This window comes from Stegostoma tigrinum, chromosome 27 (genome assembly GCF_030684315.1).
Source record: "Stegostoma tigrinum isolate sSteTig4 chromosome 27, sSteTig4.hap1, whole genome shotgun sequence".
Taxonomy (NCBI): Eukaryota; Metazoa; Chordata; class Chondrichthyes; order Orectolobiformes; family Stegostomatidae; genus Stegostoma; species Stegostoma tigrinum.
Window position 1 is genome coordinate 21248731 of NC_081380.1, and position 72089 is coordinate 21320819.

Genomic DNA, 72089 nt, shown 5'->3' on the forward strand with positions numbered 1-72089 from the left:
AGGACTTTATGGCTAAGAATGGGAGATAGGTCGAGTACTGCTTATTTGCTGTAGGCCTTTGTTTAGATATGTACAGAGTGGCCAAAATAGAATCTTCTGAACAAATTAATAGTAATTGAAAATTTTTGAATTGTTATGAGGTTGTTGACTTACTTGCCGAGCTGGCTTGATTTTGTTCAGTTTTTTTTTGCACCATGCTAGGTGACATCAGTGGAACCTCTGATGAAGCAATGTTATTCTACCTAATATCTGTACATTCAGACAACGAAGGCTATCAATTTAATTGGGACAATCTAACCATAGTAGCACAAGCCAAACCAGACATGCACAGGAATTCCTAGAGGCATGGTTCTTCACCCATACTTCAGTCAACAAACATATAGAATTGGACCCCATATATAAACCCATACAAATCAAAACCAGAAATGATAGTACTCATCAGAATGGACCGTACAGTATAAATTCCAACCGGAGTAGAATACCATCGCTTCATCGGAGGCTCCACTGATGATGTCACCTAGTATGGTGACAAAACGCCTGAGCAAATACAAGCCAGCTCGCCGAGCAAGTCAACAATCTCATTCATGACCTGAACTACAGATCTTTGCCAAAATTTTCAATTACTATATAAGTTTCTTCTCCTCCATCATTCAACATTTTATTCTCCCTTCTCTCCATGGTTCTTCACTGTAAGTGATTTAATGTTAGAAGAGCTGGCAATTTTGTAAGTGAATTAGTATAATAGACAAACTTTTAGTAGGTGTGATTGACATTAGGATTACAATCACACGTGCTAAAACTACAAAAGAGATAGCAGAGATATGATGATAGATTTATAAAAAGATCATTAGAAAATGATATATTGTCGGAGGACAGCTAGTAATTCTTCCATTTACAAAGGGAGACAGATCAAATCCAAACAACTATACAATGTGCTTAATGTCAAAGGTAGAAAAGATACTGACATTGTTACTGAAAGTTGTAATGGAGAAAAAGAACTAGAAAACAGAAATATAGTCAATGCTCATTTCAAAAGGTTATACTTGATCAATCTTGTTGAATTATTTGAAGAACAGAATAGAAACAGTGGAGAAAGGTACTGGAGCAGATATCTACCATCTTAGATCAATTTATATCTCTACGTGGTATAATTTATTAACTTTGAAATGCCTGGATTTTAGAATATTCATCCATCCTTTTTAAATTCTTCTGTTGCCTCATTTCTTTGTACATGTAAAACCTCATGCAGACAGTCCTCTTGAACAGTCCAAAAGACGTGCAGGTTAAGTGGATCGGCCATACTAAAATTGCCCAAACCATTCAGGTATGTGTAGATTAGGTGGGCTATAGGGGGATGGGTCTGGTTGGGATGCTCTGAGGCTCAGTGTGGTCTTGTTGGGCCAAAGGGCCTGTTTCCACACTGTAGGGATGCTATGAAAAGTGTATTTTTGAAAATGGATTGACAATTCTAACTACAGTGCCCATTTATAAATGGGTAAAATTGCGAAAGCAATTTTTGCTCGGTAAGCTTCATTTCCAAAATAATTTCGGTTTATGAAGAGTTCCAGAGCAAAAAGTACTTTCAAATTTGAATTGTACTAATCCAGTCTTGGGACAGTGGCGATGAGCTGCCCTCTTGAACCTCTGTCGTTCTTGGAATGTGTGTACACACATAGCGCTGGCAATAGTAGTTCAAGAGATGATGCTGCCAAAGCAGTGACGTCACTGGATTACTAATCCAGCAATGAAACCAACAAAGAACTGCAGGTGTGGGTGGTCTGAAACAAAAGCAGAAAATAGTGGAGAAACTCTGCAGGTCTGGCAGTATCTGCAGACAGAAAGCAGAGTTAATGTTTTGTGTTGGGTGATCCTCCATCAGAACCAGCACCCCGGGCTAATGTTGTGGGCACAGGGGTTAGAATCCCACCATCATAATTGAATTCAATAAAAGTCTGGGATTAAAACCTAGCCAGGTAGCCATAGTCAAATGTCATAAAAACCATACTAGCTGGTGGTCTACTAATGTCCTTCAGGGAAGTAAGTCTGCCATCGTTACCTGGCCTGGCCGATATTGATTCCAGATCCACAGTAATATTCTCGTCTTTGTACTGCTCTCTGGCTAATGAGAGACGTAAAGTAAATGCTGGCCTAGCCATGATTCCCACATCACATGAATGAATTTTTTTAAGAAGTCAGGATACTGTATAGTTCATTCACTGACCAATGGAAGAGCAAAAATAGAAATTGACACAACCTTGCATGATCTTCTCATTCAGGGTATTTTTTTTTCCCCCCCAGTTGGAGAAAATCAAGCATTCCCACAATATACAAACCAACAGGGACAGCAACAATTATACCAAATTCAAAGCAAATTCAAGTTTTATTGAAAAGTACACATCTATTGTTAATAAAGATAGAGAATGCTAGAGAAACTGAGCAGGTCTGGCAGCATTTGTGGAGGCAGAAAAGTTAATATTTTGAGTTGAAAGTTGGACTCAAAATATTAACATAGAAAAACCAATTATATTTTTTTTAAACTCGTGATTTAGTTCAACGTGTAGTTTTTTTAAAAATCATAGTAGGAATTAAAATTCCATACTTATTAGACTTGTAACTTCTGGATCAGGTTTGATAAGCCCCTGCTGTGATTTACCTGTCATTCCTCTTCTATTTCTTTTATTGTTGTACTTTTCCATTACTTTAAACAATTCCTATATATTTTCCTCCAGCATCTGCAGTTCCCATTATCCCTATATATTTTCCCATACTTTTTAACCAGCAATCCATTAGCCAGCACTTCAAAAATCTGGGGCATCATTTCCAGTTTGCAAAGTCTATTTTCATCTCCTTAAGTGTGCCAGCTATCTCCACCAAAACGGAATCAACTATGGTCCAGCTTTCAAACTGAGGTCACAATTATATAAGAAAAAAGGTTTTTAAAAGAAAATTAAAGAACTTCATGCGATGTGGGCAAAGGCAGCTCATGTTATCCATCCCTGACCGTCCATGAACTGAGTAGCTTGCCAGGCTATTTCAGACAGAAGTTAAAGGTGAGCCACAATACTGTGTATCCAGGGTCACTTGTAGGCCAGGCCACACGAGGATAGATCATCCTTCCCTAAAGGGATGCTCATGAATCCAACAGGTTTTTGTGATAATCAAAATTAGTTTTGTGTTAACCACAACTGTAACCTGATATTAAAATCTCACCTATGTCCCTGGAGAATCACCCCAGTTAATTGGATTAATCATCAAATGCAATTACCACCACACCACTACCTCCCTCTAATTTGATACTGTTAACCAATTACCTACCATTCTTTTAAAGGTAAATGGAAGCTAAAATAGTTCATTACCCAATTTTAACACAACCAGTATTAAATGTTTTCTTCAGTCAACATTTTCACTAATGCACTTTATGAAACATATTTTCCAACACGAAAATTAACTGGAAAAAGTAAAATGCTAAAAAGGTGAGTTTCTTTATATAAAGAAAAATCCAAATCATTTGATCTTCACTATCACAATTTTTAATTAATGAACATTTAATATTCTACAGTTTTATACGGTTGAATAATAATTTTAGGTCTTAATGTTGACCTATACATATAAAATGGAGTCAAACTTACATTTGAAATGATTAGCCTCATTTAATTTAAACAAAATTAATTGTCCACACAATTCTGAAGACTATAAAATACAAATTAGACAACTACATTATCAAGCTTAACGCAAATGAGCCATTGAAAGAAGAAGTACTTCACTAGTGCAAGTTCTTCAACACCAATGACAGATCTGAAACCACTTGCATTTCACCTAATTTCCACACATTTCAAAATGCTCTCTCCAAGGACAATCTAGTTAAGAGTGGATAAATGCTGCAATTATACTGTTGACTGGTTTTCACAATTCAATTTGACATAGTAGAGAAACTTAATACGCTCATCATCAGGATTTCAGTCAAGTGTAATGACAGCACTGATGTTTCAGTATTCATTGCATGACTGACGGAATTAGGAGTGTTACTGTATGGACAGAATTTACATGTACTATTGTTGTCCATGATCAAAGTGTTGTTAAGTGTGATGTAAGTAACTCTTCCTACTCTCAAAGAAAATAGGCCCAGTGTAATGACACCAGCAAGCTTTTGTGAATTTAAAAATGAAGATTATTTATTATCACACACGTGCCTCATAGGTTTAAATTGTGCCATCTCATGCACTTATACAAAGATTATACAACGAAGAAAACAAAAATACAATTTCATCCGGAATTATTTCTCATCTTTCTTAGCAGGTCTGCAATCTCCGACATGAATGGATGATTTAACTAGACGAGAGGTCTTGTAAAAGCAGGAGGTTCTCAGTAAGCTACAAGACTTCTTGAAGTTGAATTGTCTCAGTGGTGGAGAGCCCTTCACTCGCATTCATGGTACAGCTGTTTAAAACTCTGGCTGCATGGATGTACGCTAGCTTCAGAGTACAATCAGCCATCATTTTTGAACAATTTAAGAAACACTGATGTATTACACATGTGGCCCAATCATAGTCATTTTCCAAATATGATGGTATTTTGTACAAGTAACGTCCTCCGTTTTGGCTTTCCACCTCCTAAGAATTTGAGGCAGCCAGTCTTTATGTTTGGAATGAAGAGCCATCACAATACAACCAAAGGTCATTGAGATTGATTTCAGAGTTGTCCATCAACCATTGAGTTTCGATGTCTCTACTGTTCGTGGTAAAGTAGAAAGAACAGTCATCTGGTATGATGCAGTCCTGATATTATCAGTCCTTTAAGGGATGCATGAATTTCACAAATACCTGTGATTATGTGCGACTAATCACGTCCTATTTTGAGAGTGTTCTCAGGACGATCAATGCGATAAAGGTGTTCTGCTGGTACAAAGTAGCCCAGGTATTCCACATTGTCTGGAGTAGTATCGTAGTGATAGTGTCCACCTTCTCCATGATGGCTGAAGCAATGGGTGTGCTCCAATCGTAGGTCAAATCCCTTGTGAAAGAAAACAGGTCAATAGATTCATTTTAAAAACAGGGCCAATGCTGTGAATCCCAGTAAACACTTTGATAGGTCATATCTGTATCTTGCTACTAGGAAATTGAAAAATCAACACTAAAATTTTACAAATCATCTTTGTTTAAAGCCATGAGAGAAATGGCAACACATTTTCATTTTTATCAACCCTAAGAAGTGTAACAAAAACAGCAACATGTACTGAAACAGTAATGAAGTACTTAAACACTGATTTGATAGTTGAGGTTTCTAATCTCTAAAAATATACACTCAAATAACTGAAAGGGTGCCAGAAAACCCATGGATTAATACACTATAAAACGGATCTCAAGTTGAAAGATCAAAATATAATTCAAATATTTGAGTGTAAAAACAAATTTAGGTGCATTATGGTTGCATAAGCACTTTCGCATTCAACTTTTGCACTATTGTTTATTTGGCAAATAATCAGGTTATCCAATTAATTCTGCACAAAACGTTACTACAACACAAAAGTTCAAGTTTCCTTTGCAATTAGTATGTTAGCAAAAAGCTGAGGTTATTGTGAACATCATTAGGTGGCACACTGACAGTGCGTAGGCACAAACATTGCTCGACAGTGGAGAAGCAATTTGCGGAAACAAGGATGTTATCCCACCATTTGTTGTAGGGACACCACCTCTAGGTGGACCAAGAACCATAAAGGCACAGGAACTCCTCCTGGTGAGTGATTAATGTAGCTGCAGAAACAGTCTGTTGAGTTGGTCCTGGAACTTGCAGTGAAACAGGGGAAAATGTGCCCAGTGTTGTCAATACTGCCAATGTCCAAATTTAGCTCAGATTGCAATCTCTCTTCCGCCCACCATGCAGGGCCATGTGGCTGAATTGTCAGCGCTACTTTGTGACCTCGGCCCCCACTCCAGGCCTGTTCCCAGATACTCCTGGAGCTTTGGCCATCTACACCTCCACTGCCATTGTGACGTTATCACCATCCAGACTTGGAAATATGTTCTTGTTCTTTCACTATTGCTGGGTCAGAACCTTCAAACTCCTTCCCTATCAGCCTTGTGGGTCTACTTACAGCAGCAGTTTGAGAAGGCAGCTCACCGCTGTCTCTCATGGGCAAACTAAGATGTGCAATAAATACTGGCCCATCTTATGTATGAATTTTTTAAAAATTACATATGGGGGGTTGTCATGATATCAGCTGCACATGCACAGATTCATTCTGGTTTAGGGGCATCTGTCGCCAGTAGATGATGTCATCAGGCCCATCTGCACACGTGCAAGCGTCATTGTGATGACCATCTTTGCATCCACTCTCATTACTTCTTGTTATCAGCTTTCAGGGCAGTGTCAAACTCTTGTGCATCAGCTCAGTGAAATCAACAAACCTTTCAATTCCTGCTACAATGATTGACAAAAACATTTCAAATCAAATGTAAAACTTTGAAATAAGTTCTTTGGAGGTTGATTTGTGTGAAGAAATATCTCCCTGATTTTACTGAGACTCTTCCTATGCGCTGTAAACACTGATTGGAAAGGGAGCCAGCTTCACAGATCAGGCTGCTTGCATGTGCGTGTGCGTGTGTGAGATCTCCCGTCACGTTCATGGGTTTCTGCTGTCTGTACATTTAATGAGAACATTCCCCTGTCAAATACCCCCCTGTCCAAACTCAATGTGACCCCCAAAAAGGAAAAAAATCTCTGTAAAACCTTGAGAATCATCGTCAACCTTGACAGACCTCCGACAAACACCTCGGGGGGGGGGAGTGTAATGGACCATCTGTGTCACCGGGTGCAAGAGATACTCTTTTTTTTAAAAACAGAAGGAAGACTCATCATAGCAAATATTCATTTTACCAAACTGCCTGCAGTTTCCAGACATGCATTGTGGTAAAGAAGGCTGTCCCACAGCTAAGTGTAGAAAGCTCACTCTTTGTTTATTAAAGGATACATCAAATTAAACAAACAAACATTTAAAGAAAGATATTTTTGGCGTTATCAATCCGATACAAATGTAACTTCTTGTTAAATATCTAATTTAATCTTGTCTTTTAAAAAGCTCCTGAATAAGTAAAAGTTGGTCCAGATTTTAATACTTACCAGATCGCAGGACACAAATACTGACTGGCAGACGAGAGGAGCACTCATGTCAAAGAACTTCAGCCAGTTGTTTACAGCCTCGTTGCTGTTCAAAGGACAGGCAGAAAACTCTGGCTAAAACAAAAGAAACTGAACAACTTTAAAATCAAAGAAATATCAATGATGGCAATAGATATCAACTAAAACAAAAAAAAAGTGGTGTCTGGTGTTATTGGTTAAGAAAACAAAATATTTTCCTTCAAAGCTCCTCTCCCTGTTTGTTCAAGATCTAGAAACAGTACTTCTACACCATAATGATATCTTCCAATTCCAGGAAGTCCACGTTCAGGAATAATTCAGGGCAGATCCTGGAATATCACACAGTCCCTAGTAACTACTGTACTCTAATTTGTGATCAGAGAACAACCATTATTGGTAATCCCTCTGAACCTGACACACCCAACCCTGTGGGATTAGGGCTAGCTGGCTAGAAGGAATTCAACCTTTCACTGAAACCATAAGTTCATTGGTGACAAATTTTGTTTTTCTCAGCAATGTCTGGCCATGTAATCACTGCATCTTTAGGGCTGCTTGGAGGCACTCTGAAAATTCTTGTTGATGTGGTGATCTCTTGGCAGAGGTCACTGACATCTCCTGACTGGGTGCCTTAAAGGATATAAACTCTATACACCCTGAAGATACCCCGATAAGAATTTAGCACATTCTCCACTAATCCAATACAGACAGGGGCGGCACAGGGCTCAGTGATTAGCCCTGCTACCTCTCAGCACCAGGGGCTTCAATTCAATTCCACAATCGAGAGACTGTGTCGAGTTTGCAAATTCTCCCCACACCTGTGCAGATTTCCTCCAGGTGCTCCAGTTTCCGTGCACATAAGGTGGATTAGCCCTGTTAAATTGCCACGTAATGTCCAGGGATGTGTATATTATGAGGGTTATCCATTGTAAATGCAGGTTTACAGGGATAGGGTAGGGGGATGGCTCTGGGTGGGATGCTCATTTGGAGGGTTGGTGTAACTCGGTGGGCCAAATGGCCTGCTTCTATACTGTAGGGATTCTATGACATCATGTATGAGTACAAAAGAAAAAAAAATGTTTGAGAAGTGGGGAGGTGAAGAACTGGGCATTTATACTTCATGTATCCAAAGTTATTAACAAAGTGGTCCATCTAGCTATTACAGTGATTGAAATCCTCATTCTACTAACGATCCCCCTCAAGTATGGTTTCTGCTTTACGATCTGAAATAGCAGCTCAATGGTGTTAAGGCAGCTGAAACTGAAATAGGAAGCAACAAAAATAAAAGAAATTACTATCAGCTACCTTCAGACCCAGATGGAAACAGGGACTGTAGTACGGACCTAATAACTGAGCAAGACCCATGTGTACTGTACTCTGGAGAGTTTTCAGCTTAGCTTTGGTGTCAAGGTGGTTCCAAGATGACACATATGCTGACGGAAATGCAGAACTATATCAAATCCTGCAACGGATCCAGAAATTCCAGGTCCAAATCTGGCCAATTCCCCATGACTGTAGGTGGTGGGGATGATGAACCAGGATACATTGGAGGAGTAGCCCAGTTACTCAGCTGCAGGTAGAGCACTGCTCCAACAGGAAGGTGGGCAGCCAGCGGAAAGCAGCTCTGGTAAATTGCATGAATTTAGAGAGATAAACTTGAGCAGTATCCCAGCACATACTTGGAGAGATGAACACCATTGTTTTTAAATTATAGAATCCCCACAGAGTGGAAACAGGCCATTCAGCCCAACAAGATCACACCGACTCTGAAGAGCATCCAACCCAGCTGCACACTCACACCAAATCCCTCTCCGATCAATAAATAAAGTTGTGTTCTTATAGAGGAAGAATTTGTATTCCTTTTAGTCATCAGAAACTGTGTAAGTATCTGCATATCAGATAGTTGCGCATCATGGAGTAAGAGACAGCTAAACCTAAATGCCATTGTGTTGGGCTAAATGATAAATATAAACAAGAAAACTTTACTACCATGTATTAGTGAGAAACATCTTTCTTGAAAAATCATGCAAATGAATCACGACTTAATCAAAAATGCAAGGGGTGAAAGACTCCCCCCAACAATAAAAGGAGTTCCAACGTTAAACTTTCTTTCCAATGGCATAATTTTCGATTAACCAGAGCATGATGAAAGTCTGATGAAAGCTACTCTGAAATCAAACCTCTAATAAACCCTCAGTTTACCTAGGCAACTCAGAAATCTTGCTCACCATACCTACAAGGGTAGATGTCCTTCTATCAGCAGCATGTACCCAAATTTCCATTAAGAGCTCTCACACCAAACTAACATTTTGAAAGGGAAACCAGAATTTCAATGTTACTGCCGTATTCATATCTATACATTCGCTTCTCCACCTAAACCCTTACACACGTTTGCTGTATTAAGTAGAAAACTCACCATAACATGAAGTTTAGCTTTGCCTGTTTGAATGAGGAAAGTCCCTCCCATTCCTACAGGCTTATCTCCATAATGCTGTTCAAGGGTGTCCCTCATACAGCTCACAAAGTTACTCTGTCCAGTTCTTCTGCTGCTTCTTACTTGAACAACCTGTTTTATGCCAATATTTATTTGTTTACAACGCATGTTAAAAACCAACAAAAGAATCGGTGTACACATTTTATGATGAATCCAGGAATGTATTTTAAATAGGAGCACTGAAATTTCACTATACAATATTTGCCTCAAATGCATAAATCTATTTTTTTTTAAATATCACACTGTATATTTTCATCCAAAACGAAACTGATATACCAAACTGACCACCAAAAAAAGGGAAAAAAAAACTAGGCTTATAAACATGTTGCAAAATATGGAAAGAGAATTAAAATATATTTGAAAACACAATTCAAAAATTAAAATACCTTGGAAGATGTAACTCTAAAACAAAAACAGACGTTGGAAATCATCGGCAGAGCTGACAACAACTGAGGAAACAGTTTAATGTTACAGTTCTGTGATCTTTCATCACAAATGACACCTTTTTAAACAACTGCCCAATGCTTGGTAGTGGAATCATAGACTGGAAAGGTACAGCAAACGGTCAATGAAATGGTGAATTATTGGACAGAGGTCAACACACCTGCCAACAGCAGCACCATTCTTGTCAACGCCTCTTGGACGTGAAAGTTTAATGTTCTCAAGAGAATGCCCCCAGACCTGCTGAGTATTTCAGTATTTTCTGTTGTCTATTATATAGAAAGCATAACATGTTACCTATTAACTGTCCAGTGCAATGTACAGGCCGGAGAAGTAATGAAAAATTCTGTGGCAGAAATTAGTTAATCAGTGATTCTTGCGGTAAAAAGTAACTTCACTGAGGTAACAAGGTGTCGAGCTGGATGAACACAGCAGGCCAGGCAACATCAGGGGAGCGGGAATGCTGACATTTCGGGTCTGGACCCTTCTTCAGAATATTTCCATAGCCACAAACATTCAACAGTAAGGAGTCAGCAGCTAGGATTGGATTGATGCCCTTTCAAACATGCTATTCCCTGTCAGCTGTCTGGATCCCCAGACCTTCCACAAACAATCACCTCAATCCTATGTCCTAACTTGCAGACAACCTGTAAAGCAAATGCATTTACACTAAACAAACAAAAGAACTGTGAATGCCAGAAACCTGAAACAAAAGCAGAATTGCTGGTTATTCTCAGGAGGTCTGGCAGTATCTTTGGAGACAAAGCAAAGTTAACATTTTGGGTTGGGTGAACCTTCTTTGGAACACATTCTTCAAAACGCATTTACACTCTTTGTTTAAACCTTCACAGATCACATGGTGGGAGACATGACAAACGACAACTCAGGCTGCTTCATTTCCACCAATTAGACTTCAGGAATGAAAATTTGGTAGGTTGTAAAGCTTGGTATTGGTTATTTATCAGATCACAGGAAAGCTACAAAAGTTTCTAACTTTAAGCTGGTTGGTGGAAAGTATAGAGGGGATGTCAAAGGCAGGTTCTTTACGCAGAGAGTTGTGAGAACATGGAATGCGTTGCCAGCAGCAGTTGTGGAAGCAAGGTCATTGGGGTCATTTAAGAGACTGCTGGACATGCATATGGTCACAGAAATTTGAGGGTGCATACATGAGGATCAATGGTCGGCACAACATTGTGGGCTGAAGGGCCTGTTCTGTGCTGTACTGTTCTATGTTCTATGTTCTATCCAGAAGTAACAGGCACTAACGTACTGCATTTCTAAATAATGCTCAGCCATTTTTGTGTCCCATCAAGCAAATGGAAAATTTCCAAAATAAAAACAGTAAATATTACCTTATTCCATCAGAGATTTTAATGATAAGGCACTATATAAATGCAAGGCTATCTTAAGTAACATTGAAAGTTGTTATTGTTTTCACTTGCATATTCTTCAGCTAAACAATAAAAGCATCATTCTAAATCTCTGCCACTTTGCATTCCTATTGATCCGTTTAATTAGCACTATATATTATCTGGTCATGTTTTTGGATTCCGAGCTGAGCATTTTACCCCTTGTCCTAACTACAATATCAAGGCTAACTTCTAACTCCACCAGATTAAGTAAAAACCAGAGCTACCCCAGTGATTGAAACAAGGTCAGCCAGACAGAAAATAGGAGTTTCCTGATAGGGGCTGTTAATCTGGTCCAATCAGGGAGCCCTGGATGACATAAAACAGTGAATGTCAGTGATATTGAGCCCTGAATGCCTGACTCAGCGAGAGGTGGTGCTACTATCAAATGAATGCATTTGTAAATAAAGGATGACTGGTGATGGGATGCTGGCATTTGAAGAGTTCTTTCAGCTCTCCTTTCGGCAATGCTTTCTGTTTTCCTATCTTGTATAAATTCCAATTTATCAAAATCTCTGCACCATGCAATTTGATCCACACCCAGTGCCATTGGCCTATGACACGCTGGATTGTATTGAGTTCTGATCTTCTAACACGTTACATTTGGAATTGTTAGTATTCTGTCTGAATCTAATTTGGTTATTCTTTACAATTTATTTTTTGCAATCTCTGCCAGACATATATCCCTTCCAAGTGAATAGTCCCACCAACTGTTACCTACCACGCATCATCTTCCATCCCTTTACCCCATCCAGTAGTGGCATAAACACTCAGCTGCCTCAATTATATACATATACATCTTGGAACTCCCCAGCTAAACATATTTCTCTCTGAATGAGGTTTTGTTTACCTCTTCCCAAATCACCCTTCTGACTTAGCACCAACTCTAACCTTAACCCCAACTTAGCACCAATCTATGAAGTGCCTTGGGACTTTTTCCTCACAATAACAGGCATTGTGTAAATATGTTGCCACATTCCTCTTACCACTAAACCATCATCTGGATCAGCGAAAGGCAACTTTGTGGATCATCATTTACATTTGGAAAAACTGCATCCGCATTTGACAAATATTTAACAAAATGTCTTGACCGCATAAAAGGCACAAACAGACTGGAATATAACTTACAATAACAGTAGCAGCATTTATTCAATATATCAAGCAAATTCTATTCACCTTTCCTGGCTTTCCTTCACTGATGAACAAGTTTGCTAGCAGTGCAAAATCACAGGTCTTGTACGTTTCGCCATATTTCTCAAGAACACACCCACCTGTAGCAGGGTCTATTTTGGCACTATAGCTGTGATTCACCTCAGGTTTACCATTTCCTTTGGTTGAGACATTAGGCATAAGCTAAAGTAAAACAAACCACAAAATCAGTGAACATATTATCTTACACATCACATCAGGAGATTTATAGTACAAATACAGTGCTGTTCTAAGTATTAGCTGAAACACCCACAATGGAAACATTTTTTAAAAATCATTAGCGTTCAGTAGAAGCCACTTATAGGGCCCACTCCTTCCTCAATATCACACATGCGACTCAAGTCCTCAATTGATGTTCAAAATATACGAGTCTCCTCTTATATGAAGCTGACTACATTCTAGTCATCTAAAAGTTTTAATAATTCCCAAATTGGATTTTTTTTTTGCAAGGCATCAGAATACATTTGGTTGGCTACATAAATTGGAAACGCGAGCAGACAATGTTTACTAACAAAAAAAGACTGCTGGTTATTCCAAATAACTCAAGGAACAAATTGGGACCTGCTTGTTACTTAAGGTTCAGTACCACATCAGGTGGAGTAATTACCTGCCAAATCATGGTAACATTACATTCAACTAAATTTCTAAAATAATTTGAAGCCTAAACTTAATTGTGTAATATAATGCATTATTTTCTAAAGAATAGAAGGAATAGGAGTAGATTTTATGGCTCCTTGAGCTTGCTCCGCCATTCAATATGAGGATGACTGATCTTCTGCCTCAACTCCACTGTCCTGCACACTGCTGATACAGCTTGCTACTCAGAGATTAAAATCTATCCCAATCTTGAATATATTCAATGATGGAGCATCCAAACTCTCTTGGATAACAAATGCCAAAGATTCACAACACTGTTAAGTGAAGAAACCACTTCACATCTCAGCTCTAGATGGTCAATCCCAGAGATTGTGTCCCCAAATACCAGGTTACCCAGCCAGAAGAAAGAACCACTCAGTTTCTACCCTGTAAAGCCCCCTGGGAATCCTTCATTTCTCACTGACACTATATCTCATTCCTCTAAACTCCAGAGTACAAGCTCAATTTACTCCAGCTCTTCTCAATGGACAACCCTCTCATTTCAAGCATCAAACAAATCTCCATTGTACCATCTCCAAAGCAAGTGTATTCTTCCTTGAACGTGGAGCCTAAACACCATATAATACTTCAGATATGGTCTCTGTAAGGTCGCCTACATTGGTGATATGATCCCAGCAGATGTTTTTACTGAGCAGGTCAGATCCAAAACTGAAGTCCAGTTAGGTAGATCTTCTATTTAATTTCACGAGGTGGTCGTTCAATGAAACACAAGCACACAATGCTGCAAATCTGGTTTTAACAATAAGATAGAACTTTATTATGTAAAAGACAACAGAAAGTAGAATAAAACAAGCTACTTACATATAGCTATTTTAAAGCACACGCTGAAATATAATCCCATCTATCTCATTATCATCACTTTACAGTCCTGAAATATGTGAGGTTATTTCTCTATTACATCATTAGGTTTGAGTTAACTGTTTCTTTCATTTCACTAAGTCTTGAGAATTCAGTAGCTTCTTCTTTGATCAGTTAAATAACTGAGCTTAGAATTTGTCAACTTCGAATAACCTCTTCACCCTTCAAACCAATGTTCCCTGCAGAATATATTTTTTTCCCTCCACACAGAATACTGAGGGCCATGCACAGCAGTATTCGCATGCCACTCAGCGTGTACTATACTGTCAAGAAGCTTACAGACAACATTGATTTTAACCAAACATTTCTGGTCTGGAGCTTACAAAGATAAATCCTTACACTGAGGTAACCTATTTCCTAACAATTCTTTACCATCTCCGTCCTTCAGGAGAAACTGATTCATGCATCTAACTTCAACCAGGACCTTAATTAACTGGATAACAAAAGCTTTCAAAGCTTTAGCCGTTTCCCCCAACCTAAACAAAAAACAATCCTGATCCTTCTAAATAGAAAGCAAACTAATGCTCCTCAATATTTACTCCACTCCATCATTAAACTCTTCCAATGTGAAAAAATTCACATTATCATCCCTAGAAATGCCTCTGTCACACGTTTCTAAAAAAACTGACTCTAGATAACCTGAAAAATTAATCATTAAACTCCTTCACAGACACAGCCAAAACCGCCATGCCACTAAATCAAAATCAAAATCCAAAATAAATTGTATTAGAATATATAAATCTCACATCTTACACCATAATTGTACAGCAACATTTTTCTTAATGAACCTCCCTTTTGCAACTTCAGTGGTTGACAATGCATTATAACCTTCTGTGTTTCCTGTATCAGTACTTAAATCTCTCCGAATATCAACATTTAAAAGATTTATGCTATTAATTCTTTGAGGTGGTAACAAACAAGTTAGACAAAGGAGAGCCAGAGGACATGTTCAACTTGGACTTCCAGAAGATCTTTGACAGGGTACCACACAGGATATTAAATAAGCTAAGAGCCTCTGACGTTAGGGACAAGTTACTAACTTGGAAAAGGGATGGGCTGACTGGCAGAAGGCAGAGAGTGGGGATAAAAGGGTCTTTTTCAGGATGTCAGCCAGTGATTAGGAGAGTTCCGCAGCGTTCAGTGTTGGGACCACAACTATTCATATTTTACATTAAGAATCTAGATGAAGGAACTGAGGGCACAATTGCTACGTTTGCAGATGAGACAAAGATTGATGGAGGAACATGTGGTGTTGAAGAATCGAGGAGGCTGCAGAAAGACAGGCTAGGAAAGAGGGTAAAGTGGTGATTGGAATGCAACATGGGAAAGTGTGAGGTTTTGCACTTTGGCAGAAGGAATAGAGATGTAGACTATTTTCTAAACTGGAAACGGCTTCAAAAATCTGATTGAAACTCAGAGAATACCGAGAGGCCTGGAGATGATGTTTTCACTAACAGGAGAGACCAGGACCCAGGGACACAGTCTCAGACTGGACGGACAATCCTTTAGAACTGAAATGAGGAGGAATTTCTTCAGTCAGAGAGTGGTCAATCTGTGGGAGTCAAAGCCGCAGAAGGTTGTGGAGCCAAGTTATTGAGCATATTTAGGACAGAGAATAGGTTCTCAATTATTAAGGGTTACGGGGAGAAGGCAGGAGAATGGGACTGAGAAACATATCAGCCGTGATCAAACAGCAGAGCAGACTTGATGGGCTGAATGGCCTAATACTGCTCCTTTTCTATTCTTTTAACCACAGTGAATGACCTCACTTCCTTACATTAAATTCTATGTGCCACCTTACTTCCTGCTCACTTAACCTGCCTATAACTGTTTGCAGATTCTTCAGGTCTTTTTCAAAACTTACACTCCCACCCAGCTTTGTATTCCAGCCACAGACTCATGACTCTCAGCCTCATCAGCCCAGCCTTCAAATAGATGGTAAATAGTTGCGACTGACCTTTGCAACACTCCAATAGTTATAGCCTACCAACTCAAAAATGCCTCATTTATTCCTACTGTCTGCTTCGGGTCTGCTAATTAATCTTCCATGGATGCTCATGTAGCCCTCAGTATGCAGATTCACATTTTGCATGACATTTTACTGGCTCCCCTTTGGTTTTTTTATTTCTATTTGGCTTTCCTCGTATTTTCATTCAAAATCTTAAATGTTTCCCCTGGTTTATTTTAGGTTTTTAGTCAACTGACCTCAAACAACACTACCCTTGTACCTACCTAACTGCCTTTCTTTAAATTTACGATTTTTGTTTTGGACTTCAAGATGCCATTTTCATACATAATATGGAATTAAATTATGTTGAAGTATTTGCCATGGTCACCTAAAAATGGCTATCACTCTTGTAAGAAACACCTATAATTTGTACCTCTGCAATCACACCCATAGCTTTAAATGATGCTGCTCCTGCTCCAAGGATGAAACCACCGGACAGTTCCACTTCCTTAGCAACAACATTGAGGTTATAGATCTGTAACGGGAAATAAAAATGTACATAACCCTTTATGTTAAATAACCCTCTCATTGCATATTTGCTGTCAGGAGAAACATGTTGTATAAAATCAGGAACATTATTCCCTGTGAAACAATGCTTCATGGTCCTTAAGATTATCTCAAGAATATTATCTCAAATTATGCAATATAAGAACTGGCCTTATCTGAAATTGGGACCATTTTTGATTGATCTCCTCTCATTTTAAACAGGTTGAACTAACGTACAGAAAGTTGGGGTGAGAAGTAGGAATGAAAGAGTTGTTGAATCTAATACATAAAGGTTTAATTACTAGCTACAGCAACACGGCTATTAGTCCAAAGTGCTTCACAATCAATTCAGATGGTTTTCCTGTATCCTCTTTTTACTGCACAAAAACATGAATCAAATTAATGTATTCTGATTTTTCTTTCTCAAAACCGACACATTTCAAAAGTCAGCATAGAGTGTAGCTGGAGTAAACTGTCTGGTTAACATTGAGTACGTGGAGGTCACTTAAAAATTTACTGCTGACGTTGTGTTAATAAGTGTTATATTAAACCAAACATAACAGCTCTGGGTGCTGGAGGCTGAAACAAAAGCAGAAACTGCTGGAGGAACTCGGCAGGTCTGAAAGCATCTGTGCAGTGAAAAACGGAGTTAATGGAGGGTGGACAAGCGGAGAAGAGCAGAGGGTGCACATTACTGATAAAGGAATCCAATATCAGGGAGGTTGTGCTCTAGTGGGGGTCATACCAACGCCCTCACCACATCACTGTCCCCACCCACCATCCATATTCCTTGCCACTGATCTGCTCTCGCCCTAGCTTCTGCTCAACTGACACTGGATCCTCAGATGGGTGCAGTACTGCCGTTAGCCATCACATTCCCCAGCAGTGCTGCTAACCAATGCAAAGCTGCTAACCCCTGGCTGGTCATGATCCTGCCACTGCCCAGTTAAATGCCTGAACAGCACAATGCAAATGAATCTTTTGAAAAAAAAGGCAACATGGTGCTCTGACCAGTTCTCCAGCCACCGAGCGAGACTCCGGTCACCTCCATTAAACATAACTTGGCCTGCAATAACAGTAGAGGCTTATGTCATTTCCATCCTCGTACACAGATTTTATTCCTACTTTAAATCTTTGCAACTGTATTTTATTTTGATAACTTTATTGCTTTCTACTTGAACAACTTTTGGAACCAATTGCGTAATAAACTAGTCTTTTGCCTGTGCTGTTGATTATTTTTGAATTGAAACACTCATACTTGAAGGAACTACACACAAGCTTCCACATATCCTTAGCCTGTGGCAATTATGAGGACAGTATCAGTCGGTGTTTATGTCAGTTACCAGTGACTCTATGACTCTACGTCAAACCTCAACAAGACTGCTCAAAAGGAAATTCACCTTTTCAGTTTGTGGAAGTGGTAGAAGATAAGGAACTCCTCCCACATCTGCTATGCGAGGTTTCCCACATATCCCTATTTAAAGAAAAGGGACACACTGCAGTAAAGATTAACTGTAAAAGTTCAATAGGTAAAGTAACCATTAATGTAAATGAAATACTAATTTCAAATCTGATGAAAAGCAAAACAAATGACTTAGTGCAGTGACAAATGCAATTTATCATACTTTGCTTGGAAACCCTGAATGAACTGAACTGCTGAAGGAACGTACAAAGTGATTTTCTCCCTCACCATTTACCCGGTCCTTGACACTGGAATATACTACACCTCCGACTCCATGAATAACACCAATCCTTTCAGGGACTTCAAAGCAATAGTGTTTAAAATGTACCTGTGTGCATAAAGTGCAATGATTAACATATACTGGAACAGCTAGCCAGTTTTCAAACTAAACAACAGTGCAAAGTGCATGTGATTCAAAGTTCTTTCATTAACTGAGTCAGCAGTGTACTTATTTGAGAAAGATCATCAACGCAATGCCATTTTAGCTAAAAAGCAACAGACACAAAGTAGGTGCATGTTAAGACAACAATCCATAGAATCTCAAGAGTATGGAACCAATCCTTTAAAGAGCATCCCACCCAGACCCACCCCTCTACCCTATCCCTGTAAGCCTGAATTCACCATTGCTAATCCACCTAACCTGCACATACCTGGTCACGAAGGACAATTTAGCATGGCCAATCCACCTAAACTGCACATCTTTGGATTCTCAGCTAGCAGAACAAAAATGAAATTGTAAACCTGGTTGACATGTTTGCTCATCCCTACCCTGTAGAGTAAGACAGTGTTTGATGGATCAAAATCAAGCAAGACCAGTCCCTTCCAGGACTAATCAACCAGGCCTCAAGGCAGACTGACAAGTATGTACCTTAACATTAACTCTGGAACTAGCCCCAAATTGTAATATTTTACAAACCCCGTTCTATGAACAATTATTAAATGTAGAAAGGAAATAGGATAGAATTAGGAAAAATATTTAATATTTTTTCTGTTTTTGCAAATGCATTTCTATAGGCAGGAATTCTGACAATTTTATTGCTTGTTGCAAATTAAAATAAAACGTGATTGTCATGGCGATCACATACAATCCTTACATGCACAACTTAGAACAAATTGCTAACCGCATTCTGGTTAAATTCTTCTGTTCATTATTTTAACAAAATCTCATCATCTATTCATTGCAAACAAATTGACAACTATTAAAATAGAGAAATTGGTATCTACTATTTTGTTTTATTGCATCCATTTTTTCTGTATTTTGGCCTCTAATTCTTCACAGAATTCATACAGTTAAATTTAAAATCCTAGTAACACAATATTCAAACATTCACAACTGTTTCTTTTTAATCTCATGAGAAAACCATAAATTGGAGGAGCAGAAATAGGCCAATCAGCCCATAGATAACAAAGTGTGGAGTTGGATGAACACAGCAGGCCAAGCAGCATCTCAGGAGCACAAAAGCCGACATTTCGGGCCTAGAAAGGGTCTAGGCCTGAAACGTCAGCTTTTGTGCTCCTGAGATGCTGCTTGGCCTGCCGTGTTCATCCAGCTCCACACTTTGTTATCTTGGATTCTCCAGCAGCTGCAGTTCCCATTATCACCAATCAGCCCATAGAGTTGGGTGCACTATTCATGAGATCATAGCCGATCTGATAATCCTTTCTGATAACACTTTCCTTTCCTTCCCCATTACCCCAGATTCCCTGATAGATTAAAAATCTGTCTATGTCAGCCTTGAATATACTTCATGACCCAGTCTCAACAAGACCCCGTGGTAAAGAAGTCCACAGAATCACAGCAGTCTGAGAGAGGTAATTCCTCCTCATCTGTGTCTTAAGTATGTGATCCCTTACTCTGAGATTACACTCTCTCATCCTAGACTCTTCCCAAAAGGGAACCAACCTATCCGCATTTATCCTGTGAAGCCTTCTAAGAATCTTGTATCATTTTTCATTTTTCCACACTCCAAAGAGTACATGTCCAATTTACTCAACCTCTCCTCACAAATACAGTTCCGCCTGCTATCAGGCTCAAGAACCTTCTCTGGACTGTCTTGATGCCAGTATATCTTGCCTGAGATTAGGTGCCTAGAACTGTTCATAGTGTTCCAGTTGTGATTTGACTACTGCCTTGTATAGTTTTAGTAAAATCTCCCTACTTTTATACTCCATTTGCTATGAAATAAAACCCAACGTTCCATTTGTCTTCCCTAGCTCTTGCTGAACTTGAATGTTAGCATTTTGTGATTCATGGACAAGAACTCCCAAATCTCTCCGTTCTGTCACTTTTTAAATAATATTCAGTTCTTCTATTGTTCCTGCCAAAATACATTACCTCACATTATATCCATCTGCCAAGTTTTTCCCCACATATGTAACCTATCTATATTCCTCTTTACACATGGTGTCGTTCTTGCCGCTTGCCTTCCCCACAAAGGGAAGGGCTCACTGGTGTTTTGTTATGCACATCCTGCATTTAAACCTAAGAATTTCATGAAGTGTTGTTGATTTTAAAATCTTTGGCAGTTGGAGCTATACTTAACCTGCAGCAGCAAAAGTGAATGGCTCCTGTGTGAGGTCTGGGCAGTCCACCACACACACCTGAACATTTGCAAAGTTTTTCTTCAGTCCATCCTGCAACACTGAGAGGGAAACAACAGACTTATTTTACCACAATATATCTTTTTCCCAGTTCATCTGCAGTATAGCAGAAAATAATGGTCTCATTTTTCACTCAGCAATTTCATTCTGATCCTGTCGAGCACCTTTGCCATATACAACAATCATCTTGCTATATTTCATTCTTGACAAAATTCCCCATTCTTTCCTCCTGTTGGAAACACTGATTCTGTGGGTACTGGAATTTTCAAGTGCCAGGTTGCCATAATAGAGGAGCTAGTAGCTGTCTTAAGATACAGTGTGGAATGACTGGCCAACTGCATAGGGCAACACTGCAGAATCGACTGGTGCCCAGCCTCGGCCAGCATGATGACTACCTAATCTATGTCCCATTACAGCATACTCCAGTAGTTCAAACACAAACCTTTCTGGCTACAATAATTATTTGGTAAACTTGTTGAGCCACTTGCTAATCACTAGACTTGCTACTCATGGATTTAATCAAATTTAGCATTGTTGCACTTGTACCAACGCATTTGTCAGTTGAGTAATTACAGCAGTAGAAACAAAAGGCGCTGGAAAAACTCAACAGACCTGGCAGTATCTTACAGACTGAAACAGAGTAAATAGAACATAGAACATAGAACATAGAAAATTACAGCACAGTACAGGCCCTTCGGCCCTCAGTGTTGTGCCGACCTGTCATACCGATCTCAAGCCCATCTAACCTACACTATTCCATGTGCGTCCATATGCTTATCCAATGACGACTTAAATGTACCTAAAGTTGGCGAATCTACCACCGTTGCAGGCAAAGCATTCCATTCCCTTACTACTCTCTGAGTAAAGAAACTACCTCTGACATCTGTCCTATATCTTTCACCCCTCAATTTAAAGCTATGCCTCCTCGTGCTCGCCGTCACCATCCTAAGAAAAAGTCTCTCCCTATCCACCCTATCTAACCCTCTGATTATCTTATATGTTTCAATTAAGTCACCTCTCAACCTTCTTCTCTCTAATGAAAACAGCCTCAAGTCCCTCAGCCTTTCCTTGTAAGACCTTCCCTCCATACTAGGCAACATCCTAGTAAATCTCCTCTGCACCCTTTCCAAAGCTTCCACATCCTTCTTATAATGTGGTGACCAGAACTGTACACAATACTCCCAGTGCGGCCGCACCAGAGTTTTGTACAGCTTCACCATAACCTCTTGGTTCCGGAACTCCATCCCTCTATTAATCAAAGCTAAAACACTGTGTGCCGCCTTAACAGCCCTGTCAACCTGGGTGGCAACTTTCAAGGATCTGTGTACATGGACACTGAGATCTCTCTGCTCATCCACACTACTAAGAATCTTACCATTAGCCCTATACTTTGCCTTCTGCTTACTCCTACCAAAGTGCATCACCTCACACTTGTCTGCATTAAACTCCATTTGCCACCTCTCAGCCCAGCTCTGCAGCTTATCTATGTCTCTCTGCAACCTACAGCATCCTTCGTCACTATCGACAACTCCACCGACCTTAGTGTCGTCTGCAAATTTACTAACCCATCCTTCTATGCCCTCATCCAGGTCATTTATAAAAATGACTACCAGCAGTGGACCCAACACCGACCCTTGCGGTACACCACTAGTAACTGCTCTCCAGGATGAACATTTCCCATCAACTACCACCCTCTGTCTTCTTTCAGCAAGCCAATTTCCGATCCAAACTGCTATATCTCCCACAATTCCATTCCTCCGCATTTTGTACAATAGCCTACTCTGGGGAACCTTATCGAACACCTTGCTGTAATCCATATACACCGCATCAACTGGTTTACTCTCATCTACCTGTTTGGTCACCTTCTCAAAGAACTCAATAAGGCTGGTGAGGCATGACCTTCCCTTCACAAAACCATGCTGACTATCCCTAATCAATTTATTCTTTTCTAGATGATTATAAATCTTATCCCTTATAACTTTTTCCAACACTTTACCAACAACTGAGGTAAGGCTCACTGGTCTATAATTACCAGGGTTGTCTCTACTCCCCTTCTTGAACAGGGAAACCACATTTGCTATCCTCCAGTCATCTGGCACTATTCCTGTAGACAATGACGAGTTAAAGATCAATGCCAAAGGCTCGGCAATCTCCTCCCTGGCTTCCCAGAGGATCCGAGGATAAATCCCATCCGACCCAGGGGACTTATCTATCTTCACCCTGTGAAGGATTTCTAATACCTCTTCCTTGTGAAGCTCAATCCCACCTAGTCTAGTAGCCTGTATCTCAGTATTCTCCTCGACAACATTGTCATTTTCTAGAGTGTTGTCGTTTTCTAGAGTGAAATTGTGCAATTGTGACTTGCCAAATGTCAACCCAAACTGGGTTGTCTGAGTCTTGCTACATTGGACTTGAACTGCTTTGGTATCTGAGGAGTCACAAATAGTTACTGGATCGAGCACAAATTAAGCTGGCTGCTGTATCTGAGATTGTGTCAAGCTTCTTGAAGCAACTATTTTGATGCCTTTCCTCACTTATTCTTCCTACCAAAGTGCACTACCTCACACTTTACCACATTTCAATCCATCTGCCACTTCTTTGCCCACTCGCTTAGTTTGTCCAAATGATTTTGCTTTATCCGTGCTTTCTGAACACTGTCTATCCCTTCCCCTATCTTTGTGCCATCTGCAACTTTAGCAACAACGCCTTCAGTTCCTTTGTCCAGATCATTAATCTACAACATGAAAAACTGTGGTCCCTACACTGACCCCTGTGGAAATCATTGAGTCGTAGAGTTAAACAGTGCAGAAATAGACCCTTTGGTCCAACCAGTCCATGCTGAACGTCATTCCAAACTAAACTAGTCCCACCTGCATCCTTCTGGCCTACATCCCTCCAAACCTTTCCTATTCACATGACCATCCAAATGTCTTTTAAACATTGTAATTGTCCCCACATCAACCACTTCATCAGGAAGTTAATTCCACAGGTCATGTTGGCAGGTCATGTTACAATTGTATAGGACTTTGGTTCGACCACATTTCGACCACAGTTCTGGTCGCCACATTACCAAAGGATGTGGATGCTCTGGAGAGGGCGCACAGGAGGTTCACCAGGGTGTTGCCCGGTATGGAGGGTGCTCGCTATGAGAGTGGTTGAGTAGATTAGGATTCTTTTCACTAGAAAGACGGGGATTGAGTGGGGACCAGATTGAGGTCGACAAAAATCATGAGAGGTATAGACAGGGTGGGTAGCAAGAAGCTTTTTCCCAGAGTGGGGGACTCAATTACTAGGGGTAATGATTTCAAGATGAGAGGGGAAAAGATTAAGGGTGATATGCGTGGAAAGTTCTTTACACAGAGGGCGGTGGATGCCTGGAACACATTGCCAGTGGAGGGCACGAAATGCTAATGATTAGAAAGTTGCTGAGTTTCTTCAGCACTTTGTTTTATTTCAGATTTGCAATATTATGCTTTTATTTGAGCAACTTGGATGCAGAGGAGATTTACCAGGATAGCAAGTTTTGAGAAGCTTTGTAGCTCAGGTTGAGGTTCTGGATGTGAGTTTGCTCGCTGAGCTGGAAGTTAGTTTTCAGACGTTTCGTCACCATTCTAGGTAACATCATCAGTGAGCCTCCGATGAAGCGCTGGTGTTATGTCCCGCTTTCTATTTATCTGTTTAGGTTTCCTTGGGTTGGTGATGTCATTTCCTGTTCTTTTTCTCAGATGGGCTCCAAATCAATGTGTTTGTTGATGGAGTTTCAGTTGGAATGCCATGCTTCTAGGAATTCTCGTGTGTCTCTCTGCTTGGCTTGTCCTAGGATGGATGTGTTGTCCCAATCAAAGTGGTGTCTTTCCTCATCTGTATGTAAGGATACTAGTGATAGTGGGTCATGTCTTTTTGTGGCTAGTTGATGTTCATATATCCTGGTGGCTAGCTTTCTGCCTGTTTGTCCAATCTAGTGTCTGTCACAGTTCTTGCAAGGTATTTTGTAGGTATTGTTTACCAGGATATTTCCTGGGCTGGGCAGTTTCAGCTACGAAGAGAGATTGGACAAGCTTGGGGTTCTTTTCCTTACAGCAGAGGAGAATGCGAAGGAGCACGATGGTGATGTTTAAAATTAGGAGGGACATTGATTGGTTGGACAGGAAGAAACTCTCCCCCTTCGTGAAGGGATCAATGATAGAGATTTAAAGTAAGGGCAGAAGTTTCAAGGGGATGAGGAAAATCTTTTTCACCCAGAGGGTGATGGGAATCTGAACTCATTGCCTGTAAGGGTGATAGAAACATAAACCCGCATTACTTTTCAGCAGCATACAGTTAATGGCAGAGCCCTATGGAGTGTTGCTGAAGAAAGGCCTAGGGGTGCAGATACATAATTCCTTGAAAGTGAAGTCATAGGTAAACAGGGTGAAGAAGGTGTTTGCCACATTTGCCTTCATTGGTCAGAACAGAGTATAGGAGTTGGAATGTCATGTTGTGGCTATACACAACATCGGTAAGGCCACTTTTAGAATACTGCGTATAATTCTGGTCACCCTTCTATAGGGAATATATTTTTAATCTTGACAGAGGGTGCAGAAAAGATTTACAAGGATGTTGCCAGGGCTGGAGGGTGTGAGTTATAGGGAAAGGCTGAATAGGTGGGGCACTTTCCCCTGGAGTGTTGGAGGCTGAGGGGTGAGCTTACACAGATTTATTAAATAATAAAGGGGCATTGGTAGGGTGGATAGCCAAAGTCTCCCCCCACCCCCCACCCCCCACCGAGAGTTGGGGAATCCAAAACCAAAGGGCATAGTTTTGAGGAGAGGGGAAAGTCAATGAAACGACCGGAGGGATAACTTTTTTTTCACACAGGGGATGGTACATTTATGGAAGAATCTGCCAGACGAGATAGGAGGTGGATACAATTACAGCATTTTAAGGGTACGTGAATAGGAAGGATTTAGAGAGACATGGACCAAATTCTGGCAAATGAGACTTGATCATAGAATCCTTACAGTGTGGGAGCATGCCATTCAGCCCAGCAAGTCTACACTGATTCTCCAAAGAACATCCCACATCCTACCAAGACCCACCCCATCCCTGAAACCCAGCATTTCCCATGATTAATCCACCTAGCCTGCACATTCCTGAACACTACAGACAATTTAGCATGGCCAATCCATCTAACCTGCACATCTTTGTGACCGTGGTAGGAAACCAGAGCAACCAGTGGAAACCCATGCAGACACAGGGAGAATGTACAAACTCCACACAGACAGTCACCCAATGCTGGAATCGAGCCCAGGTCCCTAGTGCTGTGAGGCAGCAATGCTAGCCACTATGCCACCATGTCACATCAGTTTAGGATGTCTGGTCAACACAGGCGAGTTGAACTGAAGAGTCTGTTTCCAAGCTGTTTAACTCTTTGACTGTTTCGATATGCACTTGTGATGTCGAGGCAAGCAGGGTTAAGTGCTGGAAAACTGGATCAGATTGGTTGGGTCTGTTTTCGACTAACGTAGACTCGATGGGCAGAATAGTCTTTTTCTGTGCCGTAGATCTCCACAACTGCGGGATTTGGCATAACCAACTAATTACAAATGCAACTACCAGAAGAGTTAATTATAATGAATCGCAGTTAACTTGTCCAGCGATAAACAGTGACAGTGCAGCACACCCCAGAGTTGGAACCTTGTTTTGCAAAACTGTCACATGCTCAAGCTAAATCCGGCCCGGAATCTCCAGCATCTGCAGTCCCCATTATCTCCAAGATCAGACTGCCTGCGTTAGAAGTTGAATCAAATGAGTTTCCTTAGTTCATCTTCGATGGCGCGATCATTGAAGAATAAATATTTTATTCTCAACAGGATTTTTATGGTCTAATGGTCCCTGGACAGTCTGACTACTCCGTGCCACGCGTTCACAACCACGATCACCATTTGCTTTGTATCCCACCTACATTATACATAGGATTTCCTTGACCCCCCGCAAACAGTGCGGATAATCGCTGTGAAATACCCCAGCGGCTTACCTCGACAAACCTCGTCCAAGTCTGGGACATGAAAAGCAGATTTCTCAATTCTTGCAGCCATCGCACTCAATCCTGTCCGACTATGAGGTTTCCCAGTGAACGCGGAGTGAGTTTTATTCGGACGGTGGTTACTTATTTGCACGGCCTGGGTGAAATCTGGGACCAATCCTACAAAGTTTACAGTCTGCAAAAAAAAACCTCACTCCGCCCCCATCGCCAGAAGATGGTAGTGTGGGAGGTAAGGACTCTTCAGGCGGATGTGGGAGAGGAAGTTGCACTGAACACATTTGTATCAATTTGTTACAATTTGTAACAAGTGTTCGACTTGGCTACAAGAGCAGACGGTGTGTTATGTATATGTTTAAAGTAGTTACACATTTCCAAAACAGAAGGGACAAATGAATAGGGAGGCAATTTATCTTTGCTTTTAAAATAAAAAGTATATTTAATCTTAATATTTAAAGTTCTGCTTGTTTGGCGTTCACTTGGTACAACTGCAGACCCGGATGACTACAGTATTTCTGTGGTTAACAGTGCACATTTCATCCGGCTGAACCGCCGGGTAAGGTTTCGGCCGTGCCTTTGCTAGGCGGCACCGAGCTTCTGGTGAACGCGGTGAGTTGGGTTTTGTGGGGAAGTCGGTGAGAAGCTCGGTAAAGACAGCGGGAGATCCCCTGATATCAGTGTTTGTCTGTCCTGGCTCCGGGGCTTGGTCCTGGACGCTGCGCTGAGCAGTTACAGTCGATGAAAGGTGGAGTTAGGGGGAAAGCACAACGGGCCAGACAGCACCAGAGAGCAGGGAAATGTCGACGTTTCAAGTCTGGACCCTTCATCAGGCCTGTCCTGCTGTACCCCTCCAGCTCCACATCTTATCGACTCTGATTTCCAGCATCTGCAATCCTTACTATCTTGTAGTAGCTGTAGCTCCTCCTGTTCCCCACCCCGGCCCAATAAGCTTTCACTTTGTTTTAACACTTCCACGTGTCGTAATATTCTTTTTCTTAACATGCGCTTTGTAAAATGTTTCAAATTACCACTTGCCCGTGGAATTAAAGCTCACTTAACTTGACCTGCTGTGCACAAGGTATTTAGCAAATGCGAACGGAAAGGAGAAAAGGAAATGTTAAAATGCCTTCCTCCATGGGAGCTGGGGGGGAGCTGACTATTAATTTCAGGCAAAAGGCTGCAGTTCTTGTTGTGCAGTGAAGTATGGTGAGATCCGACTCGAAAGAATGTCCTAAACATGAAGCCGGATGTGTTGGAAATGAATCAAAAGCCGTATTGTAGGAACAGGGCTGCCAGATCACCTTCATTATTTCCGGTGACAATCATTTGGTTTTTGAGAAAATGTTAACTTATTTTAACTAACTCTCAAACGCATGTTTTTTTTATAATGTGCTTCCTTCTTTGAGATCATAAATCATACTTCTACTGTTTGATGTTGACAGCTTTGCATTTGGATAATTACAGGGCCTCATTATATAAATCAATGGCTATTGCAGTTACTTTGTGGTGGTAGCATTTGATGGATTATTATTCTAGAGTCATACAGCACACAAACAGACCCTTCGGTCTAACTGTCTGTGCTAAACAGACACCTCAATCTGACCTAGTCCCATTTTCTAGCATTTGGCCCATAATCTCTCAACCCTTCCTATTCCTATACCCATCCAGGTGCCTTTTAAATGTTGTAATTGTACCAGTCTTCACCACTTCCTCTGGCAGCTCGTTCCACACACACAGTACCCTCTGTGCAAAAACGTTACCCCTGAGGCCCATTTTAAATCTTGCCCCTCTTCCTTTTAACCTAGGCGCTCTAGTTTTGGCCTCCTCCACTCTAAGAAAAAGACTGTGGCAATTCACCCTATCGATGCCTCTCATGATTTTATAAACCTCTGTAAGGTTACTCCTCTGCCTCTGACGCTCCAGGGGAAAATGTCCCAGCCTATTCAGGCTGTCCCAAAAGCTCAACCCTCAAGTCCCAGCAACACCCATGTAAATCTTTTCTGGACACTCTCAAGTTTAACATCTTTCCTGTAGAAGGGTGACCAAAATTGTACGTAGTATTTTAAAAGTGGCCTCAGCAAAGTCCTGTACAACTGCAACATGATATCCCAACGCCTATACTCAATGCAATGACCAATGAAGGTACACATGCCAAATACCGTATTCACTGCCCTATCTGGCTGCGATTCCACTTTGAATGAACTATGCACCTGCACTGTTTGTTCGGAAACAGTCCCCAGGGCCCGACCATTTACTGTATAACTACTACCCTGGTTTATCTTGTCAAAATCCGACACCTCACATTTATCTAAATTAAGCTTCATCTGCCACTCTCAGCCCATGGGCCCAATTGATCAAGGTCCAGTTGTACTGTCAGATGATTAACGAGCTTCCACAAATGTCAATATTTATAAGTATTTTAATAGATGATGGATTACAGATTTCAACTCTTTTGCCTTGCTACTATATTGCATCCTGTCATTACTGACAAAAAGAGGCTGTTAGGCAAACGTTTTGACGATCAAGTTTTGATTTAGGAAGATTGCAGATCAATAACTCAGGAATTACATGGTTCACAGTTACATTTCACATAGGACATATACCAAGGCAGCTGTAATGTGCTGGACAAAACTACCAAAAAATGCTGTAAAGAACGTGATGTATTGGGATAAGAAAATGGATTGGAGTGTATGGGCAATTGGTATTAAAAAAAACTGGTTTAATGCAGATATATTTAATAGTTTTAATATATTTAAAAGGCATTTTATGACGATCCTTTGAGCAGGAAGGTCTTGAACCCAGGCTTCCTGACCCATCTGGCCAAGTGTAAACTTGTAAATATAACACATTTGGACATCAAATGCAGTTTTGTACTGGCAGTAATTGGAATTTCTTTCCTTCTATTGTACCAGGTCCAGCTCAACAGGAAGGAAATGAATTTGCAAAACCATTCAATCATCCCAGGAAATGCCAGTGAGCAATGGAATCTGCAAAAATAGCTACCTTATCAATTACCACTGTGCAGTATAATGTGGATATCTATATCTTCCCCTGTCTCACACTGTTATTAAGATAGCTTTACATAAATTGCATTTTTAATCATGAAAATTGTGTGACTTTCTTGATCAGATTTGCACAGAAATGCTGAAGAAAATTGGAGAGAAGAAATGGAAGGTGAAACAAATATGATGGGCACAAAAGATGACAGTGAAAATAGTGTTTTGCTATTTTCAGATGAAGATAATGAGACTGAGCAGTTGCTACAAGATATTAGTAAGAAGACAATGAAAATAGTTGCTGAGCAAGTGGACTCACCCAGCTCGACACACAGCTCAGATGGAGATCATATTCCTGATACTATTCAAGACAAATATCAGCAGAATGTGTTGAATTATCGACCTGTGTGCACTAATCCATTTACTCCTCCTGGCGACTTTGGAAGAAATATGGTAGAGTTATCAGACCGGTATGTTACTGAATACTTAAAACAATGTAACTCTTGGGTGTGTGTTGCTAGCTAGTGGACAATAAAGTAAGTTTGTTTTGGCTTTCTTACTTATTGTGGTTATTTTTCCAGGGTACATTGTTGAAGGAGCACATGCAATTTCAGTGCATCCCCAATGTTAGTGAAACTAAAAGATCAGAATGCACAATGCAGAGTTAAAACTGAACCAGAATTTATGATGGTGGGTATTAGGACTGCCTTAAAGCTTAAAAATCTATACAGGAGGGAACAGATGCAGGCCATTATGGCATTTAATTAGATTACAGCAGATCTGCATGTCAACTCCATTTACCTACCTTCAGAACACACCTTTCCTATTCTGTATTACAATGACTTCATTTCAAAATTACATAATTGATATTCAAGCACTTTGAAACTACTATAATTTATCAAAGTTTTGCTCCTCCTGCCAAAAATCCTTTACTTTTGGTCTCAAATTTCAATTGACCCAGCATCCACAACCATTTGCGAGTGTGATCAGTAATCTCAGTTTGTGGTATGCAAAATACAATGTCAGTGTACCAGGTGAAGCTATTTAGTTGGATTACCAGAATCCACTTTGCTAGGTATGATTGATACTCTCTAGGGTTTTTGAAATTTAAAGGAATGCCATGTTTTCCTATAATTTTCTCTCAACATCTTTTGAAGGCATTATTATATATACTGGCAGTTTTCCACTACCTCTCTCAGCTAACCATTATTCATTCTAGACTAGCTTTATTGCTGAGCTTGATCGTTCAGTGGCACAGTGGTTAGCACTGCTGCTTCACAGTGCCAGGGACCCGGGTTTGATTCCAGCTTCTCCAGTACGACTCTCTGTGTGGAGTTTGCACATTCTCCCCGTATCTGCATGGGTTTCCTCCGGGTGCTCCGGTTTCTTCCCACAGTCCAAAGATGTGCAGGTTAGGTAAATTGTCCACACTAAATTGCCCATAGTGTTCAGGGAGGTGTAGATTCGGTAGGCTATAGGGGGATGGGTCTGGGTGGGATGCTTTGAGGTTTGGTGTGGACTTGTTGGGCCAAAGGGCCTGTTTCCATACTGTAGGGAATCTGTGATCTGCTGCTGCTAAAGTTTCCGTCAAGAATCACTGAGCAATGATTGGACTTGGGGGAGGAATAGGCTTTGTGGGTATAGTGTGTGTTTTCCCAGCTAACTAGTTCTTCAACTGCCAAAGATGAACTCAATGTCACTTGTCCTTGAAACAATGTGACATTTTTTTCTGAAGAACTACTAAGTATGTTTCCTCTTATTCTACTGCTTCAATAAGTTATTAAAAACCCCATCATTTAACACAATTAGTCCGAGCCAACTACTCTGGCCAGAACTAGGACAGAATCAAAGTTTTTCACCCTCCCCCACTTTCACGAGGTTAAAGAAATGAATATGTTTAATGGGAATAGAACAGAATCCATAGTGAGTTCAGTTCATTTCCGAATTAAAAGATTGCATTGCTCCCAGGATTGTACAGAATCTGAGTGTTCAAATGATTCCAGCATAAAGTGTTTAGAAGTGACCTTCTGAACCCAAGGTTGTGTCACAGTCTTGAATGAATTGTGTATAACTAATGTTTTTGGGTTTTTTTTACCTTTAAGGAAGTTGGTTTAACTTAGATTTCTGTAGCTTAGAGTTGGCTTCCAAAGGGCTACCTTGTACAGCACTTTTAAAATTTAATATTAAACTCGGTAGTCATTGGCCAAAATTTGTTTTGATTTGGGTAATTAGAGGTGTTAAATGCGCTATTCAAAAAGAGAGCAACCAACCATCTAGTTGTTACCTATTGAATATTGCTTTCATTTTAAATCATCGAAAATTGTTAACATTAATTCTTGGCTCTTGTCCTTATGTCAGAATAATTTTCCTTCATTTAACTAAAGTCTAAACTAAACTCAACATTAGATAGTTAACAATCAGCTGACTATAACTATTCCATGCATTAATTGTCAAGGGACAGAACATAAAACTATGTTTCTGTTTCATTCTTCTTTCTTGACATAGAGACTTGAGGTGGGCACTTACACGTTGTAACAGGACTACATGAGTACCGAACTTAGGAACTGCTAGCTTGTCTGTCAGTTTTTGTCAACAAAAGTGGAAGATTTACACTTTATCATAATTATGATACGAGACGCTAAGGTGTTTAATGGAACACAACAGTGAAAATGGTTGAGTATTAATGTGTTTATGTAAAATAGTTTATGGGTTTGCCTTTTCGTACTATAGCATTTTTCAATTGGCCCTCCATAAAGCCCAGAAATGTGTGAGTTAAGATTTGTCTGATTTTAGTTGCTGAGAGATGCAACAAGAATTCTGTCACATAACCTTCAGGTTATGAAATTGTTTAACTAAATATTTTGTGTTAATAGTTAACTTCAGCTCATAGAGGATGGAAGCCTGCTTATGGGACTAACCTCTGATGCTTAACACAAGGAAATATGTGATGCTAAACCAGTGGCATTTGTAAAGTAACCATAATCAGATTTCTTGGTGTGGATAACTTTACTCTTAAATTCTCCTCGTAATAGACTGTTGTGAGATGTATATTTTTGTGGTGTCATTACAATTTTTGTCCAGTATTGACAGTTTGTTTATTCTTAATTCTAGGGAAAGCACCGATTCGGATGGCAGTTTATTTAAAACACAGCGCCCTGTTGTACCACTAAGACAGGCGAGAAAACGGGGCACCGGAAAATGTCCACCCAGATCAGCCAGAGATCAAACTGCAGAAAATACTGACAGCTCGACCGACTCAGATGACATTCCATACCGTCCAAATTATGTGATGGTTGGTCATGTAAGGAAATGGCGACAACACAAGAAATACAGAAACAAATCTGTTTATAAGAGGACTGGGCGTCCAGTAGGAAGGCCTCGATCATCCATAACCAAGGCTGAGAAGAGGAGGAGATTGAAAGAACGAGGGCTGCAGTTTCCATTTGTGCAAAAGGAATACGGAAGGAAGCATTTACCATTTAAGATGATTTTTGCCTATGAGGTACATTGTGTCTTATGCAGTAATGATTATAGTCAAGCATTCTGTTAAATACATTCTCCATTATATTTTTCAAATTATTATTCAATTGAAACTATTTGCATATCTTTTATTTGTTATTATCTTACTTCTGAAGCATATTGTGTTTAATATTGTTGTATGATCCCAATGGAAACTGATTATAAACCAGTCACTTTTTCTTTGCTTGGCCAAGTCCCTCATTTTAAAAGGGTTTTCAGGAGATGCGACTTACTCTAGTGAATGCTTAGATAAAGAGTGACAAAGTTAGCTTTCAATTGCCCTGGCTCATACTCTGAAATAGCCGCATAGAGTCCAGGTCCTGTCACCAAGTCACCCTTTATTTACAGTACACTAATTGTGGCGAGCCAGTCCTCAACTGAGGAGATTCTACTCTTCTGGTTATATTTGTCAGCCAGGTCTTTCCTGATGGCCCAGCTTAACAACCCCAATCAAGAACCTTGTAGTCAACAAGGTCCACCTGGTCCCAATCATTACATACTCAAATTGATTAAAGGGCTGTAAGTAGAGAGTGAAACATACAAGATTTCAGTTGTCAGTAGCTACAAAGAAAATTCTACTTAGCAACCATCAGGTCACAAAATTATTAAACTATATAATTGGAAATAAAACTGGTTTCCTACTCGAGATCTGCTCTCGATGGTATTCCAATTCTGTCTGTCATGTGCCATCACCACACATTGACAGTAGTTTGTCTGTAATAATAAAACTATTAACAGGCTAAAGAATGGGTTTCCGGTTATTCTGTCAGTGCAGCTCTGAGAGTGGATGTTTTGTCCAGTCATTAGTAAATTAGTAATGTGTAATATGGAATGCTGAATGGAAAGTTTTAAAATAAAAGATCTGGAAAGTTAACTTTAGGGACCAGCAAAGTTTCTTAAAGAAATGTGTTTTTTTTTACTGCAGGCATTCTTAATGGGCTATTTTCTTTTCACCTTGAGGTGATGGAGGAGAGGGGGCTGTTGCTTCTTTGCGTTATTTGGTGCTTTTTCACACATCTCCAAAATACATTTTCTTAACATCCATAGATTTATTTAACGTCCATCAGATTTGCATCCATTTGGTGGTCTGCTTGCTTCCAATTCTCACCTTCTGGCTCTGGTCCTGGGAAGTAAGCTTTTATCCCTCAGTGGCCAAGATTACCTTTTCCTGCGCTTGTGCAATCACACATGCTGTTCAATGCTACCAGAGTTATTGAGAAATTAATTTTTCCACTATCCTGGTTTTTCACTTCATCTTATTTCTGTTCTTGTTGGCATGTTTGCAGGTGCAGTTGTGGCTCATTTGGCAGTATTCGTGCCTCTCAGTCACAAGGTTCTGGTTCAAGTCCCACTCTAGAACTTGAGCACAGAAATCATAGCTGTCGTCTTTTGGGTGAATTGTTAAATGGAAACACCATCTGCCCTCATCGATAAATGTAAAACATCTTCTGGCATTATTCCATTGAAGAGCAGGGGAGTTATCCCTGTATCTTTGCCAATATTTATCTCTCATTCAGCAACACTGAAACAGTTTATCTGGCCATTCTCACATTTCTGTTTGCTGTGTGCAAATTAGCTGCCATACTTGGTTGTAATAGTGACGACACTATGACTATTATTTAGAGTCATACAGCGCGGAAACATGCTATTCAATCCAAACAGTCCATGCCAACCGTAATCCGAAGTTCAACTATTCCCACCTGCCTGTGCTTGCCCTGTTTCCTTCCAAACCTTTCTCATTCATGTACCTATCCAAATGTCTTTTACAGGTTGTAACTGTACTGGCATTCACCACTTCCTCTGGAAGTTCATTCCACACATGAACCACTCTCAGTTTAAAAAAGTTGACCCTCATGTCTTTTCTAAATCATTCCCCTCTCACCTTAAATCCCCCTCCCGAGGGAAAAAACACCTGCCATATCTATGCCCCTCATGATTTTATAAACTTTTATCAGGTAACCCCTCAATCTTCTACGAGCCAGTGAAAGAAGTTCTCGCCTCTCCTTATCACGCAAATCCTCCATTCCCGGTAACATCCTGGAAAGTCTTTTCTGAACCCTCTCCAGCTTTATAATATCCTTATAACAGCGGGACCAGAACTGGACACAGTACACTAGAAGAGGCCTCACCGGCATCATGTACAGCCTCAACATGACGTCCCAACTCAAAGGTCTGAGCAATCCAAGCAAGCACAATAAATGCTTTCTGAACCACCCTATCTACAAGAGATGCAAACTTCCAAGATTAATGTATGTGAAGCCCTAGGTGTCTGTTCATAGAAGAAGCATAGAATCCCTGCAGTGTGGAAGCAGATCATTTGGCCCATTTGAGTCCGCACTGACCCTCCAAAAAAGCTTCCCAGTCAGACCCAGCCCACTGCTGTGCAACCTCATGTTTTTTTTTCCTCCCTGTCCCTTCCCCTCCTCTTTCCTTCCCACAACACTACCCAAGGCCCTACTTTTAATAAGTCCTGCTCTTATTTGCATTTATCCATATTGCTAATTGCTTCTTCCAGCGCACTAATTTTAAAATTCATTTATCTCAAAGTTGTCTAGAAATTCCTTCATGGAGTGTTCTTCCTATTTCTGCAATCTTCACAATGTATGCTCTGATTTACGCTGTGTTACAGCTTCTGCAGCCTATGCATTTGTAAGCTTCCCAAAACTTCATTCATTAGTGTGAATTGATTTTGAATATTTATAAAAGGGTGTTAACAAGCTAAAAATGAGTGGTTATATTTTGCTAGCTAATGAAAGAGAATTTCACATATGCTTGTTAACAAATTTATTACCAATATCAGCATCACAGTTCAATTTAAAAGGAAGTAAACAGAGTCCTTAACTAACGTTTAAATTCTCTTGATGTACAGCAAGCAGCTCTGTGTGGATTATTTACTTACATGAAGGAGCTAAAATGTCAAAAGCACCTCATAAAGTCCTTAGAAAAAATAAATGTAGACTGTCCAGACAGAGAGTGTGGTCCAGTGAGGCAATGCAAGTACTTGGATGAGAAAAGACCAGTTTCACCGATACAAGAAAGCAGGTAAGCCTGTATTTCAGAAGTGTAAAATTTCCCCTAGCTCCTTAACTGTGTATGCATGTGTACTGTGCTAATACTAGCCTGTGCCATATAATTCTTCTAGAAGATCAGTAGTATTACTTTTGGCTTGTCATCATTATGTTAAGGGTGTAGTTTTGTCTATTTGCTACTCAATGTAGGTTGAATCATTCAGAGCAGGAGGGTACACACTGTGTTCCGTAGTCCACCAAACAAACTGGACTTAGCACTGGAGATGGTAGGAACAATAGAATTGTTCTCAATACTCCCAGACAGAGAGCGGGAGGAAAATCGCCCATGGCTTCCACTCCTGTTCACTATCCAGTGACTTCTGTTAGGAAATACACGTACAAATGTCAGATAGGTACTGGATTGGGCCCATCTATGATGCTTCCTCGGTTGAATAGCACACTGACACTGGCCATCCAACTGTAGAAATGAGACATGGCCTCTTGGATGAGATACTGAGGGGGGCTCCACTTGTTTGAACTTACTACAGTGAGAGACTGAATGATTTTAAACATAAACACGGCAACTTTATTGAGAGGCATGGACCATGGCACATTGCTTTAAAACAAAGCCTGAAATTAAATTCCCTCATGAAGCTGTAGCTGTGTCACGATAGAGACTGCAAGCCAATGTTCTGTGGATAGAAGTAGAGTAAATTGGCTCAGAAGATTCCTGAATTAGTGCCACAAGACATTAGAACTGTGGTGGGTCGTAAATTCAATTTTCCCTTGAATGGAAGACTGCATTATGAGCAAGTAATAAGTAAATAATTGGAGAATGATAGAGAAAGTGCATCTGATGTTCTTCCCTACCTGCAACCAAGTTAAAGGTTGGAGCAGCTTGGGTATCCATCCACAGACTTGGTCACCAGCAAAGCTGTAGGGGCTGGGAGAAGTAAAGGTTAATCTCTATACCAAAAGAAACCCTGTCAATTTGAAGTGTGATACTGGTCAATGAATAGTTTTAGGTTGTTAACCACCAACTCAGCTGAATAATGTTTATAAAGGAGCATTAACAAAGTAAAAATACGTGTACTTTGCCAACTACTGAACAAAAACAAATTCACCTAAGATTGTTAAGGTGTTTATCACTAATATCAGTGCAATTTAAAAGCATATAAGTAATGGTTTATTAAGTATCATGTTTATAGCATTTATAAGAGTGATTCCTTTTGGGAGGGCCCAAAACATTTTTAATTTTTCAATTTTTGGAATGGATTCACTATTAGTGTAACGTTCAGTGAATAGTGTAACAAGTAGATGTACACAATTTATCGCCAATTCCTGCTTCCACTTATTCTTTAATCCATATCCTCTAATCTGCATTTTTGATATTGTGCCAATTTGGATTGCTTGAACCAGGAGCTGTAATTTCTGATAAATCCTGATAAAGTTGGCTGACAATATCAATTAATGATGGTTCTGATAATTGTATTGCTTTCCATCAATGAGAATGAATGATGCAATTCATTTTCCTATATAATAAGCAATTAAAACATTCTCTTTGAGTTTAAGACTAAAGCAGATCTCCTGGTAGTGCTCCTTACATGGTAGAGGACCAGTCTGAGTTCCAATTCCTGGTAGATCAGACTAAAGTGACTGGCTACTCTTGCTTATGATGAGAATCTCATCGATTTACTTCCTGCATTTTATGTCGGGCTACCTGCTCATGGTGATTCTATGCTGAAACTGACTAGCTCCACTTCTTCTTTCTAGCTTTGACTTAAAAGTTTGATCTTCATTTGTTATAAATACATATTGTTTTTAAATGTTCTGCAATGACAACACTTGTATTTTGGATGGCTGACACTGTTTATTTTCAAAAATTAAGACAGATGGATGCATATATCAGTATTTGCAAGTATTTCCAGGGAACAAACCACATGATAAATCTGAAGCTGTTTTCAATTTACGATATTCACTCCCTGTCACAGAAGGATTTATTGGACATCTTTAAAACCACATAATTCATTCTTGTTCGGTGATACACGTAAGAATTAGTTTCCTTTCATAGCCATCAAATCTGATTAGTTGGAGAGAACTGTGATGGTGCCTCAGCTTGACTTGGGGATTTACTTTTAAATCGACATTTTAAAACAACATTCCATTGTTCACTTCTGTCAATAATGTGACAATACTTAAAGCAGCAATTTTGTTATTCTTTCATTTAACATGTACTTTAATATAAACCGCTATGACAATAATGTTTTTAATGTTACAGTGATGAAACCTGCATTGAAGACTTCGATAATGAAAACACTTTCGGTGTAAAAGTTGTGGTAACTAAATTACTTATATTGGATATGTAGTCTCTGCAGGATTAGGTTTAATACAGAATGGTACTTTATATTTATGAATCGGGAAAAGTAATAACTGATACTACACTCAAATCAAGGGCATCTATCAGATTTACAAATTAAGTATACTGAATCACAAAGCGTATTTGCCTATAATTTAGTTTCAATGCCCACCTTTAAAAAGTAGTTAAATTTATTGAACGCAATTTATTCATTGTTTATATTAAGATGGAAGGCATTAAATATTTCCTCCAGTGAAGGTATTTGTAAGGCATGCAACTGTGAAAACTTCAATAAAATGTTATCTGAGCACAGTATATTTGTGCGTTGGCCCAAAACAAGACAGCCAAAACAACTTTGTATTTGAAGAATTGTCTTACATATCATCTTTTGACTTTGAAATTTTTTTTATTGTTCCCTCTCTTTCCATTAATGTTTTTTTTTGCTAAACACGTAATCAATTAGCTCATTACAAAACCTGCTACTCATTTCCCATCCCACATTGTATTTACTCATCATCCTTGTTCTCAATGAACTGCATTGGTTTCCGTTCCCCAACTTTTAAAACTTTTAAAATTCTCATCTTTGTATTTATATTCTTTCTTGGCTACTTCTGGAACCTGCTCTAGCATTATGATTTTCCACTTTATGTTGGACAACAGGGGAGTAAAGCAAGACATAGAGGTCAATGAGAAAAAATGTTCTTGAAATATTTTTGATTTAACAGCCTAGTCTAATTCTCAAAGCACTGGGACAGTGAAAACTAGCAAATAAAGCTAGCATCCTATCTATCATGGTTTCAAAATAGGGTTCAAATGTTCATTGATTTCTGTCTGTTTGAACTGGCTATCCCTTGAATTGTCTGGGTGTAATTTTCCTATTTTCAGTTCAAGTATTTATAAGAATGAGTCTTATTGCTTCCACATTACAATGGGTCAGAGCAAAGTTTCTCACGTAGTCTTCAGCTCTTTACATCATTAATAATCCTGGGTGCCTGTTTCATGAATCTCTCAGCAGGAGGGGAGAGTGCTCACCAGAGTCTGCACCTTCTGGCTTTCATGCCGCTGATGCCATGTTTCAAGCCCAACTGCAACCCACTTCAGATGCTGCAAAGCAGAAAATGCCCCTCACGTTGTGGTGCCCTACCATTAACCCTGAGGACATGGCCCAGAGGAAGTGAAAGCTCACCCCCAACGTCACTGACAACCTGGCGGTCTCAGTGATGGGGTAGTGGAGAGGAGGGCAGTCATTTTTTTCTGTACACTGCCACAGTATACCAAGCCACCAGGCCAAGCCAGCCTGAGGTCACATTGCAGCCTGGGTCAGTGCTGTTTTCTAAGTGAAGTAGGTCTTCTAACAGAGCAGCAAGAAAGTTAGTTGTCTTCTGTGCTCCACATCTCTCTGCTAGCTCTCACTCTCAGGGTCACCACTGTGCACACATCTCACCAGTGCTCACGGGCTACAACTCTCATTGCATGCATCATACCCACTCAATAGCTCCTGCCCACCTTAGCCTCCCAAACTAATAATCCTTCCTGTACTCTGTGTCTCCTGCTTACCACCTTACCTGCTCCTACATCACTTGTAACTGCTCTACCATCCACTCCCACTGTACTCCATCCCCTCACTTCATCTCACTACAGGAAAGTTGAGCCCACCCTCAAGAAGTGATAGCAGCACAGCACCCTAACCAACCTGCCAGGTATCCCATGACTGGTTGTATTTGATCTGCATCACTGATTATAGCCCAATTCCCAGTCTACAAAGACACAGATTCCAGCACTCTAGCTGGGGTAAGTGCCTGACTGACTGTGGGCAACAGTCTGAACTGGAATGTGATGTGCCCTTTGACTGACTGGTACCCCTTGACTGACCTGAGTCCCTCTTTGCCTTACCATAGACTCCTCCACTTTGACTTTCACACTTTGTCATTTCCTCAGAACACATGCAGTATGTTTACCACGTGCTTCAGATGTGGCGTTGATATGGCACAGTGCTACATGGCCATACATCCATCCCCTTAACTGTTCAATGCTCCTCACCTTGACAGACTGCCTGCCTTTCCCTCTGCGCTGAAAAGCAATGCAAATCACAGAGAGTGGCAACCTGTAATTGAGCACTGAAGACCCTGTGTGCTCAGGAAGCAATGTTATGAAACAGAGACTGGCAGTCTATAAGTCAATGACTGTTTGCTAAGAAAGCGATATAGTTAGTGGTTGGTTAGCCTCCAAGTTAGTACAAAGTAAGTGCTATGAAAGTAAGCCATGAGCCACAAGATGCATCCAGTGTAAATATACGAGATGTGTGTGTTTCTCTGTTTCCAAAACAACCTGCAAAACACTGGTGTTGAACAGCTAAAATGGTATCTGAATCGGTCTGAGAGCTGGCTTAGTGTTGTAGTAAGGCTGGTAGGTTGCTGCTGCCATGGAGAAAGGCTTGATGAGAATGGTGGGCATGGATCAAGCAGCAACATAGTAGTGAAAAGGCTGGCTGGGACAAGCATTCAGAGAGATACTGTAGTTGACAAGTACCTGCTGTGATTTACATGTCAATAAGTGGTGCTCCACAACTTATCAGGACTGGAGGAAAGAATTTGGAAGTGGCATATAAATAAAGCAAGTTGTTGTTTAATGGGATTGAAATAAGTGGAAGTAACATTGTCACTGCTGAATGGTGAGATTCTGAAGTTTCCATTTAAGGCTTGAAGGGAAAGTCAGGAGAAATGTTGATGCTGAGATTCTGATTTTTCTGTGTATTTTCTCGCCATTGCTAACACCACACAGGGGCTGAGGGATGAATTCTGGCTAATAGCTTATATTTTTCTTGCCCTATTCTTGTTGACTTACTACCATATTGATTTATTTTGCTGTACATTCCTACACTGTACAGGAGTATTTGGTCATCACCAGCTCTTCAAGAGCATTTAGGGATGGGCAGCCAATGCTGGTCCAGCCACCTAGGCCCTTATCCCATAAATGAATAAAGAAGTGTCTGATTCTTAGTCAAATGGTTCCTGGCGGAATAAAAAGGTTCTCCTAAGAATGAGCAAGAGGCTGTCACTTACAATACCTTTTAAATCATTGTCTTAAACTGTATTGTAAAATATAATTCTCAAAACTTACACAGTAATGATTCAGTTCAGACTTGTTATCCCAATTTGTAAAACATACCAATCAATGAATGCATAATTCAGTTTACAACTAAAACTTAACCAAAGATGTATTTTGCCACATTGAAAATATTGACTTGATGTTGTTCATTTTTTCATTAGAAATAAATCAGATTGTGAACCTTAACTCATGAATCATGATTTGAACAGTCGAAACCTCTGATTTTATTTCATGGTATATTCAGAGTTTGTTAATATTTAACATTAGATGATTCCGAAATATTTGAATGGTTGTTTTGTTACCTCCGAACTTGAGTATTTCTGAAAAGCAATATGCATTTTGTCAATGTTTTTCATCTTGTACTTGACAGGTGGTCTCGTAGGAATAACAATTCAAGGGGAAAACTAACATTCATCTGTTTAAGAGGAAAGTGTTGATTCATTGGTATACAAGCTCTGGTACAGGTTTTGCCATGGAGAATGCACCAATTATTGGGTAATACCCTCACCAATCAGAGCCAATCTGCTTTGTTTAAGATTTAAACAAAATCTGGCCGTTGCCTCTGAATCGTCATTAATTAGTGCATTCTCCACAGCAAAGCAACTACCAAACAGGATCCAGATGCCAACCAATCAGCACTCTCCTCTTGTAAGTATAAATATAATTTTCCCTTGAATTGCTATTCTTGTGAATAGTCTTGATTTAATACTAGATGAAAAGCTTGGAAAAGATGACAGCGTTTTGGCAGTTTTGACACTTTGTGACTTGATTATTGTAGTGTTCTGAAACCTAATTAAAGTTTTGTAGCGTATTTGGATTCCTGATCTACTAGTCTGAAATTGTTGTCTCTATCTTACTGTTCACAGTATCTCTATTGCCACTCCAACACTTCAAGGCTAATGTACATAGACAGCATTTGAGCTAATTCATTCTTTGTTCACAATATTTGTTTTATTTGTAGGATAACAGCTGTTTTGTAATGGAAAAGTTTGGGAAAAAGAAAAAGAGCCTGAGGGAAAAAAACTCCGATGACAAAAATAAAGACGAATGTATACCTAATGGTGAAGGTAAAGCCATTGAGAAAAATAAATCAGTAACAGGCCAACAAAATAATACAGAGTCTTCCTCTACCTGAAAATTGTGACAGAACAATTGGCAGCAATGATAGCCCATTGCTTAATCAGCCAGTCTACAAAGAATAAGTGTATCATTTGATGAACTGGAAAATGTGAAAACACAGGCATCTTTCATTTTCTGAAGAATCCCAAGATCAGTGAACGTTCAAAAGAATGAGACAGAATGGTGGTTATCACATAAAGGAAAGAATTCTAGAGCGATTGGAAATTGAGTCAGTGCATCCAGTCCCTGTCATCAGCATCTCTGCAAGAAATGTTTCCTTTGAGCAGAGTGAACCAATCGAACAGCTTAACAATGATAAAAATTTATTGTCAATATCTAAAGGAAGATGAATAACTGCTAATGGGAATGACTATTTCATTGACTAGCCATTACTAACCTTTTTTTTAATGAACAGGTCACCTGTTGGACTGGAGAATTTAATGAGTATCATAATGGCACTCAATTAATATTCCTGCTAAAAATGGTTTTCACTGCAGTGTGTGCATGTTCATAACTGAGAAACTGAGATCAGTAACTTACAGTTGGCTAAAATGTCTGTAAAAAGTCATCTTGTATTCATTTTGAGGACTTTCTGTTGTCAAGAATATACAAGTTAAAAAATTACGCAACTAAGTAGATACTTGTCATGCTGTGGGCACACCTTGTGCAAAGTGAAAAATATACTTGCTGTCCAAACAACAACTCGATATACTGTGCAAACTAGAGTCTGGCTAAGAAGTAGTGGCACCTAAAATATTGTTTTAAAAATAACCTAATAAGCAAACATCAAGTATTTATAATCCAAATCTATAGAATATGCAATTAATTATTTAATTTAGACCTTTGCTATTTCACCAGTAATTATTTCTGCAAGAAATTTATTTTGGCAGACGTTGAATTGAATTGAAAATTGGTACTGGAAATTGAACATAAGATTACATTTGCAGGAATTGTTTTGTGTGAGCATTGTGGTAGACAGTGCTGAATAGCAGTCTCTTGCGGATGTGCATGACTTAATCTTCAGTGACACTCATTTTTATTTTGTTGAATGCTACAGAGAAACACTTAGTTTGTGTGATTAATAAATGGATTATTAAGTTGAACTTTTGATGGTTTTATACATTTTACAAATAATATAGCTAAAATTGGTCTTTTCAACCTGGAAATGTCATTTTTGAATGAGGTTTTGAAGTCTTGGTTGGAAGAATTGAAATACTTTGATTCTGAAGACTCCACCTGAATACTTCTATTTTTAGCTTGATTTTCATTACAATATGTAGGCAAAAACTGCTAACAATATGGTTTGGATTTATGCTTAAAAGATGCCACATCAGTTCTATTGTTGGTGTTGTTAAAATGTTGCATGTGTTTATTTAAAAATAGTAACAATTTCTTTTGTCAAGTTTTATGTTTACAAACACCAATAAAGCCCTATACGCAAAAAATCTTAATGTTTTGTACTCCTTGTGATTCTGTCAGGTTCCACACCTAGACATAAAGCATTCCTGTGTCAAAATATGTGTGAGAAAACATGACAAATGAATGGAATCTATCAAACCTGTTCTTTTCCACAACATACAATTGGCTTGAGATGTACCTACTGTAATTCCATGATATTTATTGCCATGAAATCTATCCAGCTCATTTAATCATCTCAAAATGTTCTGTAAATTGATTGAAATTGCTGAGCACACAGCTGACACTTTTTCCATTGCCTTTTATGTTGAATATTTTCTAGATAAATAAATTATCACTTCTAGTCTGCAATCCTCCGATGTTCCAGCCTGCTATTTCAAGCTATGAAGGCTTTCTCTCAACTGCTATATCAGTGGTACACTCCATCCCATGTTTCTTTTTTTGTCATCAAAACCCTCTTCTGTTATCTTCACCTCAAAGTTTTACTTTTGCAATACTCAAGCTGATCTTCACACATCAACCCTGTGAGGAATTTGCTCTGCACTGGTGAAAATCTCAGTAGATCTTGTGTGAGGATTTTGATCTCTCATGCCTCATCTACTGAAACCTTGGATTATGAAGATAAGCCAGGATAAAGTAATCTGAAGATAGATAAGCGTCAGAGGAGCTGAATCATTCTTATCCCGTTTCTACTCACCACTCTAATGTCACATTACGGTTCACTGAACGGCCCTCAATTGCTTTTGTGGGGAATGATGTTGAAGTTCATGATAGGAATTTGGAAAATCAGGTTTTTACTTATATATTTTGATCATGATTGTTTTTCCATAAACTACCAGGTATTCTCAAACCCAAGCTGTTGGACAGCTTATAAGGTGAACATTTCTAAATTTCCATGACAAATATTAACCAAGAATTTCTAACTTAGGTGCCGTGTTGGCTTCAGAATTGAATAGAGAACTGATTTTATTGATTTTTGCATAAGATACTTTGTGTGCCCAGTTAAATAACATCCTACTACCTGCCCCCATTCACATAGAATAGCGGCATTTTGCATTTGACACTTTTTGTTGACTTACAGATTTTGATTATTTTCTATTTCCTTTACCTTTCTTGCCCTGCCAAAAGACCCCAAATTTACTGAGTTGTTGAAAACTATGCCAACCTCAGCCAGAATTGGCACACTTTCCAATAAGTCAAGGTTGGAGGTTCAAGCCTTGCCTCATGTCACCTACACATTACATTCAATGTGGTACTGAGAGTTGTGTGCTTGATTGCCTATTCAGGTAGATGTAAGTAATGCCAAAACATTACTTTTAAGATGAGTGAGGAAATTGTCCCATAAATACAGAATAATTGGTAAACAATTTTGTTGCTATGTCAGAGGCATGCTATTTTTCTTATCAAAAATGTAATTCAAAAGAATTTTCACATTCTACAAACATGAAAGGTGCTGTATAAATGCAAACCAAAAGAACTGCGGATGCTGTAAACCAGGAACAAAAACAAAGTTGCTAGAAAAGTTCAGCAGGTCTAGCAGCATCACGAAGGAGAAAACAGAGTTGACATTCAACCTTTTTATGTCAGCCAGGCTTGTGTGATGGACCAGATTAACAGCCCAATCCAAGAACTCATTCTGAGGTCCAGCTAGCTGACCTCATTACAATCAATATACTTTTCTGATGTCTTCACATAAAACATAGTAACATCTGTTTTTTCCTTCACAGGTACTGCCAGACCTGCTGAGCTTTTCCAGCAACTTTGTTTTTGTTGCTGTATGAATGCATATTCATTTGATATTAATCTCTAATGCATACTGTGACAAAAGTAAAAAGACACATTTTGTTCATCACAATTTCTTTCTTCAGTGCCATATGTCTGCGAAAATATTGCCATTCATGTTTGGATCAGAGCAAACAAGATTTGCTGAAGTTTAGAGTGATTTGCATATATGACGGTAAAACTCAGGAGCAGAAGTAGGCCATTCAGCCCACAGAATTTGCTCTGCCATTTAATGAAATTGTGGCCGATATGATAATCCTCAACTCCACTTTCTTGTCTTTAGCTCATTACCCTTGATTCTCTTACCGATTTAAAAATCTGTTTTAGCCTTAAATTTACTTAATGACCTAGCCTCAACAGTCCTCTGCAGTAAAGAATTCCACAGATTCAGTACCCTCTGGGAGAAGAAATTCCTCATTTCTGTCTTAAATGTGTAACCCCTGATTCTGACATTGAGTCGGCCTCAACTAAAATATTCTGCCAGTTCTCATCACTATGTTTTATGTGAAGACATCAGGAAAAATATAGTGATTGTAATGAGGTCAGCTAGCTGGACCTCAGAATGAGTTCTTGGATTGGGCTGTTAATCTGGTCCATCAGGGAGGCCTGGCTGACATAAAAAGGTTGAATGTCAGGAAATACTGACACTCTGCTGCCTGACTCTGTATGAGCTAGTACTATTACCTAAGGATGGGTCATGCAACAATAACAGGTGATGGGATACCTGCCATCTGTGTTATTTCAAAAGGGTGCAGAAAGGATTTACAAGAATAATTTGTAGAAAAAAATCAGTTACACAGATCAGAGAAACCGGGATTACTTTCCACGAAGAATATAAGTTTTAAAGGAAATTTTATATAAATGTTCAAAGATGTGAGGAGCCTATACAGGGAAAATAAACTATTCCCACTGGCACAAATTTTGAGATGTAGAGGATAAATTCTTTTCATGTAGCAAAATATTTATGGAACAGAATGCACAATTAGAGTTTAGTGGAGGCAGGTTGTGACTTTTAAAAGGTGATTAGATAGGCACATGGAGAGAAAAAGATGTGCAAGGGCTATGTGGAAGGAGCAGGTCAGTTGGACTGTGTTATTGGTGCACAGAGCTGGCAAAAATGACTGATTTGAAAGGCCTCCTTTTGTACTATAACCATTTTATGGTTCTAAGAATTAACTATCTCTGTCCTTCCTCCTTGACCTATCTGTAGCTTTATAACTTTAAAATTATTCAGTTCGTGGTGAGGTCTACATATCTATTTAGAGTGGGCAATGTTTTACAGGGAGCTTGGTGGGGAATTATTTCAATCATTAATAAGAGTATACTATATTTGTAAATCACAATTAAACTCTAATAGCAAGCAAGGAATAAAATTTTGTATCTTTCCCTAAGAAGTACTGATTCAATTAACTGATTTCTTCCTAAATTTCTTATTTCTAGATATAACCTCCAGGATTCCTACTCCAAACCTTTCTTTCTCTACTTAAGACAGTCGTAGTCATAAACATACAGCACAGAAACATTCCCTTCAGTCCAACCTGTCCACGTCAACCAGATACCCTATATAAATCTAGGCCCATTTGCCAGCATTGGGCCCATATCCCTCTAAGCCCTTCCCATTCATATATCTATCCAAATGCCTCCTAAATGTTGTAATCATACCAGCCTCCTCCACTTCCCCTGACAGTTCATTCTATACATGCACCACCCTCTGTGTGAAGTTGCCCCTTAGATCCCTTTTAAATCTTTCCACGCTCACCTGAAACCTATGTCCTCTAGTTTTGGACTTCCCCACCCTGGGGAAAAGACCTTGACTATTCACTCTCTCCATGCCCCTCATGATTTTATAAACTTCTATAAGGTCAACCCTCAGCCTCCGACACCCCATGGAAAATAGCCCCAGCATACTCAGCCTCTCTCCATAGCTCAAACCCTCCAACCCTGGCAACGTCCTTAAATCTTTTCTGAACCTTTACAAGTTTCACAACATCCTTCCTATAGCAGGGAGACCAGAATTGCAAACAGTATTCCAAAAGTGGTCTAACCAATGTCCTCTTGTACAGCTGCAGCATGACCCCCTAACTCCTATACTCAACGCACTGACCAACAGGCAAGCACACTAAATGCCGCCTTCACTATCCTATCTACCTGCAACTCCACTTACAAGGAACTATGAACCTGCAGTCCAATACCTCATTGTTCAACAATACTTGCCAGGATCTTACCATTAGGTGTGTAAGTCCTGCCCTGATTTGTCTTTCCAAAACGCATTACCTCGCATTTATCTAAATTAAACTCCACCGGCGACTCCTTGGTCCATCTGATCAAGATCCTGTTGTAGTCCGAGGTAACTTTTGCTGTTACACTATCTTCCCTAACAGAAACATAGAAGATTGGAGCAGGAGGAGGCCATTTGGCCCTTCAAGCCTGTTCCACCATTCTTCATGATCATGGCTGATTGTCCAACTCAATAGTCTAATCCTGCTTGCTCCACATAATCTTTGATCCCATTCACACCCCACCTCCTCCCCCAAGTGCTATATCTGGTCACCTCTTCAATACATTCAATGTTTTGGCATCAACTACTTCCTGTAGTAATGATCTCCACAGGCTCACCACTCCTTGGGTGAAGAAATGTCTCCTGATCTCCATCCTAAATTGTCTACCCCAAATCCTCATACTGTGACCCCTGGTTCCAGGCAGATTCACCATAACTCATGTGGCACAGAACACGAGCAGTGTGGTGTAGAAATCATGCTGTGATCACTACATGGAATTTACTGTTTAGAAGCAGAACACTTGACCCATTTACCCACACTGGTGTCTGTAAACATCAACCGCCAATCATTTTATAAATTTTCCTGGAAAGATTTTAAATATTTCAGACATTGAAAAGAAAGCGTTTATAAGGATTCAAATAGAGTAATGTCTAACCATATTGTTTAAACTCTTCAATAAGGATGAATTGTTTGGAATGTAAACAGTAAATTGGTCAGTTAAGTGATAACATGGTTATGCTTGCATCTTGCAAAGTAACTTCCCTACTTTAAAAAAAAATTACATCATCAAAAACAAACCATTTGGAAACTGAACACTTTCAGTGAGAAATTTCAATTCACAATTTTTTTACGTTAGTTTTCCAAGAGGAAACTGTGTGCTGCAAAATTGTATTGCATTCCTAACAACTGCTTTTATTTTCATAGATCAAATGATGGCACTACACTAAGGAAAGTACTTTGGCATGAAGGGAGAATTCATATTGGAATCCAAGTGCAGAGAAAAAACACTAAAGTGAAAAATCATATTTTGATTGGAAATTTTCTATTGTTTAGCAACATATATCCTTTCACTAAATTACTATTTAATATTGGATATCATTTTGAATACTTCTGTCCACAATAACATGTTGGATATGTGAATAATACAAGCAGGGATTCCCAAGGCCAAATGGGCTAAGTGAGAGGGAAGCCACATTTCTGAAAAGGCATGGTCTTTCATATTGTGTTGAGGTTCGAGAGGTGGAGGGTGGGAAAGGTGTAAAAAGGGGAGTGTGGGAAATAGAGCAACAGTATGTACATGTGGTTAAAGTCCACTGTTTTAAGACCGGCTTCAGTTGCCACAAATTGCTCTGCCTTTTAGGGTGATCTAGAAAGATTAGAACAAAGCCATATTGTGTTCCTAAGATGCTGCTTGGCCAGCTGTGTTCATCCAGCTCCACACTTTGTTATCTTGGATTCTCTAGCATCTGCAGTTTCCATTATCTCTGATACAATTTTAACCTCACTGCGAAACCTCTTCCAGGGATGCCCAGCCCGAAGACGATACCCTCTTCTCTCCGGTCAAACCTCAGAGGATCTCTCTCTCACTGCAACTCTCTTGTAATCTCTTCTGCCTTGAAACTGCTCGACCATGTCCTGAAGCTCCTCTATCCATCTTCGATCCACCTCCCCTCCTCCCCCTCCCCCCTTTGCTGCCCAAAACGTCAGCTTTTGTGCTCCTAACATGCTGCTTGGCCTGCTGCGTTCATCCAGCTCCACACTTTATTATCTTGGATCAAATTGGGTCTCTCGGTTTCAGGCGATTCTCTCCTGTTTGAAGTGGTTTGGAGCAGACTTGTTAGCCCCAAAGATGTTCTGTGTATTGGCCAGGTACATATATGAAAGACATTGTTAAATTTGAAAGGGTGCAGGGAAGATTTACAAGGATATTGCCAGGGCTTGAGATATAGGGAGAGGCTGAATAGCCTGGGGTTATTTTCCCTGGAATGTAAGATGCTGAGCGTGACCTTTTACAAAAGTTCATGAAATCATGAGGAGCTTAGATAGTGAATAGCAAGGTATTTTCCCTCGAATGGGGAGTCTGAAACTAGAGGGTACAGGTTTTAAGGTGGGGGGGAAATTTAAAAGGGGGCTGAGGAGTAAATGTTCACACAGAAGGTGAGTGCGTGTATGGAATGAGCCACTAGAGGAAGTGATGGAGGCTGGTATAATTACAACATTAAAATCCATCTGGATGGGGACATGAGTAGGAAGAGTTGACAGGGATATGAGTCAAATGCTAGTAATTGGGACCAGATTAATTTAGGATATCTGGCGAGTTGGACCGAAGAGTCCATTTCCGTGCTGTGCGGTTCTGAAGAAGGGTCTAGGCCCGAAACGTCAACTTTCCTGCATCTCTGATGCTGCTTGGCCTGCTGTGCTCATCCAGCTCTACACCTTGTTATCTGAGCTTTTCCAGCAATTTGTTTTTGTCCGTGCTGTAAAACTCCGATTGTATGTGGGGACAGGCACCTCTGTTAAAAGTTTGATGGTTGCCAGCTCTGAAGTAATGATACTCGCCCTGGGAACTCCGACCGAGCTGTACAAGTTATAAATAACAAAGTGTGGAGCGAAGATAGCAGGCCAAGCAGCATCTTTTTCTGATGAAGGGTCTAGGCCCGAAACGTCAGCTTTTGTGCTCCTGAGATGCTGCTTGGCCTGCTGTGTTCATCCAGCTCCACACTTTGTAATCTCGGATTCTCCAGCATCTGCAGTTCCCATTTTCACTGTACAAGTTACAAATCCTGCTCTCTCACACGCCCTTGGTCAGGCAACCCTGTTCTCTCCAGTTTCGCCCACACTCTACCATCTGTTCTCATCCTTCAAGCTTCAAAACGGCGGTCACAGGGGCGAGACGGGGGGAGGGAAAAATCTCTGGGAAGCCCACCTCATCACCCACCGGACTTCTTTTTCTGAAGTACTTAGAACAGAATGAGGTATTTGGCTCCGAGCTCAATCTCCTTGTACTAGTCACAAACGGACAAAAACAGGCACCGCGCTTCAGGAGATGACTGAGTTCAACACAACTGCGGCTGCGCGGGGGTTGGTGGGGGTGGGATCCTCGGTCATTTCAGGGAGATAAAATATTACTTTATATTTATAACGAGAATAAGCCCTTATTTAGATCGGGCCCTGGGTCACTTCAATTTAAAAATAAAAAGTATAATTTTGGTGCGAGGTCGTGCTGGTGTGGCGGTGATCGCGCGGGCTATAAAAGGAGCGGAGCAGCTCCCCACCCGTTCTCTGTGCGTAATGGCGGCAGTTCAGGAGAGCGAGCGAGAGGTGGGTAACGGCTGAGGGAGCCGACCAACCGCCAAACTCCTTCGGTTAAAATCATCGAGGCGTCCCTTCTCAAACAAACCCTACTTGTCACCCCAGAAATTCATGTCAGTGGTTTCCTGCGTGAGTGAAAAAGTGCCCACTTTTATTTTTCTTGTTTTCCCGCGGTAGGGATGTCAAATTCCAACGTGCCTTGTGTGCAAAGACAAAGACGTTGTGCTTTTTGTTATATTTGTCAGTGGATAAAAGTGTTAGCTCTGCGACCGAGAAGTGGTAGTGTCCCTATCTGTGAACAAGGGCGACCGGTTTATGTGCCACCTGGTCGAGAGGCGTGTTATATGGGGGGGGGGGGGTGAAGATAGAAACCCTTCCCGTTAAGGGCTGCTGTGGTAGTGTCCTGCCCTGTGGGCCTGGTGACCCTAGTTCAAGCCCCACCTGCCCTACAGTACGAAACGGAGTGATTAGACACTGCTAAGGAGTTGAGGCCGTGCTTCATAGGGGTTAGGCAACGGTTTGGGGCGCATAATGCCTGGGAAACCCGGCCTTACTTTCCCACCAGACAGCGGGGCTCTGGGCCTGCGCTCGCTGCCGCTGTCCCTCCCTCAGCCGGGTTTCTTCCGCTCTTTGTCCCGGGGGCGCGGCTGTTATTTGTCTTTATGCCCCCCGTCCCCTCAGTGAACCCGGCTACACCAAAACAGGCCATGCTTCCATCTCTGCACGATGACCATTGCATTGGTGACAATGAGGCCTGTGACAAGTCCCTAGGGCACCCCGCCACCTCTGCTAATCTTGTAAATATTGTTTCTCCCCTCCTTGGAAAAAAACAAACTCAGCATTGGTTTAGCCTAGTTGAAAAAAATTAAAAATCTAACCTGAGGTTTAGATCCAGGGATGGGCTTTTTTGCAATTCTCCGGCCATTATAGGAAGTTTAGGAGGCCACGTGTCGAACGATACCGACACGTGTAGGAAGCTTTGAACTGGGTGCCGCTTGTGTACTGTGTCCAGCATCAGAGGTGGAGTGTCTTCTGGATATTTTCAGAACGTGTTCACTCTGAGCGGTGAGTTCAGGCTGATGGATGCGCATTCAGAAGCGATGCGTCTCTTGAGGTCTTTGCATTTTAGTGACAGACAAATCTGTAACTTATTGTACGTTGTGCTCAAGGTTAGGAGGGGAAAGACTACCCCCTGCAGAATGATTACAGCGTGCGAATCAGTGAGACTATTACGGTACAATGAAAACAGGCAGGCAGTGAGACTTTTAACCAGCCTAGGATCTTTAGGAACTGGGGTGGAAGCCTTAAAATAAAGCACCAGTAGGAAAACAGTAAATGATTCCCATTTCATCCAGTGAGAGTAGGACAAAGGTAGGAGAAGTGAGGATGGTATAGAAGGACTTCATAATCTTGGTATTGGGAATATTATTGTCTTCCCATGACTGGACTGGGATCAGTATTTTGCAGGAGGACCACATTTGGTTGGGAAAGATTTTACTTAAATGGAAAATAGTTAATAATTTAGGTTGTAGTGTTGAAAGATTGGCATGCCCTTGGAGTAAGGACAAGATCTCCTTGACAAGATTTGAGAAGTGAAAGATGAGCATTCTACTGGAGGTGTATAGCTGTTTTTTGTAAAAAGTAAAGAAACTGATGTCATTTAAGGCACTTGAAGTGTTCTGTATCTCTCGTCTGGCATCTGGAGATTAAATTTTGTGTTAACCCTGTGCACACTTATTTCTTAGCTTTCAACTAGTCTTAATTGCTGACTTCAGTATGGAACCATGTTTGTGTGGATGCATCTGGCCTCTAACTGTTGCTTTGGAATTGTATCCTGTTCATCTGCCTGCATTGACTCCGCTTCCAAAAAGTAATAGGTTTATTCAAAATATTTTCTCAGACCTGAAACTAGCAAATGTCTAAAACTGCAGTTATGAAATCTTGAATGATCAATTTGAACAGTTCCTCATGACAGGAAATGAGTGAGGTGCATCTTTAAAAGGAAGGAATCTTTCAAAGTAAAGGGAATTTTGGAAGATTAACTTAAGTGCATCTACTATTTTATTAGACCTTGACATGCATGGATGAACTCCAAAACTTGGAGACACATTTAACCCACAGTTCTGTCAGTTTACTTAGTATCACTAGTGACTTGCTCAATTTTTTTTCTTCCTCCCCCTCCCCCTTTATTTGCAGCTGTTGCTGGAATATTTTTCCTTTTGAGGACAGAAAACATGCCAGCTCACTTCAATAAATCAAAGAACTGGGTGCTGGCAATCTTGAAACATCAGATGGCTTGAAAAACTCTTTTCTCTCCTCAGACCATGCCAAATTGCTGAGTTTCTCCAGCAATATTTGTGTCCCAGTTCACTTCTGTTAGCTCAGCTTTCATGCCCACATAGATGCTCTGTTATAGCTGTAAAATACTAGCCTGCAATCCACCCTTTCCTAATGTGAAATTTGCTGTTTGTCCAGATGTGCCTGTACTGAGGTCATAATTAAATCTGCCTGTTGCTCTTACTTGATGTTGAGGTCATATGTCAGATTATGCTGTTGAAGTCTTAAAGTTCATAATGTGTCTATTGCACCTTGTGTACTGATGTTGATAGGAATGAAATGTTGGAGGTGGCAAATGAAGTGCCAGTTGAGTGTGCTGTTTTGTGAAAGATGTCATACATTGTTTTTTAACAAATGGGATTGTACCTTATTTCAGATTGCTGTATCTGGATTTCTGTGAACATGAAATAGTTGAATAGAACTACCTCTTAAACTGAACTGTGGAGATCAAGATGTTGGTGAGAACCTTTTGAATTTGTGATCAGCACGTCGATCAAGGTTTTGTCGTTACTTAAATAGGCAGAAACCTGGAATTGAGTGCTGAAAGTAAACTCTTCTTTGCAACCCACGGCTGGTTACTGCCTCCCCCAGCTGTGTTACTATTAAGAAGGGACAATTCTTTGAATGACACTACTGCATTTAAAAGTGCTTTAAGCTAACTTTTAAAAAATTAAGTGTTCTGGCATAATTGAGATAGTTATTGCTTGAATAAGGTTTTTGATCTTGTTTTTGGTCAGGGCTAAATATACAATGCTTTATAAAACTGATCTTTTATCTTTGAAAACAAACAAGGTGGAAATTAAGCAAGAGTGAGTGGTCTTGCAACCTGAAAGATGGGCATATCTATCCTGTAAATTTGAAGAGGACTTTTTTCACTTAAAAGGTACTGAAGAGCACAACAGCTGAGATAAATGTGATTTTGAAAAATGTGAAATTTGTTTGACCGGTGTCATCTCAGTTTTGCTTGCATGTATAAAATATGAAACAGACATAAATTCAAAAATGTGATTGTAATAAAGGAAGTAACTCATCTTGGAAATGAATGTTCTCAATTTAGCCACTACTGCTTACCTCAACTTCTAGGGTTACATTGTCTGTGACTAGCTTTGATAAAAGGTTAAAAGTCCAAATTGTATAATTCAAATTCTTGGCTATAACAGGCTTTAAATATTTTTCAACCAAAAGACTGCTGGCTTTTTCAACCTTCTGTTCTGCAGTTGTGATGAATGCCAAAATGTTCAACTGCTCTGATTGACAGTGAATGACATGGCTTTCTGAACATGTTAAGCCTAACTTCTCAACAGTAGTACTTGGCAGTTGTCAATGCACAATTAATGTTTCGACATGCTAACAATGCCTGATGAAAGGGTCTGTAAATATTGTTTTTGCCATCAAATTCCTAGTGAGGTGGCTTCATTTGGAAATAAATTTTGTCTGTTGGCATGCTGAATTTAAAAATAAACTTTCTGCTAACTCTCAGAATGCACTTAAGTTGAATATCCAACAGTAAGATGGTGTAACATCAGTGCTAAAGGATGCCCCTCAGAATAGGATGAAGATGTGCTGTGATCAGGTGAGTGATGGAAATTGGGTTTAAGGGCATTTTAGGATTGGTGTTAAGGAATGTGGATTTTGAAGTGTGTGGGAGGAGGAGAAAAGATTGTGGGTCTTGGGTGATGGTAATAAATGAGCATTCATACAGACATAATTTCAGTGGCTGCATACATATGCAAGATTAAACTTTGTTTAATAAAGTCAGCAATGTAGGTGCTTCTTACACATGACAAATTTTGCTTTTATTTTTAAGTTGCCATACCACAGCACCTAAGTTAATAACAGGCCATAGAAAAACTTAGTTAATTGGTGATTAACTTAAGTTTGGGGTATGTTGGTAAACAGCCAAAACTGCCATGCAGGAGTGGGCAGAGACAGTTCTGAAGTCTGCTGATTTAACATTTGAGTTGAGCACTTGATACTTGTAGCACTGAGGGAAATGAGGTCTATCCCAACTGAAACTTCACAATAGATTTATGTTGTTGGAAATGCCTCAAAGAGTAAACTTTGTAGTTCTCGCTTTACTCGTTGGATTATGCTGTTAAACCAGTGAGGTTAAACTACAAAACAGTTGCCTAGTTTTCCATGGGTATTTCCTGAAGGGTGCTGGATCTGGAGTGCGGGCTTGTTGATTTTTGACAAACTGCTTGTATTTTAAAGGCCTTAAATTGTTTCCGTGCAGAATTCCGAGGGATGTCCAGTCCATGTGAGGAAATCTTTGGAAACTTTTATTCCCAGGTAAGGAAGTTGAAGCTGCTCCATTGGGGTGAGAAAGTCTGCTGCCTTCTGGAAGTATTTTTGTCAATTCCATCAGGTTCTATTCCAGGAGTCCTTGAGAAGGAAAGCTGCACATATAAATTTAATGTGAAAACAGGATAGAATGCAGCATTGCTAATGATACACTGGGTTTAAATAAATTCCTGCTGTGCTGTGCCTGTCTTTGAGTCAGTTTCTCACTCCCCACTCTTCCCTGATGGCCAAAGTTAATTTGCAGGACTACTGTTCAAGTGAGTGTTCTGTGGTGATGAGTTTTCTGTTCAACTGCTGTGTGAAAAACAATGAGCATAAATAACTTTGTTCTGAACAGGACTGCTTTTGTCATAACTCATATTTTATTAGATACAGGCTTTGATATGCATTTTGGATCTCATGGCTTTTTTCTCTTTAAAGCTGTCAAGACTGCTCAGAAGTAAATCACTTCCAGGCACTTGTTTACAGGTATGTCAAGTTATTCTTTATATTTAAAACTTGCATGTGTCTGAGATTGTTTTTAAAATGCACTGTTGTATCTGCATCCAGCAGTAGTTCCTGGTGGATGTTCATAAAACAGTGCTACACTAATTCAGCATTTTGCATCGTTGGTTGGCAGGCTCATTGTGTTTGTTAACTTGGTTTTTCTTGCTGGTACATGTAACACTATGTTGATCTGAATTAAACTTGGTATGTTTCAAGTAAAACCATTGTTTTTTTTAATTTAATAGGCTTGTCAGAGCTCGCCTGCAGTGATTGTTGCACTAGATTCTTGAACAGGTACAATAGGTTTTTTAGATAATAGCCTCTTAAATCCAAAAATTGAATAAATAACAGCTTGTCAATTTTCCAAAAGTTACTGTGACATTTTGGAGTTCTAAGCTGAAGCTAAATATGTAAGCAAGTTTTGAGAAGATTTGTAGCTCAGGTTGAGGTTCTGGATGTGGGTTTGCTTGCTGAGCTGGAAGATTAGTTTTCAGATGTTTCGTCACCATTCTAGGTAACATCAGTGAGCCTCCGATGAAGCGCTGGTGTTATGTCCCACTTTCTATTTATCTGTTTAGGTTTCCTTGGGTTGGTGATGTCATTCCCTGTTCTTTTTCTGTGGATTGATTTGGAGCCAATCTACCATCCTCTGAGAAAAAGAACAGGAAATGACATCACCAAAGCAGGAAATGACATCACTAACCCAAGGAAACCTAAACAGATAAATAGAATGTGGGACATAACACTAGTGCTTCATTGGAGGCTCATTGTTACCTAGAATGGTGACGAAACGTCTGGAAACTAACCTTCCAGCTCATCGAGTAAACTCACATCCAGCTAAATATGTAGTGTCACTTGGTAAGATAAACTACTTGTAATGTTAAACATTTGGTCACTTACCAAAGCTGCCAGAATGACTGTTTCTGATCTGCTGTGGAGTTGACCATAAAGAAACCATCCCAGCTGACTGCATAGTTTAACAATTGATAAGTTAGTTGGGAACATTACCCTGTTCCAAAACACAACTGTGCTTTGTAGTTTACTGCTGGCAGGCTGTAAACAAAACTACTAGATTTAATTGAGTTACCCCATCAATATTTGATTTCTTTTGCCTTCTCAATAGAAGTAAGCAAGCAAATGGGTAAATTATGGTTGAAGTATAAATTGCACACTGATCAATCCATGCAAAAAGTGGCACCATGTCTGATCACCTCTGCTTCTAGAGTGTAGGATCTTGTTCCTTATCCAATGGGTTAAGTCCCTGACTTGCCTGCAACAGTAGCTACAGTCCATCAGTGCCCCAAAAGCAATTGTCACCCAAAAATGCATTTGTGAAGAGCTAGCTTCACAAATCTTGATAGCATAAACATCCCAGTCACTCTTATCATGCATCTTAACTTGTTATGTAGCTTGAATAACATGCAAAAGTGTAGGGCAGCCTTAGAATTGTCCCCTATGCCATTTGTCCTAACCTCACCTGAAGCTTCTTGTCCCTTTTTAAACCATTCTTCACTAGTTGCAAGTTAGAACTACACATTCACTTATGTCAAGCTGGTGAGCTGTTATTTGGCCAGCCTGTAGTGTGGATTTTCTTGTTGGCCAAAAGCAGCTTGAGCTCAGACTACCTCGCTCCTTCTGAGTTAGCTATGTGCACTCAAACTGGAAGTTTTCCTTGTATTGGGTGTCTGTTTAGCACCTTGTCAGTAATAAACAGCACTTTGTATTGATTTCAAGTACAGAATTGACTCACTCGTGCATATTTTCCATAGGTTGGAGAACACCAGTAAAAGTCTTGATACCAAACAAAGGGGGGAAAGAGTATGAAAATATTTTGGGTTGACTTGGTGTTCAAATGGCTACTTGTATTCCAGGCAAGTGTTTTCTTTCTTAATTGCTTTGATTCTCCCAGCTCTAACACCTGCATATTGCTATCTGCAAGCACAAATATTTCATGTTACATTTTTGTGGTACTTGCTGTAGGTTCGGGCCTGGTCACTTCAAAGAGGGTTTTTGGTGCAAATCCAAAAACGCTCAACGCTATGACCAAAGAGTATCATCCTGTGTTAGTTCTGCATTCTTCATTGGTTTTGTAGTATATGCTCATGGGATACACATACACTTTAAAGCAAGGCTGAAATTTGAGCACAACCCCTACAACTTAACTATTAATGGCTAGCTTTAATATCTTGTCATTGTGCTAACCCTGCTGAGTTTCACTGAAATGAAACATGGTTACTAACTGGTCAAACCCTCTAAAATTTGATGAAACATCCTACTTTCTTTGATTCTGATATTGAGTTGGCACACACACTCTTCTCTCCAGGCACTTTGTTGTGCAAAAGGAACTTTTTAAAGATGTAATATCTACTGCATTGAATGCTTCTATGGAAATTTATCTTACTTTCTTTACTCTGCTTTAGGAAATTCTGAGAGCATAGAAAATGGAAACCAGCCTGAAGAGACCTAGTTAATGGTCACTACATTTAAAAACTAATTTTCTTCTGTAGTGAAATTTCACATGTACATTCACCATTGGCTGCATGCAATTGAACCTGGCTTTGGAAAGCTGTTAGTTCCTCTGGAAATGAAGCTGAGAATTTGCAATCTCCTTTAAGATGTGCATTTGGGTCATACACATTTGTAGCTTACTTATTTCATAATAAAGTAATTGGTAACCTGTGGTGTTTCAGTTTAATGTATATATTCCCTCTAATTTCATAATGTCTCAAGGTGAAAATTTCTCAACTGAATCAAGATTAGAATGGGTGGTCAGTGAACTAGGCTCTGACATCTTGTTTCAGAGAACTTGAATTTTTCAATAAAAGGGAAAACACAAGGGGAAGAGAACTTCTGAATATTTTGGCTAGATGCAAATTAGAAAACCTGAAGGTGGAGCAGAATGAACTGTTCTGATCACCACAAACATAACCTTTTTGTGGGTACTTAAATACCAATGCATTCAGATGTAGAGTTCAAAAGACATGGGTGCCAAATTTGTGGTGTTTGTATAGAGTCCATATTTGTTCATGGGTTATTACAAATGAATTAAATTGTGTTAAATCACTTTGGATAATTGAATTAGAGTATTTAACTACTAAACACTAACTGTTCCAATACAGTGTAACATCCCATAAACTCTTAGTAAAGGTAAATTCAGCTAAAGATTTTCTCATGCAATCCTCCAGTCAGGACAAAAACTTATAAAACAGTAGCAGGGAAAGATGTACTGCAGCTTTCAAACCCACTTCAAGACGCCAGCAACTGTTATTGAAAGCTTAAAACTTAAAAATTCTGACTCTGGAGTAGTTTAACCCTGTCCATTCAGACTACAACTTTTTAAACCAAACTGAAGCCCCTCAAGATATTTGCTTTATCGGATTCAAACAGACAACCTAATGCCGCTGTCGTAAAACCTCCTTTTAAAAAGGACAAAATGCACCTCAAGTCTTAGTATCATCGCATGATATCAAGTCTAAAATAGCCTGATCCCTAACTGGTTCTGTACACAGTTCTGGGGATCTGTCACACTCCACTTTAGTACATGCACCAGTATTCATTGTTCACATTTGTGTTAACCTGGTTAATCCAGTGTGCATGCAAATTGGGGTTACTCATTATATTGCCCACAAGCATTGTAGTACACTTAATTGCTTGATTTTCATGTATCTCACATTTAAACTGCAGCTGAGTGGTTTGCTATGTAACAACTTGCAGCAGCAGGTAGTGATGGTATGGTGGGGGGGGAAGCCCAGAGTAGGATAGTTAAAATTAGTCTAACCAATTTCTGTTAAAGGAAATGTTGACACTTCTATCTTGTGTAGAATGTTTCCTAATTGGTCATGAAAGGTCCCTACACCTAGCCATTATTGCTCCTATCTTAACTAAGTGCATTTTTAGCACTTGGAATGCATTAGCACTTGGAATGCACCTTGACATTAAAGCTAGGCATTGAACTGATTATAGTTAACTGAAGAGAATTAAACCGTTAGTGCGCTAGTGTGAAATACTACTGAGACCAACAGATTCCATTCATTTTTGATTCAGTTTGTTCACAAATTATGGTGTCCATGGACTTGGATGTTTGCAGCCAAGGACAAGAAATGGTACCTTTTAAATGAGTAAAAACAGTGCTTGGAGAAACACAACAGGAGCTTAGATGAGAGATGAGCAGTTTTGAGTCCTGTGAATTTGTAGATTTCATATGCCAGGCAAAATCACTAGGGGGCAGCAATACACTATCCTACTATATTAAAAGATTTTGAAATGTCTTGTCTGGCACTCTGTCTTTGAAAATATTTAAACTAGAGATTTTTAAATGAAGATTTTGCATTACCCCTTTTTCAGTTAAAATTTAACCTGTGTAACTTGCACAATGAAAGGGGTTTCTTCCATTTAGTGTGCTCCAGTTTTACAATGAGGCAAACTTCTAAGCAATGAAGCACTATAAAGCTGAATTTTAAGGGTTGCTATGGAAGAATTCAGATGGGGGCTTATGAAATAGCAAGGCACAGGCAGGGGAGAATATCAATGGGAAATTCAGGGTGGGTGAATGAATGCCTGCCTTTCCTGAGCCCCACAGAGGAAATGGGGTTTTGGGTCATGAGCCCAACCACCTGAGTTTAGTGTGACAGAACATTACATATGAAAATATAATCTCTGAAGGTTCTAGGCCTGAAATGTAAGCTTTTGTGTTCCTAAGATGCTGCTTGTCCTGCTGTGTTCATCCAGCTTCACACTTGTTACCTTATGCAAATGTATTCCTGCTTTAGGAATATCTTGGCATATTCCACTTTACCTTCATTCTACTATTTGGTATATAGTACAAGTTGCAGTACTGGTCTTTTGGTACTAACCCTCACATTTTGGGTTGTTAACAGTGAGGAAGGCATAAAATGCCACAATTTAATCTGATTAGTTGTTCAGATGCTGATACTGCTGAATGTTGAGGGTAGTATAGTGTTAGCATCTGCAGATGGTGAGTCACCAAGCATCAGTGAGCTGTAGCCTGGATGGAAGGAAAGAATATTCCTTGTAGTGGTTGAGGGTTTTTGCGACGGGGAATAACTGAGCATGCAAACACGGTGATCAGGCTACCAAATACATATGCTTGGGTTTTACTCCAGAGCTATCATTTGTAAACTAGTTCATTCCAAAAGTTCCACATTTCTTCCACTTGGCAATTATAGCTGGATGAACTATGCTGTTATCATTTGTTGAAATCAGCAAAATTTGATAACTGAATGAAATGTTTATAGTAGAGACGAGTATCAATCAACACCATTTCTCGAATAGTTCAATGGAGTACTCTACATCCTATAAATTTCATAGAGCTAAAGGCGTGGTCTTCCTTGACTATAGGGCTGCTGTCAGGGAAGTGACTAGTGCTTTAACTTGAGAGTTACCTTGCCTCTGGCAAGGGCAGCAGTTCAGAAGAAGAATCCTTTATGGTAACCTTGTTCAATTCAGGAATTGAACCCATGCTGTTGGCAGCACTCCTCATCACAAACCAGCCCTCCAACCAATTGAGTTAACCTTTGTGAATACCTCATCTGAAAAACAGCGCCATCATCAATTTTGAGCCTTATGAGAATTGTTCTTCTTCCTGATACCATGGGAGTGTCTTGTCTGTTACAGTTTTGTTTTCCTTTAAACTGCATTTTTTTTAGGATTTTATGCTTAAGTCTGTAGCAGCTGAACCCACTGACTCATCTACAAATATAAAGACTATGTAGTACTAGGTATTACAGACAGCCTAGTTAGTCAATGATATCCTTATCTTATTGGCACCATTGCATCTGCTTGGAATAGTATCCATGTAGCAAAAATCAACTGAGTGGGATTTATTCATTGTGTGGGCTTGGAAGCCTAAGGTTGGATCTTTCCCCATTGATGTTCATCCACTTTAAAAACACTACTGAAAGGACGTTTCCCATTTCTGTCAATAATGATGTAGCTGACAAAGAATGAGGCTCAAAAAATTATCTGCTGGCAGTAAAAGTAGAGGTAGATGGTAGTGATCTCTGAATTTTGGGCATCCTTGGATTTGCTTTCAGCAAGTCATGCTAACATAATAATGCCATTTTATGACATCCAGTTGTTTACTTCATGAAATTAGATGGCAAGTTCTTGATGAGCTATTGCGCACACAAAATCCATGTTTGGATTATCACCAACCAATTTGCAGTTTTCGAAAACTTGAAAAACCCATATGAGGCATTTGGAATCTCAGCTAATATTTGCGGCATGCCATACTGTCCAAATGGGTGGTATCATGAGAAACATAAAGGGGGAAAAAAAACAAGCTTTATCACTGACCAAATAGCAGGGGTCGTTGGCTTGGATCTTCTGTAAATACAATGCTTAAATTAACTTGCATGCAACAAGGACAATGCAGCCATACGTGCCATAAATGGAAGCTGACAGACAATCTGAAATATGATTTGTAGCTATGTGTCCCTAACCATGAAACTCCACAGCCTGCCCACTGGGTGTGTTGTGGGATGCAGCTCATTTGTCCGTTCTGCACCTCAGGAACCCAACAAACAGGTAGCCAATACTTTGATCTTGTTACTAGCTAATATCACATTTGACAAAAGATTATAAATCGAAATTGTATTCTCTGTTTGATTTTTTTTTAGGAAATATTGTGTGGAACGTTTAAGCATAGCCCTTGTTCTGTGTGCCCTGACAACAAATAAACTTGTTACACAAATTGACAGCAGCAGACTGGATTCTGATCAGAATTAGCTAAAAGTGTCAGCAGGTTATTCTCTGAGAAAAGATATCATGTGAGAGTTCTGTGTGCTCACAGGTATGCTTTCCAGCAGGAATTTGGTCAGAAATGAGAAACCTTGCTCATGTTTTTTCTTCATATTATTCTATTAAGACGAAGAAGTCAAAGATTAGATGTGGAACATTTCTACAACACTGCTACATCTAAACATTTGTCAACTGAGTTGTGGAATGCTGTGAAAATTGAATTAGCTTTATTGCCACATGTACTCAATGAGTGCAGTGAAAAGTTCGTAAGTTGCCATTGTAGGTACTGAGTACCTGGGTACAATCCTTAGTTACAGAATTGAGAAACGAAGGAAAAAAGGGTACACTACAGCAATACACAGTATAACCATAGGTCAGGAAAAAACAAGGAGCAAAGTTAAAAAGACAAACTTCACTGGCTGTCTGCAAATGACAAACACGGGGTCTCCATGCGGTCTGCCACTTCACGCTGGTTGCCTCAATCCGCACTGGGCTGCAGATTGGCAGCATCACCAACCTAGCTTCAGAGGACTGGGCTGGGTCCCCAAGGCCGAGGGAGGGGGAATAAGAAAGACAAAGGTCAGAACAGGAGCTGAAGGATCCTTTTCCACTAGCAACTTAATTTCCCTTAATAACCCTGCAAAATATTATTAGTATAATTAATGACAATTTTTATTCTTTATCAACATTGCCACAACTTTTTTCTTTATGATAGTCTGATATTTATTGTACTGTGTGGTATATTCACTGTAGCTACACGGATATGAACTGCACAGCACTAGAATAAAGAAAAGTAGACTTAGGTTTATATGCTGCCTTTCATAATTATCAACATATTGCAAAGTACTTGTACCGTGAAAGAGTGCTTTAGAAATAATATTGATGGCACACATTAAGTATGGTAATCGCTGTGTTGTCGCACACTACCTGATAATTCATTCATAAGTTAATTCAATTTTGTTACAGGGATTCCAACAGCTCTGCCTGACTGTCTTCTTTCCTGCAAAAAAAACCATGGTGGATTTTAAGGGTTACAAGCTGACAAGTAAAAGCATGTAAAAAGATAAATCAAGTTTTGTTTGTTCTGCCAATTGGCAGTGCTTATGAAGCACTTGCAGCAGTTTGTTTTCCTCAACCTCCATTTGTTGAAAAGAAAACATTTAATCACAGAGGTTGGCAATGAGAAGAAGGCTGGAAACAAATCTTCTCTGTGCAAAATTTGGCAAGATCATTTTCATACCTTTGTTTCTTATTGGGACACCGATTACAGTTTGCTGGGAGGTTGATACACAATCTTCCCACCTTCCCTATTTTTGTATGGTCATAACCTCTGCTTTAAAAATTAAGGTACTCCGCTAAGTCCTCCAAATGGTTTGCCTTTTAGGGACTGGAATCTATTCATCCTTTCAGAGGAATAGCCCACAGCATTTATGAATTGCCCACGATAAATCAATTTCTTTTTGTTCTGCCAGTTGGCAGTGCTAATGAAGCATTTACAGCAGTTTGTTTTCCTCAATCTCATTTGTTGAAAAGAAAACATTTAATTACAAAGGTTGGCAATGAGAAGAAGGCGAGTCCCTCAAATGGGTTGTCTTTTAGAGACTGGAATCTATTCACTCTTGTGAGAGGAATAGCCCGTAGCATTTATGAACTGTCCAGAAATTTACAGCATGCTCACAATAGATGGCACCATCTGGAAAGAATTACAGCTCGGTGAATTACACAGCCAACCAAAACTAACCTAAGCAAAATCTTGATAGAAAAAAAACAGGGTGTGATATCTGATATATGAAGTAGTAGCTTGAACCAAAAGCAAGTCCTTATACTAGAGGTGAAAATGACCAAAACAAAGCAAAATTATTCTTGGGCAATGCACTGTATAATCAGCAAACTGATTTATGGTTTCAAACCATTTTGATCCAATTGCAATATTAGTGTTGGAGAAAATTCTAGTTATTCCTTGTGAAATTTCACCAGTAAATTTGATTTTTGATCTGTGTATTAAATATGGCAATATTCCATTTCATAAATTTAAGATTACATCTGCTATGGAGACTGACAGCACCGTGTAAGCTAGAGTTTTAATGTATTTAACAGTTTAAATTCAATCAGCTTTTGACATTCTGCTTCACGTTCTTTAATGCTTGAAATTCCAGGTGCCTCCTGGAATGCACATAGGTGGGTCGTCATCCTTCACTACTTATTTAGTAGGATTTATGCATATGTGATATTATTAGTGATCCAATCTAATTGGTCTGATTTAAAGTATAAATTATTAATGAGTTCTTCTTCCTTATTTTCCTGTTTGTCCTATCCATTGCTGGACTGTGTTTCTGTAGCATCTTTTTGCTGTCTACTAATTCACTCACATGTCATATTGTTAATCCAGAGACTGAAGTCTGAATTTTTTTTTTCTGTACCTAACTTGAAGCATATCTGATTTCTCCATGCTAGGATATTAAGACTCCAGTAACTTCTGTACAGCCTGGAAACAAATCTTCTCTGTGCAAAATTTGGGAAGACCATTTTCATACCTTTGATTCTTATTGGCATACTGATCATAGTCTGCTGGGAGGTTGATACACAATTTTCCCTCCTTCCCTATTTTTGTATGATCATAATTCTGCTTTAAAAACTAATGTACTCCATGAAATTACTTGTTATTGGGATTTGGTCCTTCCTGAATCAATCGATGTTGCTCCATGACCTCAGTTTGTCTGCTCAGTTGAATTGCCTTTGTGAAGGTTCAGTCATGACTCAACAACATGTGGCCAGAACAATGCCCCAATAAGAACTCAATCCATGATTAGTTCATCTTTGAAAGTTCTCTGAAAGTCTGTATGGATCATTTGTAAATGCATTATTAATACTTCCTTCTTTTCTTTGGATTTGCTTGATAAATTTAACTCAGTCAAGAACGGTGTTACTTTGCAGATTGAAGTAGATATGAAGAACTTATATTAATTCATCCCGTTGTCACTTCTTCCTCATCAGTGTATCTGATTAGGGTATCATCTGCACAGCCACCCATTGCATATAATTACATGCTGACCATCTCAGCTTCTCAGTGAAATCTGAAATAGCGCGAGATTTGGTACATTTGATGTAATTCAGTCATGCTCCTGCTTACTTATCACTGCAGTCTTTCACTCTTGCCAGCTCTATATAATATTCTTGGTTATGTTGTCTGATATAGAGTCTACTTACACAAAATAAAACAACAATTTTATGAAGAAACATTTTACTGTAGCTTCATTTCGTTACAAGATTTGACAAGGGAGAGCAAGGCCTTGTGACGTTGCTTCATTTACTATAATTACGTATATAATCTTAACATATTACCAGTTTACCTGTTATACTACAATATTAACAGGAAAATATACAATAAACTTTTACCAATAGTTTTCTGACAAACCGCATAGCCAGTGTCCAATATATTTAGAGGCCCAGATCGTCATGCTGCATGTTGAAGGATAAAGAAACACTGTAATCAGGTTTGCAGCTGATTTAATGATATATTGTGAATTTATTTAATGTAAAGCAGAATAATAAATTGGGGGCAACACAGTGTGGAGCTGGAGGAACACAGTAGGTCAGGCAGCATCACAGGAGCAGGAAAGTTGACGATTTGGGGCGGGACACTTCTTCAGAATTCTGAAGGAGGGTCCCGACCCAAAACATCAACTTTCCTGCTTCTCTGATCCTGCCTGACCTGCTGTGTTCCTCCAGCTCCACACTGTGTTGTCTCTGACTCCAGCATCTGCAGTTCTTAACTATCTCAGCGTAATAAGTTGCACCCTTAAAGGTTTTTAGGGATGATGGGCTAGAAACATATTTGTATCTCAATGACATTTTCTTAGGATGTGATTTCTTTCAGTGTAGTGCCCTAGGCAATCATTGTTTTGGGGCCAAAGTAGCTATTGATGAAAAGATTCAGCACTGCCTCCAGTGTGCTACTGTAACCTTTAATTACCTGTTCAAGGACAAAAACATCAAATCTGAAACCAAGATCATGGTTTACAGAGCTGTGGTGATCACTGCCCTCCTATATGTTAATGCGATATTGACTGTCTCCAGCAGACACCTCAATGTACTGAAGCAGTACCACCAATGCTGCCTTGTGCAAGATCCTGTGAATCTGCTTGGAAGGCACAAATACCTGTGTCCTTGACCAGGTCAACATACCCAGCATCAAGGTACTGACTACTCTTGATCAGCTATGATGGCCTGGGCACGTCCATCATGACCAACATGAGTTTACCCAAACAGGTGCTCTACTCCCAGCTTCCAAACTGCAGGTGAGGCCCAGGTGGACAGAGGAAACACTTCAGAAATATCTTCAATGCTTCATTGGCGAAGTGTGGCATTCCCACAGTCACCTTGGAATCATTGGACCAAGACCGTACAAAGTGGAGGAGGAGCAACCAGGAAGGCCTCAAGCACGTCGAGACTTGCAGTCAGGAAAAGGTGAAAGCCAGCTGAAAACAGTGAAAGAGGCATGCTGCCACATCAGCACCCCACCCACCTCTTCCTGAGATCACATTCTGCCCCAAGTGTGGCAGAGTCTGCGATAGCCATATTAGTCTGTACAGCCACCTATAGACTCCTCCTGAGAGTGGGAGAGTCATCCTCATTTGCGGGGGACCACTGATGATTGAATGAATTGTTTATGGGAGGATTGCTGGGAGCAAAATTGAAATTGAAGAAGAAAATTTTGCAAAAATAATGAACCACAAAAGTATAATGTTAACAGAGCAAGATATAAAAACATAATGTTAATAGAACAGGCTTAAACAATTAAAGCAGATGGAAAAAGTTGGTTGAATCAGTGGCTGACATAGTTACATAGGACATAAAATTTACAGTTAAAGTACACAATGAGTGTCCTTGTATATCTTTAATATACAGAGTGATTCACTGTTCTGTGATCGGTAATAAGGAGTTGAAGAGATGTTACTGAAGGGATTCCACAGACAAACTATATTCCAGTTACAGGATCTATGATAGTTGCTCCATAAATTACAGTCACAGAGCAGTTGACTCTTGATATTTTTAGATCATGGAATCCCTACAGTGTGGGGGGCGCAGTACTTCAGCCCAACAGGTCCACACTGACTCTCAACGCATCCCACTCAGACCCGTTACCCCTATAACCCACGTAATCTGCACATCCCTGAACATTATGGGCAATTTCCCATGGCCAGTCCTTCTAATCTATGCATTTTTGGTCTGTGGGAGGAAGCCAGCGGACCTGGAGGAAACTCACTCAGACACAGGGAGGATGAGCAAACTCCACACAGACAGTTGCCTGAAGGTGGAATTGAACTTGAGTTCCTGGTGCTGTGAGGCAGCATTGCTAACCACTGAGCCACCGTGCCACCCTATAATGTTCACATCCAGAATCAAACTGGAAACCTTTTGCATGTGAGGCAAAAGTGATAACCACTGCATTTGGGAGACACATTTTGGAAAGGTGCAGAAGTAATAGGGTTGTTGTCACGGGTGACTTCAACTTCCCCAATATAGACTAGAACTTCCTAAGTGCAAATAATATGGATGGAGCAGATTTTGTCAGGTGTGTCCAGGAAGGATTTCTGACTCAATATGCAAATAGGCCGACTAGAGGGGAGGCCATATTGCATTCGGTGCTTGGCAACGAACCAGGTCAGGTGTCCGATCTCTCGGTGGGAAAACATTTCAGTGATCACAACTCCCTGACCTTTACTATAGCCATGGAGAGGGATAGGAGCAGATGGTATGGGGAAGTATTTACTTGGGAGAGGGAGGATTACAACGCTATTAGGCAAGAACTGTGGAGCATAAATTGAGTACAGATGTGGAGGTTGTTTAGGAAGCAGTTGCTATAGGTACCAAATAGGTTTGTCCCACTGAGGCAAAGAAAAGATGGTAAGGTGAAGGAGGCTTGGATGACTAGACAAGTTGAACACCCAGTCAAGAGGAAAAAGGAATCTTACTTAAGGTTGAGGAAGCAAGGATTTGACAGGGCTCTAGAGGTCTACAAGGCAGCCAGGAAGGAACTGAAGAATGGACATAGGAGAGCTTGAAGGGGGTATGAGAAAACCTTGCAGGTAAGATCAAGGAAAACCCTAAGGTGTTCTATACTTACATGAGGAATCAAGAGGATGGCCAGAGTGAGGGTAGGGCCAATCAGGGATAGTGGAGAGAACTTGTGTGCAGAGTCAGATGAGGTAGGGGAGTCCTTAATGAATACTTTGCTTCAGTTTTCATCGGTGAGAGGGACCTTGATGTTCATGAGGACAGCATCAAACAGGCAGATATACTCAAACAGGTTGATGTTAGGAAGGAGGATGTGCTAGAAATTTTGAAAAAATGAAAGGATGGATAAGTCCCCTGGGCCAGATAGGATATATCCAAGGTTACTATGCGAAGCAGGAGAAGAGATTGCTGCCCCTTTGGCAATGATCTTTGTGTCCTCACTGGACACTGGAGTAGTACCAGATGATTGGAGGATGACAAATGTCATTCCTTTGTTCAAGAAAGGGAGTAAGGAAAGTCTTTAAAATTACAAACTGCTCAGTCTTACTTCTGTGGTCAGCAAATTATTGGAGAGAATTCTGAGAGATAGTATTTGTGATTATTTGGAAAAGCACAATTTGATTAGAAATAGTCAGCATGGCTTTGTGAGGGCAGGTCATGTACCACAAGCCTTATTGAATTCTGTGAGGATGTGACAAAACACATTAATGAAAGCAGAGCAGTGGATGTGGTGTGTATGGATTTTAGCAGGGCATTTGATAAGGTTCCCCATGGTAGGCTCATTCAGAGTGTAAGGAGGCATGGGATTCAGGGAAATTTGGCTGTCTGGATACAAAACTGGCTGTCCAATAGAAGACATAGGGTGGTAGTAGTTGGAAAGCATTCAGCCTGGAGTTCGGTGACATGGTTATTCTGTAGCGATCTGTTCTAGGACCTCTGCTATTTGTGATCTTTATAAATGACTTGGATGAGGAAGTAGAGGGGTGGGTTAGTGAGTTTGCTGATGATACGAAGGTTGGTGGAATTGTGGACAGTGTGGAGTTCCGTTTTGGGTTGTAATGGGGCATTGATAGGATGCAGAGCTGAGCAAAGAAGTGGCAAATGGATTTCAATCTGGAAAAATATGATATGATTCATTTTAGAAGGTCGGATTTGAACGCAGACTACAGGGCTAATGGCACGATTTTTGGTAGTGTGGAGGAACAGACAGATTTTGGGATCCCTCAGAGTTGCTACCCAAGTTGATAGGGTTGTAACAAAGGTGTATAGTGTGTTGGTTTTCATTGGCAGGGGAATTTAGTTTAAGAGCCATGAGGTAATCCCGCAGCTCTATATAACTCTAGTTAGACCTCACTTGGAATATTGTGTTCAGTTCTGGTCACCCCATTATAGGAAGAATATGGAAGCTTTAGAGAGGGTGCAGAGGAGATTTACCAGATGCTGCCTGGACTGGAGGGCAGATCTTATGAGGAAAGGTTGAGGGAGATAGTGCTTTTTTCATTGGAGCAGAGAGGGATGAGAGATGGCTTGACAGAGGTGTACAGGATAATGAGACGCATAGATAGAGTGGATTGTCGGAGGCTTTTTCCCAGGACAGAAATGACTATTATGAGGGTGCATAATTTTAAGATGATTGGAGGAATGTATGGGGAGAGGTCAGAGGTAGGTTCTTCATACAGAGAGTGGTGGGCATGTGGAATGCATTGCCGGCAGTGGTAGTGGAGCCAGATACTTAAGAAACTTTTAAGTGAATCTTGGATAGGCACATGAAAGCTGGTAAAATGTAGGATATGCAGTGTAGTAGGATAATAGGTCAGCACGACATCATGAACCGAAGGGCCTGTATTGTGCTGTAATGTTCCATGTTCAATGTTTACTACACTTTTTGTTCAACAGCTCTATTTTCAACAGCTTTCTGTCTATCCAATCAGACCAAAGTACTGAAGTGTTTTCAAAGAAATTGTCTTTTCTTTACTGGTTACACAAATATTGGACACCGAGGAGAAAGCAGCATAGAGAGGTCAGAAAGCAACGTGGGGTGAGGAGTAGTATTCCTGCAAATATTTAAATAGGACAAGGGAGTCAGTGGGTGCAGACCACAAGTCAAGACCACAATCAAATCACCCAAGATCATATTGAGTATGAATGGTGGAGCAGGCTTGCGGGGTTGTTGTGTTCTATGACCTTATGTGAAAGGTTGTTTCACCAACATTCAAGAATCATAAAATTGCATATAGGAGCATGTACTTTTTTTTTCCAGCTGGCTGCAGGAAGCTATGGTGGGCAGAAGTGGGAGGAGTTTGTGGGTGGAACAAAGTTCAATACTTCTATACCACTACTGCCCACTTCCTGCCTAGGAAAACCTGGCCCTCAGGTTTACGGTAAAGCACAGGCTCTCATTCAATAGATATTTCTGATTGTATTGGATATTTGTCAAGGAGGCTACTTTTTTTGCACTATATACAGTTGGTGATAATACTGGGCTCCCATTTCTTAGATCCCACACCTGCTT

The 72089-nt window shown here is 40.0% G+C and overlaps 2 protein-coding genes, 1 long non-coding RNA gene and 2 other non-coding genes across 20 annotated transcripts; 4 read left to right on the top strand and 1 right to left on the bottom strand.

Moving 5' to 3' along the window:
- Positions 1-4145: 4145 nt before the first annotated feature.
- On the bottom strand, positions 4146-27006 carry c27h11orf54 (chromosome 27 C11orf54 homolog). 6 transcript variants are annotated; one of them, XM_048557485.2, is made up of 9 exons: positions 26773-26994; positions 20699-20797; positions 18384-18483; positions 18094-18167; positions 16581-16682; positions 12652-12828; positions 9548-9697; positions 7117-7230; positions 4146-5010 (listed from the first exon to the last, which is right to left on the bottom strand). In XM_048557485.2, exons 2-9 carry the CDS (start codon positions 20762-20764, stop codon positions 4837-4839), a joined length of 957 nt encoding a protein of 318 aa, XP_048413442.1. In that variant the 5' UTR covers positions 20765-20797; positions 26773-26994; the 3' UTR covers positions 4146-4836. The 6 variants fall into 6 exon arrangements, with proteins under 6 accessions (XP_048413442.1, XP_048413443.1, XP_048413445.1 ...); XM_048557486.2 differs by lacking the exon at positions 18384-18483 and having other exon boundaries at positions 26773-26996; XM_048557488.2 differs by lacking the exons at positions 18384-18483; positions 20699-20797 and having other exon boundaries at positions 26773-27006.
- LOC125464731 (TATA box-binding protein-associated factor RNA polymerase I subunit D-like) lies at positions 26364-44317 on the top strand. Of its 9 annotated transcripts, none has more exons than XM_048557474.2 (7): positions 26480-27010; positions 29691-29751; positions 29908-30244; positions 32886-33276; positions 36163-36335; positions 38580-38637; positions 42727-44317. In XM_048557474.2, exons 1-7 carry the CDS (start codon positions 26801-26803, stop codon positions 42898-42900), a joined length of 1404 nt encoding a protein of 467 aa, XP_048413431.1. In that variant the 5' UTR covers positions 26480-26800; the 3' UTR covers positions 42901-44317. The 9 variants fall into 9 exon arrangements, with proteins under 9 accessions (XP_059511483.1, XP_048413431.1, XP_048413434.1 ...); XM_048557477.2 differs by lacking the exon at positions 26480-27010 and adding an exon at positions 27021-27116; XM_048557478.2 differs by lacking the exon at positions 26480-27010 and adding an exon at positions 27151-27387.
- Positions 44318-51584: 7267 nt separating this feature from the next.
- On the top strand, positions 51585-58675 carry LOC125464561 (uncharacterized). Of its 3 annotated transcripts, none has more exons than XR_007250043.2 (8): positions 51585-51682; positions 54387-54468; positions 54803-54893; positions 55491-55583; positions 56247-56302; positions 56735-56782; positions 57046-57094; positions 58570-58675. It is a non-coding gene; the product is annotated as an uncharacterized LOC125464561 (long non-coding RNA). The 3 variants fall into 3 exon arrangements; XR_007250044.2 differs by lacking the exon at positions 51585-51682 and adding an exon at positions 51689-51802; XR_007250045.2 differs by lacking the exon at positions 51585-51682 and adding an exon at positions 51862-52738.
- Positions 56003-56137, top strand: LOC125464807 (small nucleolar RNA SNORA18). Its single transcript, XR_007250095.1, has one exon. It is a non-coding gene; the product is annotated as a small nucleolar RNA SNORA18 (small nucleolar RNA).
- On the top strand, positions 56841-56976 carry LOC125464803 (small nucleolar RNA SNORA8). Its single transcript, XR_007250092.2, has one exon. It is a non-coding gene; the product is annotated as a small nucleolar RNA SNORA8 (small nucleolar RNA).
- Positions 58676-72089: the final 13414 nt, after the last annotated feature.

Bases quoted from the DNA above. Each gene is read 5' to 3' on its own strand.
- c27h11orf54 (XM_048557485.2), bottom strand. From the start codon at position 20,764: ATGTTCAGGTGTGTGTGGTGGACTGCCCAGACCTCACACAGGAGCCAT. The intron at 18,484-20,698 runs GTTAAGTATAGC...TTATGCACACAG, and splicing joins ATTCACTTTTGCTGCTGCAG to GTACATTTTAAACACTATTG. The intron at 5,011-7,116 runs GTAAGTATTAAA...TTCTTTCACAAG, and splicing joins TATTTGTGTCCTGCGATCTG to GGATTTGACCTACGATTGGA.
- LOC125464731 (XM_048557474.2), top strand. From the start codon at position 26,801: ATGAAAAGCAGATTTCTCAATTCTTGCAGCCATCGCACTCAATCCTGT. The intron at 27,011-29,690 runs GTAAGGACTCTT...CTATTGTACCAG, and splicing joins AGAAGATGGTAGTGTGGGAG to GTCCAGCTCAACAGGAAGGA. The intron at 33,277-36,162 runs GTACATTGTGTC...CTTGATGTACAG, and splicing joins AGATGATTTTTGCCTATGAG to CAAGCAGCTCTGTGTGGATT.